Source organism: Euprymna scolopes, chromosome 21, assembly GCF_053919585.1.
Source record: "Euprymna scolopes isolate OS-2025 chromosome 21, ASM5391958v1, whole genome shotgun sequence".
In the NCBI taxonomy this organism is placed as follows: domain Eukaryota; kingdom Metazoa; phylum Mollusca; class Cephalopoda; order Sepiida; family Sepiolidae; genus Euprymna; species Euprymna scolopes.
The window spans coordinates 126,127,990-126,200,078 of NC_136502.1; the positions used below are offsets into that span (position 1 = coordinate 126,127,990).

At 35.4% G+C, this 72,089-nt stretch overlaps 1 protein-coding gene across 2 annotated transcripts; it reads right to left on the reverse strand.

The window, feature by feature from the left end:
- Window positions 1-12,627: 12,627 nt before the first annotated feature.
- On the reverse strand, window positions 12,628-58,481 carry LOC145242736 (uncharacterized). Of its 2 annotated transcripts, none has more exons than XM_080105879.1 (5): window positions 58,344-58,481; window positions 53,386-53,465; window positions 52,852-52,930; window positions 23,463-23,536; window positions 12,628-12,931 (listed from the first exon to the last, which is right to left on the reverse strand). In XM_080105879.1, the coding sequence occupies exons 2-5, from the start codon at window positions 53,447-53,449 to the stop codon at window positions 12,801-12,803; spliced, it is 348 nt and encodes a 115-aa protein (XP_079962005.1). In that variant the 5' UTR covers window positions 53,450-53,465; window positions 58,344-58,481; the 3' UTR covers window positions 12,628-12,800. The 2 variants fall into 2 exon arrangements, with proteins under 2 accessions (XP_079962005.1, XP_079962004.1); XM_080105878.1 differs by lacking the exon at window positions 12,628-12,931 and adding an exon at window positions 20,387-20,723.
- Between the last annotated feature and the right edge of the window lie 13,608 nt (window positions 58,482-72,089).

Consider the following 72,089-nt stretch of genomic DNA (forward strand, 5'->3'; position numbering starts at 1 on the left):
TTCATGGTGTAATGACCGTAAGAGAAGTGAAATAGAAAAAGCTGCATATTCATGTATGTCTGTGCATCCGTATGCAGAATCAGCAAAAGAGAATGTTTGATCAGTATTCATGTTCGACTCGCAGTTGACGCATGTAAAGGAAGGCTACGTATAGAAGCATATGAAAATACTCAAATGTTCTACTTGTTATCAATGTGCTCGGAGCGAATCGTTATCCTAGCCAGTTACCAAAGCAGGCTTGTACTATAGCCGATATGACCTGCATATGGTGCAACGACTCTAAGCGAAATGAAATAGAAAAAGCAGTACATTCATGTATGTATGTGCATCCGTAGGTAGAAGTCAGTGGAAGGGAATGTTTGATCAACATTCGTGTCAGATTCGGTGTGGACGTTTGTAAATGATGGCTATGTATCTATATAAAGCATAGCAAACAATAAGTCAAGTGGCCACATCTGTGCGGATAGGATTCGATCATCTTAGATGAACGTGGCGAAAATGTATGTCTCGTTAGACAATAGGAAAAAAAAACAGGCGAGTTTGCTTTTTGTGTGCAGCAACGCAATCTTGTATAGTGTTCAGAAAAGAACCATAAATAGATATTTGCGTATTCCGAGCAATGCAAGCTGACAACCAATCAAATTTGTCAGGCTTTGTGGAGGGAGTGATCATTATTTTAAGAAGAGAAAATAGAAAGACTAATTGTCAAATATATTTGTAGAAGAATGGAACCCGGACGGTGCTAAGGGAAGGAACTAATGATATCGACTTGTAATAATCACAAAACCAACACCAGTTAATGGTTAGTAGTGGGATCATATTGAATTTTTATGTGGCGTCTGCGGTTTCATAGTTATAATGTCGGTTACGAGGGGAAAATTGTCGTCATTTTATTAATATAGAACAGATAAATGATAGGATAACAAAGAGAGGACTTTATTAAAACAAAATGTGTACTAGATATATTAATATATAGTGGGACGATAAAGATGTCGCCGTAAAGAAAACAACACTACAGCTTGATTTTAAAGCTTTTATTGAAAAAATCAATTCAGGTAACTTGATTATATAGTAGAACTGTCATCTATTCAATGTAGCAGCCTTTAGCCTCAATCACTGCTTCGATATGGATCTGGAACTGGGAACATGCTTTTTCTACAAGCGCCAGCAGGAGCTCGGCGAATACTCGGCGGATGGAGGCGATCAGGTTTGCTTTGGTGTTGTGCGAGGTCATGTTGGTGATGTTGTCGACGTATGACCAAATGAAGTAGTCCAGCGGGTTCAGGTCGAGGAGGATGGAGGTCGAGTGAGAGAAGAATACACTCCCCCTGGATCAAATCCTTCATGACTGAGACAATTTTAATTTTTGTTCTTATCCAGAGTGCCCTTTATTGGGGGAGCTGGATTTTCCTCCCAAGATTATATGCTGAAATATTTTAATGACTATTATTTTTAATACAGAAATTATGTTTAAAGTTTTGGTTTTCTGTTCTATGTGCATTGTTCCCATGTCTTTCATCAGAATGTGTAGCGTATTTTCATCAGTTACATGGTTAGGAATCCTATACTCCGCTATAGTCTTCATTTTCATATCAATGCAGAATACATGAATACGGAAATAACTACTAAAAGACAATCATACCATAATGTGAACATTGGTTAAAAACTAAGAAAATATGGTATTTTTTACGACCTGCCCCAGCGTAGTATAAACACCCCCAACCACCTTATGTTAAGAACAGCTTTCGCAATAAACACCCTCTTACCTCACCATGTTAAGAACGGCTTTCGAGGTTGGGGGTGTGTGTTTATTCCAAAAGCCATTTTTAACAGGGGAAGGTTGGGGTGTTTATGGAAAACCGCTTCTGTGGTACCAGTCTTCAAGAATTCTGGTGAAAGAACTAACCCACTAAATTATCGCCCCATTAGCCTCCTCCCACGTTTCACCAAAATATTTGAGTCCTTAGTTAATCAAGCCTTAGTCCAACGCCTAACAGCTGCTAAACTTCTGACCGACAAATAATATGGATTTAGGCAAGCCCGTTCAACAGCTGATATCTTAACTGTAATCTCTGAACGTATATATCGTTCACTGGACAAAACAGGCAGGGTAGAGCGGTAGCCCTCGATATATCTAAGGCTTCTGACAGGATATGGCACGATGGCCTTCTAAGGAAAATACGATCATATGGTATCACTGGAAGAATACATAATGTAATTAAATCCTTCTTAAGTAAGAGAAAAATCCAAGTTGTCCTCGACGGTTGTACATCTAAACAATATGATATAAATGCGGGAGTACCTCAGGGGTCTATCCTTGGACCTCTATTATTCCTGATATTCATAAATGATCTCCTGATAAAATTGTTTCGGTGATTGGTATATTTGCTGATGACACCACTCTCTATAACAGACACGAAGGGGAAAAATGAACACATATCTAAGGAAATGGCAGAAACACTAGAGGATGACCTCCAATCTGTAGTGGAATGAGGACAAACATGGATGGTCACATTCAATGCTGACAAGACTAAGCTTGTTTCCTTTAATAACTTCAAGAAACCTTCTCTACCACCAATAGCAATGGCCAAGAACACATTACCTGAAAGTACTTCCTTTAAAATCATCGGCCTAACGTTTACAGGGAACATGAACTGGAATAGATACATTAAGAGCATTGCCAAGTCTGCTGCAAAGAAGGTGGACTCTCTCTGCCGTGCTAGAAAATTACTTACGCCTGAAAGTATCCTGTACCTGTATAAGGCCACCATCCGCCCATGTATGGAGTACTGCTGTCACATTTGGGCTGGTGCATCTGCTGCTTGTCTCTCACTCCTGGACAGGGTTCAAAAGGTCCTGAACTGTCATCTAGGCTTCCACCTTTGTCCCATCGACGAAATGTTGCATCCCTCTGTCTGTTCTACAAATACTTTAATAGTGAATGCTCTGACGAACTACAAGCACTTGTACCTCCTCGACGTGACTACCCTCGACAAACCCGACAAGCAACTAAGTCCCACCCCTTTGCAGTAGAGATCCCTAGGTGTAAGAAAGCCTTTTACTCACAATAGTTTCTTCCTCAGAACTGCAAGACTTTGAAACTCCCTTCCGGGATTCTGCTTTCCCAACTGTACTGATATTCAGAAGTTCAAGTGTAATGTCAACAAACATCTTTCTACTCATCTCCCTTCATAATGTCCCTGCAACTTCTGTCCCCGATAGGAGCCCTATACTTCAAAATTGCACTGTGTCTTGTTTGTGGTGAAATATGATAAAAAAAAATACGCTGGGGCACGTCGTAAAAATTTACGGAAAATATAGTCAACATCTACGATATTAAATCAGGGTGGGGGTGAATTTAGGAGGGGATATTCTTCTTATTATTATTTCACTTACTAGGAGTTGTCTCACAAGCCATCATCAGTGATCGCTCACTGGCAGTAATCTATAGTATTCGCTGGAGATCGAGTGACAACAAATCGCCCCAGATTTCCAGTATTATCCACCACTTGACCACTCATGCAGATGATTGCGTGTTATTGCAACAACCGTTTGCCATTGATTTCTCATTGGCATCAGCCATTGGTGTTTCCTAGGGTTGGGATGACAAAATACCTCTCTAAGGTACCAGATTTTAACTGCACGCTTTCAGTGGAGATCTGGTTAGTACTCTTCCAACTCGGACCTTCCATCCTCCCTGACCCTTCACAAATAGTTGGTGTTACGTCAGTCAATGCCATCTACATTTTTTTTTGGGGGGGGGGGCACTTCACGGGAAACCCTGCGTAAATGGGTTTTAATTTAATGGCTGCTCCCTGAGGTTTTCTGGCGCTTATATCAACGATACTTAAATCTAAGGGAGATAACCAATATACACATAGCAAAAATAAACATATTTCGCAAGGTGTGATTTGGAACGCTTAATTATTAACGTACACAAAATAAAAAGTAAACCACTTCTTACAATGAAATGATGGCAATTAATCAAAAACAAAAATTAAATAAACTTGTTAATTAAACTTTTTTGAAGAGGATATTAAAATATTAAAACCGTCAGTTTATTTTTTCTAAAACGAAAATAAAAAATACTTCATTTGGTCATACGTCGACAACATCACCAACATGACCTCGCACAACACTAAAGCAAACCTGATCGCCGCCATCCGCCGAGTATTCGCCGAGCTCCTGCTGGCGCTTGTAGAAAAAGCACGTTCCCAGTTCGAGATCCGTATCGAAGCAGTGATTGAGGCTAAAGGCGGCTACATCAATTAGATGTCAGCTCTACTACATAATCAAGTTACCTGAATTGATTTTTTCAATAAAAGCTTTAAAATCAAGCTGTAGTGTTGTTTTCTTTACGGCGATACCTTTATCGTCCCACTATATATTAATATATATAGTACACATTTTGTTTTAATAAAGTCCTCTCTTTGTTATCCCATCATTTATCTGTTCTATATTAATAAAATGACGACAAATATCCTCTCGTAACCGACATTATAACTATGAAACCGCAGACGCCACATAAAAATTCAATATGATCCCACTACTAACCATTAACTGGTGTTGGTTTTGTGATTATTACAAGTCGATATCATTAGTTCCTTCCCTTAGCACCGTCCGGGTTCCGTTCTTCTACAAATATATTTGACAATTAGTCTTTCTATTTTCTCTTCTTAAAATAATGATCACTCCCTCCACAAAGCCTGACAAATTTGATTGGTTGTCAACTTGCATTGCTCGGAATACGCAAATATCTATTTATGGTTCTTTTCTGAACACTATACAAGATTGCGTTGCTGCACACAAAAAAACAAACTCGCCTGTTTTTTTTCCTATAGTCTAACGAGACACACATTTTCGCCACGTTCATCTAAGACGATCGAATCCTATCCGCACAGATGTGGCCACGACTTATTGTTTGCTACGCTTTATATAGATACATAGCCATCGTTTACAAACGTCCACACCGAATCTGACACGAATGTTGATCAAACATTCTCTTCCACTGACTTCTACCTACGGATGCACAGACATACATGAATGTACTGCTTTTTCTATTTCATTTCACTTAGAGTCGTTGCACCATATGCAGGTCATATCGGCTACAGTACAAGCCTGCTTTGGTAACTGGCTAGGATAACGATTCGCTCCGAGCACATTGATAACAAGTAGAACATTTGAGTATTTTCATATGCTTCTATACGTAGCCTTCCTTTACATGCGTAAACTGCGAGTCGAACATGAATACTGATCAAACATTCTCTTTTGCTGATTCTGCATACGGATGCACAGACATACATGAATATGCAGCTTTTTCTATTTCACTTCTCTTACGGTCATTACACCATGAACAGGCCATTTTTTGCTGCTTCTTGGCTACTGTACAAGCCTGCTTTGGTAACTGGTTAATTTATTATTATTCGTTATTTTCATGGCAAGTGCTCGTCTGAGCTCCAATTTATGGTCTCCCTGCGCGAAACATTCACGAGGAACACTCGTCTGGCTAAAAACACTATCAATAATTTTCCCCACTTTTTATCTGTGCCTAAATCTAGATTCCATAAACAAAGCTTCTTTCTTAGAACTGCATACCTGTGGAACTCTCTTCCGTTTATCTGCTCTCCAGTTGACTACAATTTGATTGTCTTTAAGTCCAACATAAGCAAGTTCTTGATGAGCCGTTCCCTTTAAGTAATTCAATTTACCAAATTTACACTTCTAACCATTGTCCTTTTGATGACTTTACACTCTTGAACCCATATCCTCGAGTGGCCTCTGTACCTTGATAAGTGGTGATTCCCTTGTAAAAAAACTTAATAAAATATTAATTTGCAGCACAGAGGCACAGAATAATTTACCAACACCTCTTTTTAGAACAAAACAACGAAAAGGGTTATTTCAAAAGAAGGACTGTGTCCGAGGTGAAAGAAAAGAAAATTAAAAGAAAGTTCTATTATGTTCTCCTGTCAAGAGGAAAAAAAACTTTAAGTGTCCCCCAGGTTGTCTAGTGGTAGCAGTATCAGAATTTTGGGGGAATTTTTGACAGCCCTAACAGAAAACTGCGAATAAAATATAGAAAACTCGTAATTTCTCTTTCTAAAGTGGGTTATTTATTTTCTTAATAGAATATGCTTCCAAAATAAACTATTTAAGTTGTTTAAAAAATAATAGAAATATTATTTTTCATTGTTTAAAAAACAGTGTTTACAAAGTGCGTGCGTGCGCTCTGGGAGCCATTTTGTTACGTAATGAAATCAATTGATTTTTATGAGATGAATATTTTTCAATTTTTAAACTTTAAAAATCTATCAAAATTTTCCTATTCGTTCAATTGTTACGTTTTTTTCAGGGTGAATGTAAAATTTTATGCTCTTTCCGATAAACTGAATATAATATTTTAGACAAACGTTGTTTTATAAATTCACCCCCCCCATTTTGAAATGTCTATGAGAATTTTAATAATTAATTTTGGTCAACACGTTTTATATATCACAAATTGAAGATAAAACATGAATAAATAAAATACTCAAATTTAAAACAACAAAAAATATCACTTATCTGTAAATTTACCGGTAAAGTCCAAAATGTAAATCCTTCTTTTTTCGATAACCACGTGTTTTTTTTTTTTTTTTTTTTTTTTTTTTACGTGGAAGCTTAATTTTTGTTTAGAATTTTCCAGTCATTAATGTTCGGTCAGTGTATATTTTTATATTTAACTCCTGGTTTCCTTTTTTTCGATATAAAAAAAAGACGAAACCCGATAATGCAGATGTATAGTATAATAAATAAAAAATTCAGGTATTTCTTTAAGATATTAAAAAAAAAAATAACATTGCATGTCTTCGTCATTTCGTAATCCGTGTAAATCCAAAAATGAAAAATCCCAGTTTTCATGTACGATAGCGTAAAGGCGCAAAAATAAAAAAAGGACAAGTTATCTCCCTTTAGAAGTCGGGCAAAAACGTAACTGCTGCGTGCTGCCTGCTGCTACTCCAACACTAAGCATTCTTTTGAGAAGACTTATTTACTTGTCTTTAAAGAATTTTATTGGAATAATGGTGATTTTTTTTACTACACGTATTTTTTTACTTTCTGTAACTGATGAGAAAGTTGTATTTAAATTTTATTTTGACTTTTTAAACTTTATTTGAGTAAAATTTATTTTATTGTTAAAAAAAAATTGAATCCAAACCTTTTATTCTGAATTCAAACTGTCTGCTGAAAAAATTTATTTTCTTGTAAAAAAAAAATTATTGCAAACTTTCTATCATGTTTTATAAATCTGTCCAAGGAAATTTAGAGTTTCTGTTTTTATTGTTTAAAAAAGATTGAATCCAAACCTTTTATTCTGAATTCAAAATGTCTGCTGGAAAAATTTATTTTCTTGTAAAAAAAAAGAAAATATTGAAAAACTTTTTATTCTGGAATTTAAATCTGTCTAAAGAGAATTTATATTTTCTTATTTTGTTTTAAATAAAATTATTTAAACTTTTATTCTGATTTCAAAATGTACGCTGGAAAATTTTATTTATTTTCTTGTTTTAAAGACATTTGCAAACTTATCTTAATTTTTTTCCCCTGAATTTAAAATAAACTCAATTTCTTTTTTATTTCAATAAATTCAAATGGAATTTCTTTGTCTTTCTGCTTAATTTCTCACATCTTTGAAGAATTTATAAGAAATTATTTGATTAAAATCTTACTTACATTGGAAAATAGGAAATGTCAATCCTAAAGTGTTCTGTTTATATTTTTGATATATACATAAACCTTCGTTTATTTTATACAAAACGGAATAAAAAACTTATATTATAAAGAAGACGTGTTTTGGTTTGTTATTATTGTTATTATTACATTAAATATTTGTTTAATCATATAGGGTAAATATGAAGAATTCCACCCTTTATTCATATAGGGTCAATATGAAGCCACCCTCGAAAATTCCTTTAAAATTACGGCCAAATCTGTTCATTGCAATGTGGCCATAAAGTGGGTGCCCATTTGACGTCACATCATTATAGAAAAGTGACCCCCCACTTTGTGACCATTTGTAAAATTTTTTATCTTGGAAACTACTAGTTTCGTTTGCCGTATATATAAGTGGTTATTTCCGTTTTCAGCGCCTCAGAAAACCTTTAAAAGTGGAAAATTTGAAGGAATATAATCCAATATCGAGATAGTGTTTTTTTACACTTATAGGCTTCCGTAGATAAGAAAGTGATAATTTTTAACATCCGGTGACTTTACAACTTTCTTAAAAGACACGCGTTGTCGCGATATGTGTTGGAAAAATCCTTCTATTTAAAAAATACATGGATTATAATACATAAATATGAATAAATTCTCATACAGGAAGATTAAAAGAAAGCATATCTTACTCATTAACCAGGTAAGTTCTTTATTTTGCCGTTAAAATAATTATCGTAAGATTCAAGTAATGTTATTGTTCGACAATCCGTGTAATGTTAAGTGAAGAAATCGAAGGAAAAATAAATAAAATTGTTTATTTCTCTATTAAAGCTTTTATGATATTAAAATTTGGTCTTTGCTCGTTTTATTGAAATAAAATTTACGGGTTTAAATTACGTTTTCATATTATTAAAATCTGATAGAAAGATAGGTGTCTATTCAAAATGGCGACTCGGCTGAAAATTCCCCCAAAATTCTGATACTGCAAATCCAGTGGAGGTTTTCAGTGGAGTAGTCCAGCCTGGGGGAATCAGTGGACAGAGAAGAGATGTTTGTCTTCTCTGGTTGTCCTAGTTTCTCTGCTTGCTGCTGGCTAGCGCCTGATAGGAGTAATAAGTTCCTTAAGAGACATATAGGATTAATGCGCCCTAGTAGCTGACTGGTCAGCGCGTGGACACATCGGTCAGAAAGGCGACATTAATTCATAAGAGAGAATAGTTTGTTATGGTGACTGCTATAAACATATAAACAAATAAAAATAATACAAAGAAAAAGAGTAAGATATGGACATAACAGCGACACCAGACATAAGCGAACACCATCACGTGGAATGAAGAATGTGACTACCGGAAATATAAGTGAAAAAATATTGAATATGTTCTCATTGAAAACAAGACTACACGCTACCTAAATCATGACCAATAAAATATATGTATAAAGATTTGGATTCTTACCTCATTGGCACTTTTAGGAGCTAAAGACAGAACTGCTACTTACTATATTGGACTGATCGAACGATGAATGGCCGACGAAACGCGGGGTCTAATCTTAAATGGGATTGGCATCCCTTTTCTGATATCACTTCGCCCGGTGCATTAACTGAATCACGACCTGAAAATACGGGCACTAATCTTATTTTACTTCCTAAGCTATATACAACACAAATGAATGATTATTTATTTTATTTAAATATATTTATACCATTATTATAATTAATTATTACTAGAACGATATTTTCCCTATTTTTCATATTACCTTAAGAGCCTATTTTATGGTGACGGATTTAACTAGGGTTTATTAGGATTTGATATTCGACATTGAGATTTGCAAAGGGCCAGAATACTAAAATTCATCTGTCATATAGAAAGATGAATCTGGCGGCAGCCACAATAAGTGCATTAGCACCAGCACTATGAATATACGCACAGCTTTCAGCGATTTTCTAACGTCTTTGAAATTCTTTTTTGGTTCTTATGATCTCCACGGCAATTTCACGCTCAACGTATGCGAACAAGTTGTATTTTTCATTTCTTTTTATTTGCAAGCATCATTTCGTGACTTAACGACGACTGTATAAATAATTTAACATAACTAACTCAGTCTGGAAGGATTTTTCATCTATTACATTATAGCAAAACCAATGGTTTTACTATTAACTTTAATGTTCCTACGCTTACATGTTTTATTATCACATTCATGTACGGATGTGGGGTGTTATGCACAATTTTCTTTCTTTTTTATTTTTTGGTTGTTGCACATTTTTTTTTACAGCTAACCTGCCATTTTAACGTTTTTCTTTTTTTTTTTTTTTTTAGATATTTTTCGTTCCTTGCACGAACTAACAACCTAACTGTATGAGTTTCCATTCCAGATAATTACCAATCACTTCATCAAACTAAAACGAATTTATCTCAGTGTATAAGGATTTCTCCTTCATTGCAAAAACACCAGAATTAATGGTTTCAGGCTCGAATGAAATATGTATTCGTAATTATTCCTTACTCATTGATTTCCTTTATTGGGAGGCATGCACATTTACAAACTTTTTAGAAATTTAATTAGCGTTCATTTTTACACTTCTGTTCATTATTTCACGTGTGCTTAAAATATTTCTTCATAAACATTTTTTTTTTCATTACAAAGGGATGGAAGCACATTCATTTTACCCGTTAATCAACCTGTTTCTTAAACATTGCTTTATAATGGTGGGGATCTCGATTAGTACTTCATAAAACAGAACAAAATATTAACTCAGTTTATGATAATGCGTTACATTATTATAGTTTCATTTATTTTTGAGGGGGCGGACTTCTTACAACAAACTTATTCTGGCTTTGTGCCATCTTTCCACCCGGCAGCGCCAGTGCACGGATCCTGCTAGTGATATAATAAAAGTACTTCTCAATCTTTTCCAACTGTTTTATTGGATTACTAGCGATTGGTGCCTGGCCTTGTCCGGTTGTTAAGTATATTTTAATTCATGCAGATGTCGTATTTATTATAACAAAGCCAATTCGCTTTTGAATATTATATATAGTACTGCTTTTAAAAGTTAAAAAAAATGACTAGGATATCATCAGCTAGAATTGAAACGAAAATTTTTAGCACCCCAGTCGTGTTCGCTACTGTTTGAACCAATCTGACAATAGATAAGAAAGTTTTAAAATTTGTAACTATGATTAGTTGTCCGCATGCGCAAACTAATAGAAATATTGGAAAGTTTAAATAAATATTTTCCATTTCAACTTCTGTACGCGTTATTCATTCATCCAAACAAAGACGTTATAAACCATCCTTGGTGAATGATAATAATTTCTGGTTAATCTCAGTGTTATGGTCCCAATAGTTTAAGAGATTATTGGTTAACTATTTAAACACACAGGCATATACATCTACTGTTTTATTTATATAGATGTTACTCCCTTGTAATGTCATCCAGTATGCACAAAAACGAAACAAAATGAGTGAAAATGTTCGTCTAGATCATTGGTCGCCAACTAATGGTTTTTACACAAAACCCAGGTATTCTGTGTAAAACCTTTTGAAATTTTTCGTAGAAAAATTGAGATATTATTTCTATTGTTATGTAACGTCAGATTTTAAACTGAAGAAAATCCAGGAGTTTTATTGATGGTATGACTTTTGAAGCTAAAACTAATTTAATGTTGATTTTAACACGAGCAGACACGTATAGAGATGTGACATCATCCAGCCATTGTACAAACAAACACGACTTGTAAAGTGATGTTCAATACCGTACTTTGGGGTAATTGCGCCAAATCCGAGGAAGGGGTGGGTTAATTGCGCCAAACTAAGAAAAGTGCTCTTTATATGTGTGGTTGCCAAAAAAGCACTTTTGGCTGGTTGGTGCAATTACCCCAAAGTACGATACTTATTGCTTTTTATCACCATAACTGTTGGTAATGACAAGATGTTTGCTCGTATAATCTATAAACATATCGTAGAAACGGCGAAAGAGATCTGTTCTAACAAGTGGCACTATATAAATAATGATGTAACCATTTTATGACATCATCCACTATTATACTCAGTTAATATGAATGACGTCATCACTTTGTGACATTATGTTTTGTAATGTTATTCAGTGTACACTGAGGCAAACTAACAAACATGCAGAAATAAAACAAGACCTTCGGGGTTTTGATAGTATATGTCAGTAGATTGATATACAGGGTGCGTCATAAGTAACGCCCTATTCTTAAGTGGGACAAAATTAAACCCCTTTTTTATTTATTTATTTATTTGATTACTTTTCATTTTTTCGAATATGACTTCATATTTTTAACAAATAAAAGGGGCGTTCTATATAAGGCAAATACTTAGAACAAAATCTATTCATACGAAAGTCGTCCCAAAAATAAAGACTCTTATTTTCTAATCTAAAAAAAATTGAAAAGCTACAAAGACGGGAGTGGTACCATTAAAACGAACCAGTTTTTGTGCTCCAGAATTTTTTTCCTACATAGTCACCACAATTCCCAATGCATTTTTGTTAGCGATGAACGATGGCTGCGCATGAGCATTCAGAGCCCGCTTTATTATACGGAATCATTCTAAAAGTAAAACCTTTTTTTTCACTGCAAAAGTTGAAGAGCTACAAGGACGGAAGTGGTGACATAAAAATGAGCGACCTTTTTTTATATCAGTATTTATTTTTCTAGTTATTTACCATTATTCTGAATGCACTATTGCCAGAAATTCAATGATGCATTTCCTTCTGACGCACGTCCATGATAGGGGTTGCTTTCTTAGAGTCTCACGCCGTCAATATCTGCAATAGATAATAGGTAATAAATGCATGAGTTCAGCCATCATAACAATGCAATTTTCAATCCCTTTTGATTTATTCGGGCAGAATAAAATATAGGAGGAATTACTTTGAAACGTTCCTCGTAATTATAAGAAAAGAAGTAATTTTGTTTTATAAAGTTTATTCAACGAAAAGCAAACTAATATATTATTCATATCATAACTGGCTTCTTTCGTTTCATCGCCCCACCAATTCTATAGTTTGAATAAATAGTTTCTTGGCGTTGAAAATCAGCTTGACATGGTGTGTTCAAGTTGTATCAGCGTGGCATCGGTCTTCACTCATCCATGTAATTTCTGAATATGTTTGATCTAAACTTTCTTCGAAGATAATGACCCAGCCTGTTTCGTCTCTTGGCCTCACGACGAAGACGTTTGTAATACCCATACGTTCTAGTCTTTTTCTTATCTATAAATATAAGGAAATAATGTTTAGTCTTGGTGTTTGGAAGTGTTAGATGATAATTGCAAGGTACATTGAAAATACAAAGATTAGCAGGAACATAGAGATCATTAGCCATTAGAATGATTAAGAGACAAAGAGATGGAGAGAGTGAACTATAAATAAACTGTGGGAGAAAATCATAGCCATAAAGATATTAAATAATGTTGGTGGAAAGAGATAATGAAGATATCACGTTACGGACAAACGATAAGAAAAGTGCAGTGGAATGAGATAACAGAGGAGTTTTGTTTTTATCGGAAAAGGAAATCAAGGCAAATTAGGAGCGAAGAATAAAGATCGTTTTGCCATTGACTCATGGATGAATGAATATTCGTAGTTTTCCAGACTCATGGAACATCCACGGATGTTGTTGTTTGATTCTATCGCTATTATAGACTACCCACGCCCCTTACCACTCCCTCCAGGATTTCTAAAATTTAATTCTGACGTATATAGGAATTTAACTCAGATGAGGATATTAACGGCGGGGCCCCAACAACATGGACACATACGGTTTTATGGAAATCGCTCAAAACAAGGCATGAAGCCACTTGATGCAAGAACTAACAAGAATGAAAGATGATTATTGAAAAATAAGGACACACTCATTAGCTTTAGTCTTAAAAAGACTAACACTTTAAGTAAGAAGAAATGAGTCAACAAGATAGCGATTTCAACAAGAGAACTACCGGTGACACTGGAAAAAAACCCAGCGAAAATGGATGAATATATAAACAGTATGACGAAATAAATAAAGCAAAACATAAAAAAGATTAAGCGTTTCCATTTACGATATGCAACACAATGTTGATGTATGAGGATAGAGTCATAATACCGCGAATCTTAACAAAACAGAATTTTGAAAGAATTCTATATGGGCCATCCTTGAATCTCTAGAAAGAAGGCATTCACAAGAAGCTACAATTGTTTGCTGAAACTGAACCAGGATATTGAAAATCTAGTAAAATAATATAAAGGTTGTCAATTAGCAGCTAAAGCTCCACCGATGAGGACCAAACCTTGGCAAAAACAGGCATACCCTGGACAGGTATTCATATAGATTATGTAGGGTCACTGAAGAACTAATATTATCTGTTATTCGCATATAGTTTTTCGAATTGATCTGAAATTTATAGATATTAACACCCAACAGCTTCGAACAATATAAAAGTGTTAAATTAAGTATTTAGTCGTTTTGGAGTACCAAAGACAATTGTATTTAAGGTCTACTGTGAGTCGTTGGCACAAACACATCAAAACACCAACGTCCATCACTAGGTCCTATGGCGTTGCCGAAAGGTTTATTGATGTCTTCAAGAGAACATTGAAAAAGAATGACAATATTGACAGGGAAAAAATTGCATGCGGAAATTGCTAACCATTTATAGGATAACACTAAATCAAAATACTAACGCAAATTTATCATCGACGAAAATAATGTACGCAAAGAAGAAACATTCAGTATTTGATAGGATATTACCAAGAAATAAAAAAAAATACTGAAGGCAATACAGAGAATAAAACGTATAAGGATGGCGATAATGTTTGTTTTAGGAACTATCGGACAGGAAAGTGTTTTAAGGAGGACGGTATAGTCTAAGAACGAATTATGAAAATGGTCTATATAATAAAAGAAAATATATTTTTCCATAAAACCATAAATCAGTTGAAACCCTGATACATCGAAATAGTCGAAAACAATATTGAATTAGCAATTGAAGTGTTATATGATACTTATCAGATTATTCCCCCTCATTAACAATGAAATACCGACGGAAGTAACATCAACGCCAAGAATTGCGGATTCCCCAACAACTAAAATTATACCAGTTCAAATTGTAAGGAGAAGTGAAAGAATAAAAAGAAAAGAGAATGAATGTTTGTATTCAAACTAAAAAAAAACAAACTAAATGTTAAGAGCAAAATTCTAGGGAAGAACTTTCCTCGGGAGATGTCAAAATAGAAAAACCTTGCACCCTTATAACTGTTAGTTCGTCATGAGAGACGACGACTTCGAAAAGATAATAAAGGAATAGTTTAACACATAAATTGGGGAAGACAAAAAGAAAAACACGCACGGTGTCGGTGAAATATTCGTCCATACATACGCACCGACCTATATATATATATATATATATATATATATATATATATATATATATATATATATATATATATATTGTAATGAAAGGATCGTTCTAAAAGTAAAACCTATTTTTTCACTGCAAAATTAGAAGTGCTACAAGGACCGCAGTGGTACCATCCAAATGAGTGACCTTTTGTATATCAGTATTTATTTTTCTACATGGTCACCACCATTCTGAATACACTTTTGCCTGGAATTCAATGATGCATCTTTGCTTCTGACGCACGTCCATGACAAGGGTCAATTTCTTAGTCTCGCAATATCTGCAACAGAGAGTTAAAATATGAGGTTATAAATGCATTAGTTCAGTCATCATAACAATGCCATTTGTAATCCCTTTGATCCATTCTGACGGAAGAAAAATATAGGTGGAAATGTACCTCGTAATTATAAGAAAAGAAGTAATTTTGTTTTATAAAGTTTATTCAACGAAAAGCAAACTAAAATATTATTCACATCATAACTGGCTTCTTTCGTTTCATCGCCCGAGCAGTTCTATAGTTTGAATAAATAGTTTCTTGGCGTTGAAAATCAGCTTGACATGGTGTGTTCAAGTTGTATCAGGGTTTTTTTTTACATGGAGTTCATCACTTATCAAGGCCCAATGACCACTCAGAGATAAGGGTTATTGTGTGTACAGTAATCAAAGGGATAGTGTAGCAATAGTATTGGAGAATTGGTAAGGTGTCATTACTTAGGGGAGGGACGGTTCATCAGGAATTTGTTTATGTTGGACTTGAAGACATCCAGGTTGAAGTCGGGAGGGAAACAGGCAAGCAGAACAGAGTTCCACAGGCGTGCAGTTCTAAGAAAGAAGCTTTGTTCATGGTATCTACGTTTTGATTTAGGCACAGATAGGGAGTGGGGAAAATTATTGACGGTGGTTTCAGCTAGTCGGGTGTTTTTTGAGAAAGATTGGCGAGGGGGGACCAGAGAATGGAGCTCAGACGAGCACCTGCCATGGAAATAACGATAGAACAATGACAGGCTCGCTACGTCTCTTCTGTGGGAAAGAGGTTGCAGGGTAGAGAAAAGGGCATCCCCCACCAAGCCACGGAGTCTATTTTGTACTCTGTCAAGGAAGGATAGGCAGTTTTTTGCAGCCTCCGCCCAAATGTGGCAGCAGTACTCCATCTTTAGACGTACTTGGCTCTTATATAGATAGAGAATTGCATCATTAGTGAGATATCTTCTGGAGAGGTAGAAGGATCCCACCATTTTCCCAGCGACCTTGGCCACAGACGATGTATGTGTTCCATTTAAGATCAGGTGTAAAGGTTAAACCCAGGAGCTTATCAAATCCTGGGGCCTCCCTTAGACGAGAGCCATCCATTTCAATTGGTGCCAGATGGGGATCAGAGCGTTTATGATGTAGAGATAGGAGCTTGGTCTTAGATGCATTAAAGGTAACCAGCCACCTCTTTCCCCACTGTACCACGCGCTCAAGATCAGAGGAGAGAGAATTAGAGAGAACATTTACGGCCTTTGATGTGTTGCCATAGATGGTCGTGTCATCAGCATAGATGTCAACGAAAGATTTTAGTATGTGTTTTGGGAGATCATTGATGTAGATTAGGAAGAGAGTTGGGCCCAGTATGGACCCCTGAGGGACTCCAGCATTAATACTGTGGGCCTCTGATTTCTGCCCATCAACCACTACTCTTATGAGCCTATGAGATAGAAATGATTTAATGATAGAGAAAACATTTCCAGTTATACTGTAGCTGGAAATCTTGTGTAGTAGGCCCTTATGCCAAACCTTATCGAAGGCCTTTAATATGTCGAGAGCAATTGCCCTAGAAATGAAGCCTTTGTCAAGAGATTCGCTAATCTTATGAGATATAACGGTTAGCACATCTGCTGTCGATCTAGCAGAGCGGAAACCATATTGCGTGTCGCTAAGAAGGTTATTTCTGCTGAGGTGGTTGACTACTTCTCTATTTATTGTGGATTCCAGCAACTTACTCATGACACACAGGTAACTTATTGGTCTGTATTGAGAGGGGATGACTTATCACCTGAATTCTTAAATACAGGGCATACTGATGAGGTTTTCCAGGGTGTTGGAAAGCATTTCTCCTTAAGGCAACGCTTAAACAGTTTGGAAAGTATGGGGACAAGTTCTGGTTGTAATTTTTTTAACACTATAATTGGAATACCGTCGGGACCAGTTGCATTACTGGAGTCAAGGTTCTTGATTAGCTTGGTTACCTCACGCACAGATATTTGTATGTTGCATAGCGTGTTGTCTGTTATAGGATGGAATATGGGGAGTTAATGGCCTTCGTCACACAGGGTAGAATTTGCCGCAAAGTTTTTGGCAAATAGTTTGGCCTTGTCGGATGCTGTCGAGATGACCTCTGGTCCATTGATAATGGTTGGGATAGAGCGCACGTTTCTGTTCAGGATCCTATTTGCTATTTGCCAGAACTGGTGGGAATCAAGCCGCTGCTCGGCTACTTTGGACTTAACGGATTGCGCATATAGTTCTCTTGCATTTTTTATTACTCTTTTACAATGGTTACTGGCGGTTCTAAAAGCAGCTTTAGTTTCAGTGCATCTATTACGTTGGTAGCTATGGAAAAAGTGATTTCTGTATGCGACGGCAGCAGCGCATTCGGGGGAGAACCATGGCTGACTGTTAGGTTTTTGTTGGAATTTTTTGGATGGTATGAATGGCCTATGCCTACAAGTGACCATTCGGTCAGATCTGATACTATAGAGGACACATCCTTTTTAAACATGGAATGGAGAGGGAGATCAGATATGAATGTACGGAAGCTATCTCAGTCCGCCATAGAGTATCGGTATACAGTACGGTGGAGAGGTACGTCTGTAGATTTATTATATTTCATTTTTATCTTAACTGATACGACGCAGTGGTTGGAGGATCCCAGAGGAGATAGAACGGAACATGAGCATAGCTCAGGGGAAATGGATAGAAAAAGGTCTAGGAGGCTTGCGAACTGACCGGTACTGTCGGGCACACGGGTGGGCTCGCGGACAATCTGAGTGAGGTCATAGGCAATGGCAAAGTCATGACAGAAACTCCCCTCCTCATCGGTCTTATTTGAGTGGTTCAGCCATTCCACATTATGGACATTGAAGTCACCGCAAATATGAATGTTAGCCGAGGGATGAGCAGACAGGATGTGGTCAATTTTTTCTGATATTCTCCTAAAGACAGTAACTCGACTGTTGTGGGGGCGATAGAGGGCAAATATAGATGCGGTAGTGTAAGCAAGTGTAACCCGGAAACAAATATAAGGTAGATTAGATAGGAGATATCCCTGCCACATGGGAAGCCATCTTTAATGCAGGCACATGTTCCATGCCCGTGGCGATCTTGGGGGTCAGATTTAGATGTTAGGTTTAAGGTATCCTTTAATTATGAACTCATCTAGGGAGGTGATCGGCCCTATTCCAGTTTCGCTTAGGGTTGTATCGGTTTTCACTCATTAATGTAATTTTTGAATATTTTTGGTCTAAACCTTCTTCGAAGATAAGGACCCAGCCTGTTTCGTCTCTTGGCCTTACGACGAGGAGGTTTGTCATGCCCATACGTTCTAGTCTCTTTCTCATCTATAAATATAAGGAAATAATGTTTAGGCTTTGTTTGGAAGTGTTAGATGATAATTGCAAGTTACATTGAAAATACAGAGATTAGCAGGAACGTGAAGATCATTCAGCATTTGAATGGTTAATTAAACAAAGAGATGGAGAATTAGAATGGTCAATGAGACAAACAGATGGAGAGAGTGAACTATAGACAAATTGTGAAAGATTGGTGGAAAGAGATAATGAAGATATCAAGTTACAGACAAACAATACGCGAACTGCAATGGAATGAGATAACGAGTTTTCTTATTGGAAACTAGGAAAATCAAAGCAAACTAGGTTTAGTGAGATTGTTTAAATGGAAAAAAACGATATATATATATAGTCATCCACATACAGTACTGTTTCGCTGCTCATCAGTGCATCTGGACAAGCAACTTCCTCAAGCCGCGATCAAAACCCGACCGCTTAAATGAAGGTCAGAGTTTTTAACCGTTGCGCTATTCAGCTGCTGCTATGCAGTTAGTGAATTAACAATGTTTTGACATTGTCCAATTACCAAAGCTCAAGGCCCTGTCGGTGGGGCATTAGAATACGCCGACTGCCCCCCTGCAGAGGGTAAAAGTCCCTTAATGGGGGTCCTGGATATGACCTTAAACTATATCCAGTGGTGAGGCCCCAGCTTGTGGGCTTTGGGGAGTGTGGAGCCACCCTTTAATTACCATTGCTCCCATGTCAACTCTGACCCGGAGTGGTAGTACCTGTTAGGGTTCCAACTATGGCTAAACAGAAACCGACGTGAAAACAACAAATATATTCTATTAAAAAAATTTTTCTTCAAAATCTTTGGATTCGACATTAAATAACCCGAAAAGGGTTGATATGCCGTAAAACAAAAGTAACCAACCAACTAACCAACCAACCAACCAACCAACCAACCAACCTAAGCTCAATCTTTTTATACAAAGAGCATCACTTAATACACTAATGGTAATTTTTATATCACTTCCCAATATGCTCAAATATTGTAATGAAAAAGTCGAAAAGAGTTTAAGCTTAGAAAGCTTTATTTAGAACGTTGCTGAGACTGTGTGCGAACTCACGATGATTTAAAAGAAGGAAGATGAAAGAGAATGTTCAAGGGAAGTAATTCACCCCCGGGGAGCGTAAATAGATAAAGAAGTGCTCGCATTTTAGGACATTCTAAGCCACTCAGGAAGAAAGACTTAATCTCATGTACAAGTTTCTGCTTCAACTGAAAAAGAAAAGTTCCAAGCTGGTAGTTTTCAATTAAATACTGATGAATTCTAGTAGAGCGTTGAAGCTTCATCCCATCAGTATCCTTTGAAGAATATTTCTTGCGATTCTCCGAGATGGGAGAGTGAGGAAGTGTAGGAATTAAGTTACCAGTGATGGAATTCTTGTAAGCACTTGGCAGATGATCCGAAGAGTTGGCATACAGGGGTGTATTCTGTAGCTGTCGGTTCTTTGGCTCAAGATCAATTTCTGCCTCCAAACTGCTCGATCTGTCACCCAATAGAGATATGTGGCGTGACGACACAGCAATCGTCTCTCGCTAATTATTGAAGTGTACATCAGCATAGTTAGGAACAACAACCTTGACTAGGGGCTCATATGTGCATACATGTCGCTTTAGGAGGACGGATTTATCGTTTGTTAGCCACGTAGGAATGGAATCTCTAGTGGCTGAGTTCTTTTGGAAATTGAAGAGACGTTCGTGGGGAATGCAATTAGTGGAGGTGGAAAGCAATAAATTTCGTGGAGGACTACATCTAGTACTCTCTCCCTATTAGTTATAGGAAGGTTTATCCACCGTAAAACCACAGTTTGCAAGATTATTTAATTATATCTTTCCACTTGACCATTACCTTGAGGATTGAAGGCAGTTGTTTGACTGGTAGCAATACTTCCAGAAAGCAGAAATTTCTTTTAGTTCGTCCGACATAAAAGCCACCCAACGATCGGAGTATATAAAAGAAAAATTCCGAACTTTAGAGAATAGGCGAATCAGGAATTTCCAGACAGTTGCAACTGAAAAATCAGCACAGGGGAAAGCGAAAGAAAATGAGAATATCCATTAATTACAGTCATAATATAGCGGTTGCGATGATTTGAAGGTAATGATCCCTTGAAATCCACAATTATTCTCTCAAATGGTTTATTTGCTTTTATAAGAGTTTGAAGTGGCACGTTAAGGAAACTAGGTTTACATCTGAACAGACACTGCATGTTTTATAACTACTCTCACATTTTCCATAGAATATGGCAGATTCTTGCTCCTAACGAAATGTAGCATTCTGGTTACTCCCGGGGAGCATAAGTCTGAGTGCAAAGAGTATAATGTCAAGAGAGCTAGTGGAGGAACAAATTTGAGACAAGCCATCTGCAGCTGAATTTCGTTTCCCAGGGCAGTAAGCAATATTGTACCGAAATCAGGCAAGTTCCAGCTTCCATCTTGTGATCTTCTTATCTTTAATTTTGCTCTTGCCTTTGGAGTCAAACATAAAAAATAGACTGATTTTTGATCAGTGATCAGCTTAAAATGTTTCCCAAACAGTAAATGTCGCCATTTTCAAATCGCTTTCACAATTGTGTTGGCCTATTTGTTTACCTGCAGAGTGCTTTTGATCAGTCGAGGTTTAAGTTCTTGAATAGAAGACCACAGGCTTAGAGTTTTGAATCAAATAAGCCAGCAATCGTGTGTTCCAAAGCATCCGTTTCGATCTACAATGGAAGAGATGAGTTTATGGCTGCAAGGGACGATTCAGCAATTTCCTTTTTTTTTAGTATCTAAAGGCATCTGTTTGTTCCTTATTGAGGGGAAAGTTGGTAATCCTGGTTAAGGGGTGTAATTTCTCGGAGCCGTTTGATATCTACCTAGAATAGTGGGAGAAGATTCTTAAAAAATTACAAGAACCGGTTATATGAGATAAGATGGAGTTACGAATCATTTGTGAGTAGCTAGATATGGCCTCAGAAGAGGTTTCCAGACATCCTACTAAAGATCTCCCAAGGCCCATCTTGGCAGATCTTTAGTAGGATATCTGGAAACCTCAGAAAAACTCATCAAAATAATTGTTATGATGAAAAATGTAATAAGCACAAACAGAGGAGAATGAGGCTCGGTAATAAACTTATAATGAGGAATGCATGTGTCAATTCCTATAAGAAACAAGTTAGTAACTTCCTAATCAGAATAATTAGGAGACTTATCTGAGATAGAAAACCGCTCAGTTTCCCTGTAGTAAAATGGCTTCCTATGGAAAGGACCATCAAGAGACGACTTCACTGAAAATGAACCTCAGTACAAACAACAGCTTGATCAGAAGAATTCAATGGCAGGCATAGAACATGAGTTAGGAACCAGTTGGAACATGTGATGAGACAAAGAAAAGTTAAGACAGAGCAGCAAGATCTGTGCGATTAAAATGAGAATCCTAGTTAGCATTGATGAGCATTGAAATCACAAAAAATGTTCTAATATATCCGATGTTTGTACATGTGCTTGTTTTTTATTATTATGTGTAAGTTGTAAAATATATTTCGCGTTGACTTGGTCATTGCCACTGAAAGAATCGGTACGGATAGAAGAAGAAGAAGAAGAAGAAGAAGAAGAAGAAGAAGAAGAAGTGTTAATGCTGGAGTCCGTCTCTTCTTGATCTGCATCAATCATCTCCCAAAACACATACTTAAATAATTTGTGGACATCTATGCTGATGACACGACCATCTATGGCAACACATCTAAGGCCATAAATGCCAAAGTTCTCTCTAATTCTCTCTCCTCTGATCTTGAGCGCGTGGTACAGTGGGGGAAGAGGTGGCTGGTTACTTTTAATGCATCTAAAAACCAAGCTCCTATCTTTACACTCTGATACTCATCTAGCATCAATTTAAATGGACGGCTAGGGGAAGCTCCATGCTTTGATAAGCTTCTGGGTTTGACCTTTACTCCTGACCTGAAATGGACCACGTACATAAAGTCTATTGCCAAGATCGCTGGAAAAATGGTGAGATCCTTCTACCGCTCCAGATGATATCTCACTGCTGACGCAATTCTCTACTTATATAAAAGCCAAGTACATCCAAGGATGGAGTACTGTTGCCACATCTGGGCAGGAGCTGCTAAAAACACTCTATCCTGCCTTGACAGAGTAAAAATAGGCTTCATGGCTTAGTAGGGGATGCCCTTTTCTTTTCCCTGCAACCTCTCTCCCACAGGAGAGACGTTGCGAGCCTGTCTTTGTTTTATCGTTATTTCCATGGCAGGTGCTCGTCTGAGCACCAATCCCTGGTCCTCCCTCGCCGATCTTTCACGAAAAACACCCGTCTAGCTGAAACCACTGTCAAAAATTTCCCCCACTCTTTATTTGTGTCAAAACCAAAACGTAGATTCCATGAACAAAGCTTCTTTCTTAGAAGTGCACGCCTGTGGAACTCTGTTCTGTCTGCCTGTTTCCCACCTGACTACAACCTGGATGTCTTCAAGTCCAACATAAACAAATTCCTGATGAACCGCCCCTTAAGTAGACACTTTATCAAATCTCAACACTAACGTACTGTACACGCAATAACCCTTAGTGGCTTCCGGGCCTTGATAAGTGGTGACCACCTTGTAAAAAAAAAAAGATTACAATGACGATGATGATGTAGAAGAAAGCGAAGAAGATGATGAAGAAGAAAAGCAAAAAAGAAGTTGGGGTCGGCATCGTTATGCATAATGTGTATTGAGAAAAAAGAATTAAAGACAGATAATATCAAATCTACTTACCGAATTTACATGGTTCTACCTCACCATTTTTGCCGTAACAAGTGACTTGGCATATATCCCCTTTACAATCTACTCTAGAGAAAAAAAATAAGAATTATTTCAATCGTATGCAGACCAACGAAAATAATATTTTAAATTGAAGCAGGATGGATCAACGAAATATTTATTTATCAATAGAATTAAAATCTCAAAGAACAAGGAAAATGCTATTTCACACTTGAGTTTTAGAGAACAATGAGAATACTATTTAAATTAGCAAAAGCTGATAAAACCTAGACTTTCTGTGAAGTAACTAAACAAGAATATTACAACCCGTTTGATTAGAATATCAAATAAAAATACATAAAATCAAAGACTGACTTCGTCATACTAATAAATTCAGACAGTAAAACTACAGCAGACAAACTAAGGAGTAGTGATAAAAAAGGAAATTTAGATACAAGAAAGCACATATTTTACAAAATAATCATAAAACTGACTTCCAAACTAACGTCTTCGATAGAATCATTAACACCAGTAGAAAGTGCATTAGTATAATTACTTTAAAACTACAAGAAAGATTTAATTAAAAGACGAAAAGCAATCATGCATTTTACGAATGAATGAATACAACGGAAACTATTAACTGGTTCTCCAAAATTAAACAACATATTGTTCAATTTGATATTGTTTACTATTATCTATATATATGAATTTCGCTGTTTTCCCCCTGACACTTGCGCGAGCCTTTTCAAGTCTCACACAAAAACACGCGTTCACATTTCAAGCTATATTACTTGTCATATACATACGCGCACACAAACATACGCGCCCACGTCCACACACGTACATATATTCACGTTCGCGTACATACGCTCACATTCACGTGTATACACACACACATGTATACACACACACATGTACTCACATACACGCATGCATGGACAACGTCACTTTCCCTTTCAAAGGAAATCCACACATGCGCAAAAGACCAGCGGAAACACCTATAAAAGGAAGAGACAAATTGTTTCCAACCCTTTTTTCGGCCCAGCTTTCGAGCTGTTCGGTCTACGGACTGCCAGCATGCCTTTTCGGCATGCACGCGCACGCGCGTACCTCACACCACTTGCTACTATGTGGGACAAAAAGCTAACAGACCGTACGTAGACTTTATATGCTTTCTCTCTCCATGAACTGGATGGACATTCTCACTCTTTCTCTCTCTATCTACTACTGGTCCCTGAGAACACCTTCGCGCAGCTGACTGCTAACTGACGTCAACCCTCTATCCTTTTCTTTGTCTACACGATGGACTGTCATTTCTCGTTCTATTACATTACTCACTTCTCTTCCCACACGCGAACAAACGATAGTGACCCGAACTTGAGATGAACACACATTTCCTTTTCTTTCTACAACACCAGTCCCGCAACGAACGATGGGTACACCCGCGCGGACATGAACACGTGTTATATCTAAAACATTCATTCTTTCAACAGTAAATAAACGACACGTTTATCTTATCCATCAATTGAGTCTTTGTTTCCTTCAATTCCATTCGTTTCATTATTCTTTTGTAACGGGATTGGGATATATATATCCTAGTCCTCTACACACTCCTGAGGATGAAATTAACATTGTTATAAAATGCAGAACTAACCAAAAAGTTAAAACAAAACTGATGAAGTAATCAAACTTGTTGAGTTGATGTGTCAGTAAGTAACTAGTAGATTAAGCTTGTAGAGTAACCAACCTATTTGGCATTTTTCCAGTTTATATAATCTCACTAAAGCTCTTGATATAGACACTATATTATTGTATAGAGCTGTCAGCTTTCTAATCTTAAAATATTTCAATGGACCTAAATTTGTAAACAATACCCAATATTCTTATAATCGTTAAACAACAATTATCTGCTAATTTATATATTTACATATTTGTGTTCTTCTACAGTTGACATACATAGTTATAACCTACGAAGGTTCTGTGTACCTTTTATTTTATGGCTCTTCTTGTATTTATTAAATTACTACTATCATTATTACAAGTAATATTAGCAGTATTTTAATGACAATCATCATTCTTATCATTAGTATTATTATTATTTTAAGTAGTAATATCATAAATGTTGTTAAGATTATATTATTTTTTTAATAGCAGTAATAGTTTCAGTATTATATATCAATGTATATATATATGTGTGTGTGTGTGTGTGTGTGTGTGTGTGTGTGTGTGTGTGTGTGTGTGATATAGAATTATGTAACCGAATCCCCAGTCCTAGAATTCGAAATTAGGATCCAAATATATGAGAGGCGTTCTAAAAATAATATCTCCTATTTTTTATTACGTCTGAATCAATGAGAAGAAACCATGAATTGCATTGCTATAATGACTAAACATACATTCAGGACCTGACAATTTCATTTTGCTGTTGCGGGGCAGTGTGAAACTCTACAATAACAACTCCTGTCATGAACAGTATTAGAAGAAGCCATGCGTCATTGAATAACCGAGAAAAGCACATTGAGACTGGTGATATGTGAACAAATAATTTCTTGTGCTGTGTGAAAAAATAAAATATGGTGCTTTGTGAAAAAATAAATTATGGTGCTTTATGAAAAAATAAATTATGGTGCTTTGTGAAAAAATACATTATGGTGCTTTGTGAAAAAATAAATTATGGTGCTTTGTGAAAAAATAAATTATGGTGCTTTGTGAAAAAATAAATTCTGGTGCTTTGTAACAAAAATAAATTATGGTGCTTTGTGAAAAAATAAATTATGGTGCTTTGTGAAAAAATAAATTATGGTGCTTTGTGAAAAAATAAATTATGGTGCTTTGTAAAAAAATAAATTCTGGTGCTTTGTAAAAAAATAAATTCTGGTGCTTTGTAAAAACAATAAATTCTGGTGCTTTGTGAAAAAATAAATTATGGTGCTTTGTAAAAAAATAAATTATGGTGCTTTGTAAAAATATAAATTATGGTGCTTTGTGAAAAAATAAATTATGGTGCTTTGTAAAAAAATAAATTATGGTGCTTTGTAAAAAAATAAAATATGGTGCTTTGTGAAAAAATAAATTCTGGTGCTTTGTGAAAATATAAATTCTGGTGCTATGTGAAAAAATACATTATGGTGCTTTGTAAAAAAATAAGTTCTGGTGCTTTGTAAAAAAATAAATTATGGTGCTTTGTAAAAAAATAAATGATGGTGCTTTGTGAAAAAATAAATTATGGTGCTTTGTAAAAAAATAAATTCTGGTGCTTTGTAAAAAAATAAATTCTGGTGCTTTGTAAAAAAAATAAATTCTGGTGCTTTGTGAAAAAATAAATTATGGTGCTTTGTAAAAAAATAAATTATGGTGCTTTGTAAAAATATAAATTATGGTGCTTTGTGAAAAAATAAATTATGGTGCTTTGTAAAAAAATAAATTATGGTGCTTTGTGAAAAAATAAATCCTGGTGCTTTGTGAAAAAATAAATTATGGTGCTTTGTGAAAAAATAAATTCTGGTGCTTTGTGAAAAAATAAATTATGGTGCTTTGTGAAAAAATAAATTCTGGTGCTTTGTAAAAATATAAATTATGGTGCTTTGTGAAAAAATAAATTCTGGTGCTTTGTAAAAAAATAAATTTTGGTGCTTTCTAAAAAAATAAATTCTGGTGCTTTGTGAAAAAATAAATTCTGGTGCTTTCTAAAAAAATAAATTCTAGTCTTTGTGAAAAAATAAATTCTGGTGCTTTGTGAAAAAATAAATTCTGGTGCTATGTGAAAAAATAAATTAGGGCGTTTTGTGAAAAAATACATTCTGGTGCTTTGTGAAAAAATTAATTATGGTGTTTTGTGAAAAAATAAATTCTGGTGCTTTGTGAAAAAATAAATTATGGTGCTTTGTAAAAAAATAAATTCTGGTGCTTTGTGAAAAAACAAATTCTGGTGCTTTGTAAAAAAATAAATTCTGGTGCTTTGTAAAAAAATAAATTATGGTGCTTTGTAAAAAAATAAATTCTGGTGCCTTGTGAAAAAATAAATTATGGTGTTTTGTGAACAAATAAATTATGGTGGTATGTGAAAAAATACATTCTTGTGCTATGTGAAAAATAAATTCTGGTGCTATGTGAAAAAATAAATTCTGGTGCTATGTGAAAAAATAAATTCTGGGCCCCAAAAGCCGCTCGTTTCGATGGTACCACCCTTGTCTTTGTACCTCCTTAACTTTTAGAGTTTAAAATAGAAGATTTTACTTTTGGAACGACCGTTGTATGATAAAGTGCGTGCTCGATTCACATGCACAGCTACCATTCATCACTGGTAAATGTGTATTGAGAATAGCATACACTATATAGAAAAATTAATTCTTGAGCACAAAAGTTCATGATCATGTTTAAGTCGATAGTTATAAATAACTAAGGCACTTCTCATGCGATAATAGTCTTTCACATATACGAACATGAAAATACCTGGACCCTTCGATATATCGATTGGCTCTTTAATTTCAGCAGAAGTGATCGACTTGGTTGAACTCTACATTCTATATAATGTCACTAAGGACATAGACGTTGAAACAACTGGCGACCTTTAAGTTATTAAAACTGGAATAGTCTTAAATGTGATTTTTTAAAAACCATATTAAAGGAAATGAAAAAGAGAAACCTTAAAGTAGAAATCACCTCAAGCGTAAAAATAATTTATTTTCTAGGTGTAACTATTAACTTGGGTAAAAAAAAACATATGAAGTTTACAATAAGCAAAACAATAAGCCAATCTTTGTAGGCCCACTCCAATTACCCCAAAAAACTATAATTAAAAATATTCCTAAATTTATTGGAAAATGAATCATCCAGAACTTCTTAAACAAAGAAATTTGCAATACTCATAAAACTCTTTACAATAAAGCTATAATAGATAGTGGTTATAAAATCATTCAAATAAATTATATTGAACTAACATCATTAAGTAACGTATCCAAAATAGTAAGAAATATAAAAATATCTGGTTTAAACCCCAATTTTATTTTATGGTTAAATCAACATTGGAAATCTAAATCTAATTAATTTAAACTTCCCTCCTAATAACATCCTTCATTCATTTTTAAATAAACGGAGCCTTAAATTAAGTTATGGTTGTATTGATAGCTTAGAAAAAATAATTGAGGAAACATAATAATAAAATTTTAAATGATAATATAATTACCTCAACTACAGTAAACCAAACAGCACGAAGACATGTAGCTGTATGACTAAATCTAAATGCTTTATACAACAGAAGTATTTATAAAAATCTATAGTTTACCAAGTCACAATATCAATTTAGAAAATCATAGTATTAATAAATATTATTTTTGTACTGCTGGTTATACCTTCAAAGAGAGATATTTCCGCCACAAATGATCTTTCAACAATTTAAATTAGACTAATAAACTCTTACTTTCTTTATATTGCATATAAATAACTAGTTAAAACACCAATCGTCAAATGGGATATTAGAAAAAAAATAGCAGCTGTCAATCTTTATACACACCTTCTTATTTATCAGTCAACGAAAAATTTCATATAGCAATATTAAATGACATCAATAATCTTTTTTTTAATTACATTTTCACCCCAAACAAGGCATATTGCCACTTTATTGTAGGGGGCTACTATCATGGACATGGACATCAGAGGTACTGTGTAGGGAGTTAGATTGTAAGCTGTCGGTTCACATTGCATTTGAACTTCTGCATGTCAGGACAGTTGGGGAAGCAAGGACCCGGCAGGGAATTCCAAAGTGTAGTTGTCCTGGGGAAGAAACTACTGGAGTAGAAGGCTCTCTTACATCTAGGGATCTATACTGTGAAGGGGTGGGATGTAGCTGCTTGTCGGGTTTGTCGGGGGTATTTACGTCGAGGGGGCACAAGTGCTTGCAGTTCGTCAGAGCATTCACCATTAAAGTACTTGTAGAAAAGGCAGAGGGATGCAACATTTTGTCGATGGGACAGGGGCTGAAGTTTAGATGACAGTTCAGGACCTATCAGATTGGCGACTCTCTTGTAAACCTTATCTAGGAGCAAGAGACTAGTGGTAGATGCACCAGCCCAAATATGACAACAATACTCCATACATGGGCGAATGGTGGCCTTATAGAGGTATAGGATACTTTTGGGCGTTAGCATCTTTCTATCATGGTAGAGAGAACCTACCTTCTTCGCAGCGGTCCTGGCGATACTCTCGATGTAATTGTTCCAACTCATGTTTCCTGCGAGCATTAGGCCGAGAAGTTTAAAGGATGTACTTTCAGATAAAGAGTCATTGGCTATTGCTATTGGTGGTAGAGAAGGTTTCTTGTAATTGTTGAAAGAAACGAGTTTAGTCTTGGCAGCATTGAATGTGACCATCTATTTATGTCCCTATTCCACTACAGATAGGGGGTCATCCTCCAGTGCTTCTGCCATTTCTTTAGATATGTGTTCATTTGTTTTCCTGTCGTGTCTGTTATAGTGTGGTGCCGTCAGCATATATACCCATCTCATAGGCAATTTTGTCAGGGAGGTCATTTATGAATATTAGGAATAGCAGAGGTCCCAGGATAGACCCCTGAGACACTCCTGCATTTATATCATATTGTTTAGATGTACGACTGTCGAGGACAACCTGGATTTTTCTCTTATTTAAAAAGGATTTAATTATGTCCCATGTATTCTTCCAGTGATGCCATATGATCTGATTTTCCCGAGAAGACCTTTATGCCATACCCTGTCAAAAGCCTTAGATATATCTAAAGCTACCGCTCTACCTTCCCGCACTTTTCCAAAAATCATGAATTATCAACAAATTAAGATCATTTCAAATCACACCTTTTTAGCCACCTTCACATTTCCTCTTGAATTCAATATTAACCATATTTACATTAACTAGTTTACTTTATGTTACCGTTATATGTTTACTTTACTTTATCTTAATACGGTTATAATTTATTTATTACTATTATTATTATTACCCCATTAATTTTCTACGCTTTTATAATACTTTCACTACATTTATATATATATATTTTTTTTTTACACAGTGATCACCACTTATCAAGGCCCGGAAGCCACTCAGGGATAAGGGTTATTGCAAGTATATTACGTTAGTGTGGAGATTTGATGGAGTGTTTACTTAAGGGGGCGGTTCATTAGGAATTTGTTAACATTAGACTTGAAGACATCCAAGTTGTAGTCCGGGGGGAAGCAGGCAGACGGAACAGAGTTCCACAGGCGTGCAGTTCTAAGAAAGATTATATCTCGTTTTATATATATTGTTATGTAACTACTATTTAATTGATTAATTTCATTTGTTATCTTGGTATTTAATATTTAACTATATATTATTATATATGATATTATTAAATTATTTTATAATTCCGTTACTTTTTTATTACTTTAATACTTAATTATTTTAGTGTTATTTTATCGTATATTATTTTATCCTCTCAATATTTACTATTCATATTAGGCACCGTCAAAACTGGGGGGGGGCAGGTAAGTACTTTTTGACGGACCGTCTTTTTAAAAATCTACCAAAAATCAGGTAATTATCCGATCAATACAAATGTTTCAGCGATTATTAAGAGAAGAATGAACTTTACAACAGTGTACTTATTTTTCATAAACGATATTTATATATATATATTTTTTTATTACAAACCCCCCTTGTTTTGAGGGGGTACAAATATGCTTAAAATAATCATCTGAAACTGAACACAACATATTGTGTTGTTGTAAGGGACAGAATTATAGATTTAAAAAAATTGTTTGCATACCTTATTTTGACGTCTGAATATCAGAAATTCGATTGTGTTTAATTATCCCGCTTTTATACGAGCCTTTTTCAAGCCTCGCACAAAACACACAAACATACGCGCCCACGTCCACACATGTACACATATTCACGTTCGCGTACATACACTCACATTCACGTGTATATACGCACACATATGTACTCACACACGCGCACACGAACGCACACATGGACGCCGTCACTTCCGCTTTCTAAGGAAATACACATGCGCAAAAGACACTCCGGAAACGAGTATAAAACAAGGAGACAAGCTGTTTCTAACCCTTTTTAGGACTAACTCTCGACTAGAGAGGTTGGGCTAACCAACTGCCCCCCCTTCAGTAGGCGCACGCACGCGCGCGTCAACACCCCTGTGACTATGTATGGGGCACGAGCTAAAGACTGTATGTATACATTCTCACTCTTTCTCTCTCTATCTACTGCTGGTCCCTGATGACACCTTCGCGTACCTGACTGCTAACTGATGTCAACTCTCATATCCACGCAAAACTAACCACGTGTGGTACCCTTTTCTTTCACTTGTTTCTTTCACGAAAGAAATTCCTGTTCGTTTAATTCAATTTAACACGTCGTTCGTTTCTTCCTCGAGACAATTCATTTTCCCTCGGAACGCGAGAGGAGCACGCATTTCCTCCTATGCCACAAGTCCACAACAAGCTGGCGCCCGACTGGCGCGAGAGCGGGCAAGCATGGCGACCCTACCGTTTTGAAATTAATCGTTTTGAGCGAGACGCGCGTTTTATTTGATAAAGAAAAAAAAACGAACTTTTTCAACAAAGAAAACCAAGCGAACCACTACCCACAGGAATAACTACTACCAACTACAATGACGAAACCCTCGTCAGTCTCAAAAAAGAAAAAAAGAAAAAAACGAACACGGAGCTGTCGACTTTCATACCGAATTTAAAGAAAAATTCGAGCTCGACAAACATTTTCACGGTTTCCTGACATTACCCTGCAACAAACGCGAGGAGCAAAATCGCATAGGCTTATATACAATTCCCTCCCGCACAGCAGACGCTACAACAAAGGAACAGGACATCCCTATCAACACATAGGAAGAAGTTGAATGAACAATACGAGTTGAGATGCATCACGCACACTGATAAACTCCAAACTTGGAAGTTTCGTTGACAGCCGGCAACCACGCATGAATACACAACAAACGCCCGTACAGACAATGTACACACACTATCGCAGACGCACATGCGAAGACAACGGCACCCAAACTCATCGTTCAACAAGAACGAACGCGCGACTAGCGCCAGTCCAAACGATACACACATTACCGCAGACTCACATGCAAAGATACCGTCAACTGGGCACACACACACGACACCGTCAAGACAAAACAGAAATTTTCCTTCCAAACGAACGATTCACTTCTCTGTCCAAGCAACTCTTTGCACATGTCAGCAAACAACAAAAAACCAAACAAACAAATGTCAGCCTAAAAAAGAGTAAATGCATTTTCCACGCATAAGTAAATATTTTTTTTTACGAACACACTCCGTTTTTGACATTCCGTTCTTTTTGACGTTTTTTTTTCAAACAACCACACCAACAGCAAAAAACAGGACAAAAAGATCAACTGCCGAAAACATTACTCACAAAATATATATATATATATATATATATATATATATATATATATATATATATATATATATATATATATATATATACATAAATATATATACATTGCCTGTATTTTTTTTCCTAGGAAGGGGAGTATTATACGAGCCTTTTTCAAGCCTCGCACAAAACACACATTCATATTTCAAGCAGTATACATACGCGCACACAAACGTATGCGCCCACGTCCACACATGTACACATATTCACGTTCGCGTACATACACTCACATTCACGTATATATATGCACACATATGTACTCACACACGCACACACGAACGCACACATGGACGACGTCACTTCCGCTTTCTTAGAAAATACACATGCGCAAAAGACACTCCAGAAACGAGTATAAAACAAGGAGACAAGCTGTTTCTAACCCTTTTTAGGACTAACTCTCGACTAGAGAGTTTGGGCTAACCAATCGCCTCCCCTTCGGGAGGCACACGCTCGCGCGCGTCAACACCCCTGTGACTATGTATGGGGCACGAGCTAAAGACTGTATGTATACATTCTCACTCTTTCTCTCTCTATCTACTGCTGGTCCCTGATAACACCTTCGCGTACCTGACTGCTAACTGATGTCAACTCTCATATCCACTCTTTTGTCTACACGCTGGACTATCATTCTCAATTTTCACTACAACATTTACTTCTCTTCCCACGCGCGAACAAACGATAGTGACCCGAACTTGAGATGAAAACACATTTCCTTTTCTTGCTACAACACCAGTCCTGCAACGAACATTGGTTACATACGCGCGGACATGTTATAACTAAAACGTTCATTCCTTTCAACAGCCAATAAACGACGTTTATCTCATCCATCAATTGAGTCTTTGTTTCCTTCAATTCCATTCGTTTCATTATATTCTTGTGGCGAGTTAGGGTATTATACACTGGTCCGTTACACTTTTGAGTTTTGAAGTGTGAAATTCGGTGAACATTTTAAGTAAAATAATTAATTTAAGTTAAGCAAAACAAAACAAAAAAAATAATATTTATACGAAAAAAAGCCATTTTAAAATCTTTGATAAATAAATTAACAATTTTTTTTAGCGAGTCGAATAATGCATGACCATTATTAAACAGGGCATGCTTTGAAGAATCGATAAAAAAAAATCGATAAATATTGTGCCCTTTGTGTTAAAAATAGCATCATTTTTTCGATCCCGGTTGAAAATGTTTGCCGCCTTTCGACTACGGTGGACCAAATGCGCTGAAATAATTTTTTTTATTCCGCTTTAAATTGCCCCCCCCCATTTTGGGGAGCCTGGCCCCCACACACATACACATTAAAAACCAAACTCATACAAATGGTCACCAATCTGTACTGGCCAGCCTCAGCGTTAATAATACATTGAAATTTTCGTCACTGAAAAATAAGTTTTTATTGGCCTGTTTGGTCTTCCATAGTTTGCTTTTTACCAACTACAAACGTAAACACTGCCGATCTAGACTCTAGATCGACGCGAAGTAACTGGTTGCCTATATGAATAAGTGGAATTAATTGAAATTCAGGTACTTATATTATAATATTTTTGCATATTCTCATAGAAAATCATCCTAAATCTTAGTTAGACAACAAATCAATTAATTAATTATTTCAAAAACCTTTTTTTTTTTTAAATATTTTTGTACGTTTTTTTTTTTGTGCAAGACAAAAAATGTCAATTGTTAACTTTTTGGGAAAATTTAACATTTAAAATTTAATTAAAAATAGTAGAAAAAGTTTTACATTATTCTGTTTTCTATATGATAAAATTCAGGGTTTTATCTTTCTGGAAAAAAAAAGTTACTCAGAAATAATGGATTTTAATAAATGTAATTTCGTTTTAAAAAACAACAACAACTTGATTTCCCGGCCATTTTTGGCGGTGCCTAATTTATATATATTCAGTCGTACTTTATTATTGTTTGTTATACTCTTATTTTATTATTATATTTTTATTACTATATTTTTATTACTTTCATTTTGTATTATTTAAATAATTTATTTTTATTATTTTATTTCATTATTTTATATTCTTTTATTACTTTCTTTTCTTTTATTATATTTATTTTATTTTATTCAAGCTTACCTACATTTTTTCGTATCTACACTAAAAGTTTTCAAACCATCCTAACATTGAAATGAATCAAATCAAGTACAACTGTTATTATTACTATAAGTATTCCGAATATCACTACTACTACTACTACTACTACTACTACTACTACTATCTTCTATATACGATTATATCATTTTTATGACTAAGATTACCAAAACTCACATTACTTTTTTATTTTCTTATTTTCACATTTCCATATTTCTATATGTTTATATTTAATATTTTTTACAATTATCATATTCTTTATAATTTTAAACTTCTTAATTTTACATTTTGTAGTTAATACTATTACTGTTTCTCTTATTTTTTATTAGTCCTTATTCATATGACTATTAGCAAAATGGCAACTATAGGTGTGGATTAATAATATATTTTATTGTGTATATCGAGTTGTTGCATGTTCTTATGTTGTTGCATGTTTACGTGAGTAGATAATAGGTATTTGATTTGGAGTTGATATGAATACTTTCATACCAGTGTTTTCTATATATGCATATTTGATGCTGACGTTGTTTATTATTATTATTATTATTATTATTATTATTATTATTATTATTATTATTATTATTATGTTGATTAAATTTTAAGTTAATTTTTATGAATTTCTTTATAATTATTACTTCTATACATTAAAATATAAGTATATGTATTTTATATTCTCTAAAAACACAAGTAAATACGCAAAGCATTGAAAATAAAATTCTGAAGCCAGAAAATAAATCTGCACAGCTCAATCAGGTCATATGGCCATATCACATAATCTTCAGAATGTATTTTCTGTATACCTTTTTGTAATTGTCAATTAATTACAAATAAGAATGTTTAAAATTAAGGAATATTGATACTAATGAGGATTTTCGCTATTTTTAAATAATTAAGTGAAACATTATCATAACTAGTGTATCGATAAAAATTTTATTATGAATAAATTAAAAAATATATTTTGCTCTATTGATTATTGGACAGTCTTATATAAACCTCGTTAAATTCATTAAGTTTTCATCTATGCATTTATCCCGTAAGTATATATATATATATATATATATATATATATATATATATATATATATATATATATATATATATATATAGAGAGAGAGAGAGAGAGAGAGAGAGAGAGATAGATGGGGGAGAGAGAGTGCGTGTTCCAAAGCCTTGGGCACATTTCAAGTTCTCATATCTGCTTAACTATGAATGGTAGTAAGATGAAAGTGGTGACATTTTAAAGCTAAATGCATTAAGGTTTTTGTAATTTTGCTATTGATTTTTTCATTTCTTTTTAGATCCAGTAATTGCGTTCATTCAACCAGAAAAAGCGTTTTGTGTACTTGAATTTGTAAAGATTTAAACATGGACATTTGTTCAGGGTATATTGAGCAAAAAAATAACCCTGCAATTATTTTTTGTAAAAATTTGTGAAAGCTCTGTTCTATGTGCCTCCCATTCTAAGAAACTAGGATGAGCTGAAGGCACGAATAACCACGCAATTCTGGGACGCGTTTGGCAAAAACTGGATAATCAGCTTGATGTGTGTCGTGTTATCAATGATGCTCACATTGAACATCTTCGAACATTCCATGAAAACTTGAGATTATACGATTAGATTTTTTTTTTACAGTTTCACCCCAAACAAGGCAAATTGCCACTTTGGTGTAGGGGGCTAATATCAGGGGTAACAACTACTGGAGTACTATGTAGGGATTTGGGCAGCAAGATGTCGGTTCACGTCATACTTGAACTTCTGCACGTCAGTACTGTTGGGGAAGCAGGGACCTGTAATGGAATTCCAAAGTCTAGCGTTTCTGGGGAAGAAGCTATTGGAGTGGAAAGATCTTTTACATCTAGGGATCTCTACAGTATGGGGGTGGCATTAATCAACCTGTCGGGTTTGTCGTGGGGGCACAAGTGTATGCAGTTCGTCAGAGCATTCACCACTAAAATACTTGTAGAACAGGCAGAGGGATGCAACGTTTCGTCGATGGGACAGAGGCTGAAGCTTAGATGCCAGTTCAGGGCCTATCAGGTTTGCATGCGACTCTCTTTTGAACCTTGTCAAGGAGCGAGAGACTAGTAGCAGATGCACCAGCCCAAATGTGACAGCAATACTCCATACATGGGCGAATGGTGGCCTTATAGAGGTACAGGATACTTTCGGGTGTTAGTAGTTGTCTAGCACAGTAGAGAGAGCCCGCCTTTCTTGCAGCGGCCTTGGCAATGCCTTCAATGTAATTGTTCGAACTTATGTTTCCTGTGAACGTTAGGCCAAGGAGATTGAAAGATGTACTCTCAGATAAAGAGTCGTTGGCCATTGCTATAGGTGGTACTGAATGAAACTAGTTTAGTCTTGGCGGCATTGAATGTGACCATCCATTTTTGTCCCCATTCCACTACAGATTGGAGGTCTTCCTCTAGTGTTTTTGCCATTTCTTTAGATATGTGTTCATTTGTTTTCCTCTCATGCCTGTTATAGTGTGGTGTCATCAGCATATATACCCATCTCAGAGGCAGTTTTGTCGGAGAGGTCATTAATAAATATTAGGAACAATAGAGGTCGAAGGATAGACCCCTTAGGCACTCCCGCATTTATATCACACTGTTTAGATGTACGACTGTCGAGGACAACCTGGATTTTTCTCTTATCTAAGAAGGATTTAATTATGTTAAGTATTCTACCAGTGATACCGTATGATTTAATTTTCTTGAGGAGACCCTCATGCCATACCCTGTCAAAAGCCTTAGATATATCTAGCTACCGCTCTGCCCTCCCCCGCTTTGTCCAGTGAACGGTATATACGTTCAGAGATTACAGTGAGGATGTCTGCTGTCGAACGGGCTTGTCTAAATCCATATTGTTGGTCAGTCAGAAGTTTAGCATCTGTAAGGTGATGGACTAGAACATGGTTAATTAAGGTCTGAAATATTTTGGCAAAAAGTGGGAGGAGGCTAATGGGGCAATAATTTGATGGGTCAGTTCTTTCGCCAGAATTCTTGAATAATGGTACCACAGAAGCAGTTTTCCAGCAGGCAGGAAAGCAAGCTTCATTAAGGCATTTGTTGTAGAGTTTGTAGAGAACTGGAGCTACTTCGGCTGAGCACTTTTTAAATAGCACAGCTGTGATGAGATCGGGTCCACATGCTTTTGAAGTGTCAAGGTTTTTTATGATGTCATGCACCTGAGCAGGGGTGATTTTCAGATCGTCTAGTGTGGCGTCTGTCCGCATAGGAAAGTCAGGTAGGGGGTGGTTGGAAGGGTCCAGTGTGGAGTTGGAGGCAAACCGACTGGTAAGCATGTTAGCCTTGAGTCAAGTACGATAACCATTACAACAATTTGACATAACATTTACAAAGTTTTTTCACAAAATCTTATTCTTTACATAAAGAAGCTATCATGCTTCTCGATCGCGCATACACAGCCATGAAACAGCTGACAAACAAATAAAAATCCGACGACTCCCAAGTACCAATTTTGGAAATTTGACCCCTTTTTTCCGGATGAAAACGGATCAAAAGGTTTTCTTTTATGTCTGAATCCTCTATATACCAAAATTCAAGTCTATACATGAAAATTTGTTGAGTATATAGGTTGAGAATTGTGTCCTCACACACATTCTCACTTTTATAGGTATATAGATAATAGTAATTATAGATAATACAACGCCATATATTGGTATATATAGATTTATTTTTCGACATAATAAGGAAACAGCAATCGGGGGAGGCGTTATATGCTCTTTATACCTAGGTATTTTGAAACGTAATGCTTCTCATCAGAAGAGGGACTAGGAGGCTAAGTTGCAAATCATTTCAATGTAATATATGGTTAGAAGGATTATTGGAGGAATATTAATGTATCCAGTATATAGAGAAGTGATGGGGAGGAGCGGTGAGCGAGGCTTCTGATGGTGTTAAACTAATGTATCTATATAAAAGCCAAGTACGTCCAAGGATGGAATACTGTTGCCATATCTGGGCAGGAGCGGCCAAAAACAGCCTATCATGCCTTGACAGAGTACAAAATAGACTTCGTGGATTAGTGGGGGATGCCCTTTTCTCTACCCAGCAATCTCTCTCCCACAGAATAGACGTTGCGAGCCTATCCTTGTTTTATCGTTATTTTCATGGCAGGTGCTCGTCTGAACTCCAATCTCTGGTCCCCCCTCGCCAATCTTTCACGAAAAACCACCGTCTAGCTGAATCCACTGTGAAAAATTTCCCCCACTCTATATCTGTGCCTAAATCAAAACGCGGATTCCATGAACAAAGCTTCTTTCTTAGAACTGCACGCCTGTTGAACTCTGTTCCGTTTGCCTGCTTCCCACCGGACTACAACTTGGATGTCTTTAAGTCCAATGTTAATTTTTATTTTTTATTTTTATTTATTATTTTTTTTTATTTCGGACTATTAGTCTCATCTTTATTAGTTGTTGTTTTTGGATCTTTTTATTGGTTCACAACGTTTCGGCCAACTTCCTCTGGCCTTCGTCAGGTGGTAACATATAACATATAATGCTCATTAACATATAATGCTCATTAACATATAATGCTCATCTCAAAAAATGAATTCCAATTAAGGAATAATATATATATTTAAGTCCAATGTTAACAAATTCCAAATGAACCGCCCCCTTAATTAAACATTTCATCAAATCTCCACACTAACGTAATGTACTTGCAATAACCCTTATCCCTGAGTGGCTTCCGGGCCTTGATAAGTGGTGATCACTGTGTAAAAAAAAAAAAAGGTGGATTTCTGTTAGCTGAGGACTTGCGATAGATTAGGAGCTATAAGGTATAGAGGGGTTAATATATTATAGGGGCGTTATTTAATTAATATGTTTCAAACACACATACTCTTTCTAGATTTAAAACCCAATATTTAATACCTTGATTCATGCTTACAGTTTTGACGATAAGCTTAACATTCTACATTACAGTAATGAGACCAAGTCAAGTTTTTAAGATTCGCAGTTAGTTTTTATCATTCAATTTACACTAGCTTATATTTGTATTCATTCGTCTAATTTTCAATATTATGGTTTAATTAAATTTGTCATTATACAGGTTATTTTATTTTCACATTCAAACACTCATTATTATCTGCCGTTTTTTCGAATTACACTATTGTTTTTTTTTTTGTTTTTGTTTTTTAATTTACATTTTCACCCCAAACAAGGCACATTGCCACTTTGGTGTAGGGGGCTACTATCAGGGGCAGCAACTACTGAGGCAATATGTTGGGATTTGGGCAGCAAGATGTCGGTTCACGTTACACTTGAACTTCTGCATGTCAGTACAGTAAGGGAAGCAGGAACCTGGAATGGAATTCCAAAGTCTAGCGGTTCTGAGGAAGAAACTACTGGAGTAGAAAGCAGTGGCAGCTCGTGCCTGGAGCTGTGGAACTGCAGCACCCCCAAGTCATTTCTACTCATTATTATCGATACACGTTAAAAAGAATACCTTTATTTTTTTTTTCTTTCTATGTGATAATATATCATATTAATTATATATATATATATATATATATATATATATATATATATATATATATATATATATATATATAATTCTGAAGATTAATGTCGATAATTGTCCCCATACTCATATAAGCATAAAAGCAAAACTTTGCTTGGAGCTACGAAATTCACAGTTACACATTCTTAGTGAAGTTCGCTTCTGTGCATGCCCGATCTAGAACGGCCGCTATGAGCCAATTTGGAACTGTAGTTTTCGCTGTTCCAAACGCGGTGTTTGCGCGTTTTCGCTTATTTTTGTTTTAAGAGGCTTGTTTACAAATGTTTTCTTTTTATTATTATTAAAAAGTGTAATGTGTTCTTGTAAATAAAATCTCTACCTTAAAAAAAAAAAAATTCCCACACTTTTAAATGCGATTTAAGCAGACAAAAATATACAATATGACAAACTTTTTTTTTAATTAAAAGTGTTCGGGCTTTTAGCCTTAAAGTTACCAACGCGACTAATGTTAATTTATTTTTATTTCGGACTATTAGTCTCATCTTTATTAGTTGTTTTTTTTATCTTTTTATTGGTTTGTTTATTCACAACGTTTCGGCCAACTATTCCTCTGGCCTTCATCAGGTGGTAACCGCGACGGATAGGAACTTCGAATCTCCTAACTGCATTCTCAGCCATCACTGCCATCCGTAGTTGTTGTCGTCTCACCACATTTTGACCAATTAACCTCTGGCACGCTTTGGGTGGGATTGAAACCGCTATCTTCAGACAATGCTCATCTGGAACCGTAGAGATTCAACGTCTCTATCAACTGCGCCACGGGCCCCGAAGGCCGAAACGTTGTGAATAAACAAACCAATAAAAAGATAAAAAAAACAACTAATAAAGATGAGACTAATAGTCCGAAATAAAAATAAATTAATATATAATGCTCATCTCAAAAATGAATTCCAATTAAGCGACTAATGTTATTTATTTTATTTTTACTTGTATGGCTTATTTTATTTGTGTTTTTAAGTATTTTTAAATCTATTTATTTTGTAGTAGTTTAACTTTACAGAATAAAAAATATTTACATTTTTTTCTATAGAAAAGCGATCTAGACGGGCGATATCTGCCAATTTCGAGCTGTAGTTTTCGCAGTTCCAAACGCTCGTGAAACGCGGTGTTTGCGCGTTTTCGCTTATTTTTTTTTTTAGAGGCTTGTTTACAAATGTTTTCTTTTTATTATTATTATTATTATTATTAAAAAGTGTAACGTGTTCTTGTAAATAAAATCTCCACCTTAAAAAAAAATTCTCACACTTTAAAATGCGATTTAAGCAGACACAAATATACAATATGCCAAACTTTTTTTTTAATTAAAAGTGTTTGGGCTTTTAGCCTTGAAACTACCAACGCGACTAATGTTATTTTTTTTTTTACCAATATGGCTTATTTTGTTTGTGCTTTTAAGTAGTTTGAAATCTATTTATTTTGTAGTAGTTAAACTTTACAGAATAAAAAATATTTACAGTTTTTTCTATAGAAATAAGAGAAGAAAATTTTATTTTTAAAATACATTTTAGTTAGAAATGTTTTTACATTATATATATATGTATGTATATATATATATGTATATATATATACATAAATATGTATATATACATATATATACACACACATATATATGCACACACACATATATATATTCACATATATACACACACATATATATATACACACACATATATATACACACACATATATATACACACACACATATATATACACACATATACACACACACATATATATACATACACATATATATACACATATATATATATGTACACACACGATATATATACACATATATATATGCACACACACATATATATAAATATACACACACACATATATATACACACATATATATATACACACATTATATATATATATATATATATATATATATATATATATATATATATATATATATATATATATATATAAATAACAAAGCTTTAGCATTTATTTACCTCCCACGAGGACAAAGCAAGAAGTTTTACACTTTGAACAAAGTTTTTTTTAATTAAAATGTGTAATAACAAGACGAGTATGTAAAACCGTTTTTATAATAAGCCCAGTAAATAGCAAAGTTTATTTTTATTTTTATATAAAAAGTTGTAAAAAGATTTGTAAATAAAATTATGTATCTTTAATTTTTTTTGTTTGCTCATAGTACAAACACGTAAACATTTTTATTCTATATTTTATTTACAAAGTGTTGTTATAAACACACATTTTTAAATTTTAAATAAAACTGTTATCCAATAAAACCATTTTTAAATGGAAAACCCATAACTTTACCATTGTTTGCAGGCAAGTAAATTTCAAAGATTTTGTTATATGAAAAAACAAATTATTACAAAATTGTAAATAAAATGCATTTAAAAAATGTTTTTCGTTTGTTTGCCTGTGGAAAAAGCCCGTAAAATTTTATTTAATCTGTAAAGTTTAAAAGAAATATATTTGTATATTTTTTTACTCTGTAAAGTGTACACAATTTAAAATAGTGTTTTTTAATTAAAATGTTTTTGCGTATTACCCCCTTTTCGACGGCTTACAATGGCAAAGTTAAAAATATTTGTATTAAAAAAAAGCAATTTTAATGACAAGCTTATTTTGTTATACGCCTATTTTTAATTAACAGCAAGCTTTTTATAAATAAAACCGTTGTTAAATAGTAAAACTTTTTTCGTTAATATAAATCTGTGACCTAAAAGTTATAAAAGTATGATTCAACTCAGTTAGAACTTCCGGTTCAGTTGAATCGCAAGAGGATCACATAAACATTGTATTCCTTCTATCCTAATTGATATTCTACTAATAGACTACCTAGTACTTACTTTTCCCAATACAATTGATATAAAAAGAATTTAACTATAGTCTCCTTGCATCCCCAAGAAATAACTTCTGCGACGGTAAATGAACTTCAACAGATTGAGTTTTCACAGCTGTCTCTCCATGATAAAGTTGAAATTAAGAAAAGAAGCCGTTCAACGCCTGATATTCAAATATCTCAGCCAGGCATTAGCAACAACAAAGTGTATATTCGTAGCTTTAATGGTACCAACGGAAAAGTTGGCTTTGTGGCTGTGAACTAAAAAAGGCATTGTTCTGCTTTCCTTGTTTGTTGTTAGGGGGTGATGTAACATGGACAAAAGATAGTTTCAGAACTATTAGCAAAATGAAAGATAGAACTGAAAAGCATGAGAAGCACGTTGACAATGTAGTTTCCCTATCAATTTTGGGGGCCATAAATATTAAAGAAAAACTTAGTGAGGCCTGCAGACTTTCAATCAATCATCATAACATGAATGTTAAGAAGAACCGTGAATTTTTTCTGAAATAATAGATGGTATTTTCTTTTGTGGGAACTTTGAAACTTCCTTACGAGGACATGATGAAAAAGATGATTCAGTAAATCCAAGTGTATTTAGAGGATTTTTAAATTTTGCATCTTAATTAGATCCAGATTTAAAGAATCACTTAGAAACCAGTAATGTCTTCAAAGGTGTTTCTAAGACTATTCAGAATGACATACTTGACTGTCTTTTACAAATATACCGTGATGAAATAAGGGCAGAAATTAGCAAAGCTTCCCTTGTAGCTGTCATGGCTGATGATACAACAGATATGTCTGAACATACACAAATGATCATTGTTTTACGGTACATCTTGGATGAAAAAATACTTGAACGCATTTGGGGATTCTTTATTCCAGAAAACCAAACCGCTGACTGGATATCAAAATGTATTCTACAACAATTAGATATAATCCTTCAAGAGAATCGCCAAAAACTGGTAGCTCAGACATTTGATGATGCAAATGTCATGAAAGGCAAAAAGCTGATGCTCAGGCGAAAATAAAAGCAGTTTATAGTAATGCGCATTTCACTCACTGTTATGCGCATCAACTTAATTTAATAATAAGGAATGCAGCAAGCATTACACGAAATGCTAGAATATTTATCTCTAACATTTTGGCTATTCCGACTTTCTTTTCTAGATCACCACAGCGTCGGTCCATTTTTCAAGAAGCATATGGATGTAAGCATTCTACGTGTATCCGCCACAAGGTGGAACGTTAACATACATAAATAGAATTCCTGAAAATGTTCAAGCATAAAAAACTGTCACTGAAATTAAGTCAACATCATATGTAGATGAGACCGTTGCAGAAGCGACAGGAATTCGGAAATATTTGAACGATGAAAATTTCATATTTTGGTTTGAGCTATTTCATAAAATTATGTCTCATGTTGAAATTATTTATCGGGAAATTAGCATATATAAAGTCAATGAATACATAACAAATTTCAAAACTGCTATTTTAGAGATAAGAAACACCAACTACTGTGAAAATTCTTCACAAACACTCAAGGGCGAAGCTTAAGAACTGTGTGACTATATATCTGTTGATATAACGGACAGATATTCTTCAACTAAACATTTAATACTTGCTAAATTGTTTTACAAGAAAAGCTTTGCTAGTTTTAAGAAAAAAACTACATACAAAAGAGATATCCTTGACAACTGAAGCATATCCCATGATTGACAAAGAAAAATTTGAAACTGAGCTAGAAATATTTTATAGTAGGTCAGATATCCATGAATATTGCAAAGTAATTGATCTCCTGGAATTTATTTTGGAAAACAATTTAAACGATGTTCTTAGTGAAATCACAAAACTCATAAAAATTATCTTGACAATTCCCATGACTGCATAAGAGATAGAACGTTGTTTTTCAACTCTGAGAAGAATAAAAACATTTCTAAGGAACACCATGGGTTGCGAAAGACTAAATGAACTTGCAGTGCTTTCAATTGATAAAAAAAGTTCTTCAGCAGTCATTCAGAAGTTAAGGAGTAAATTATCAATCTTTTCACACACATTAAAACAAGAAGAATTGAATTTACATTCAAATGAATGTAATAAGTAAAATATTTAAAATATTTACATCTATTAAGAATTTCTTTAAGTTATTGTATTTTTGTACGTGTGCATGCGTATAAATTATATTTTTTATATTTGTTTTATTTTACACAATATTAAAACAATAGGTATTTTCTTTAAAACAGCACCCCCCCCACTAATCTTAGGCATGAGCCGCCACTGGTAGAAAGACCTTTTAAATCTAGGGATCTCCACTGTGTGGGGGAAGGATTTAGCTACCTGTCGGGTTTGTCGAGGGTGTCTACATCGTGGGGGCACAAGTGTCTGCAGTTCGTCAGAGCATTCACCATTAAAATACTTGTAGAACAGGCAGAGGGATGCAACGTTTCGTCGATGGGAGAGAGGCTTAAGCTTAGATGCCAGTTCAGGGCCTATCAGATTGGCGACTCTCTTTTGAACCTTGTCTAGGAGCGAGAGACTAGTAGCAGATGCACCAGCCCAAATGTGACAACAATACTCCATACATGGGCCAATATGGCCTTATAGAGGTACAGGATACTTTCAGGTGAAGTAATTTTCTAGCACGGTAGAGAGAGCCTACCTTTTTCGCAGCGACCCTGGCAATGTTTTCAATATAATTGTTCCAACTCATGTTTCCTGTGAATGTTAGGCCAAGCAGTTTGAAAGATGTACTCTCAGATAGGGAGTCACTGGCCATTGATATTGGTGGCAGAGAAGGTTTCTTTTAATTATTGAAGGAAACCAGTTTAGTCTTGGCAGCATTGAATGTGACCATCCATTTATGTCCCCATTCCACTACAGATTGGAGGTTATCCTCTAGTGTTTTGCCATTTCTTTAGATATGTGTTCATTTGTTTTCCTCTCATGCCTGTTATAGAGTGTAGTGTTATCAGCATATATACCAATCTCAGAGGCAGTTTTGTCGGAGAGGTCATTAATAAATATTAGGAACAATAGAGGTCGAAGGATAGACCCCTGAGGCACTCCCGCATTTATATCACACTGTTTAGATGTACGACTGTCGAGGACAACCTGGATTTTTATCTTATCTAAGAAGGATTTAATTATGTTAAGTATTCTACCAGTGATACCGTATGATCTAATTTTCCTGAGGAGACCCTTGTGCCATACCCTGTCAAAAGCCTTAGATATATCTGCCCTCCACGCTTTGTCCAGTGAATGGTATATACGTTCAGAGATTACAGTGAGGATGTCTGCTGTAGAACGGGCTTGTCTAAATCCATATTGTTGGTCAGTCAGAAGTTTAGCATCTGTAAGATGCTGGACTAGAGCATGGTTAATTATGGTCTCAAATATTTTGTCGAAAAGTGGGAGAAGGCTAATGGGGCGATAATTTGATGGGTCAGTTCTTTCGCCAGAATTTTTGAATAATGGTACCACAGAATCAGTTTTCCAACAGCCTGGAAAGCAAGCTTCATTAAGGCATTTGTTGTAGAGTTTGTAGAGAACTGGAGCTACTTCCGCTGAGCACTTTTTTAATAGCACAGCTGGGATGAGATCAGGTCCACATGCTTTTGAAGTGTCAAGTTTTTTATGATAGCGTGTACCTGAGCAGGGGTGATTTTTAGATCGTCTAGCATGGCGTCTGTCCGCAAAGGAAAATCAGGCAGGGGGTGGTTGGAAGGGTCAAGTGTGGAGTTCGAGGCAAACCGGCTAGCAAGCATATTAGCCTTGTCAGTTGTTGGTTAGCGGGGGAATTGTTGATTGCCCATTATTTACTACACTGTTGTAGATTTTCCAGAAGTCACGATTTCCTAATTTTTCTGCTTCAATGCGTTTTTTAGTGGTTTCAGTAAATTCTCTCTTAGCTGTCGCTATTTCTTTCTTAACGTTACTTCTAGCTTCTATATACTTCTGTTTGTTTGAATTGGACTTATGTCGGTTCAATCTGCGGTATGCATGCTGCCTTTGAGCAATGGCAGTTGCGCCAGTCGAAGTAAACCATTGGGGAGAGTGTGGCTTGCTATAAAATTTCCGCATTGGAACATGTTTTGAATCATTCAGTGGTCTCATTTGCGCACTGTTCAGCAGGAAGAGAAAAACTATTCTCCCGTGGGGCATCTCTGATAAGATCTCTGATGGCTTCCCAGTCAGCCTTTTTATAATATCTCGTTGTTTTGAGCACTGGCTCTTCAGTTTTGGCTTTAGAAGTTAGGGCGATTTCTACCATTATCACTGCATGGTCAGCGTTCCCCAGTGGGCTGTCAGCGTTTGTTGTACAATCCTCGGGAACTGTAGTCAGAAACAGATCTAGAAGTGATGCGTGTTATTCTTGCTGGTCAGGGAAACGGGTTGGAAACGTAACCATTTGTGATAGGGAGTGAGATATAGCAAAACTATGTGTTGTGCTGCCCGCTGCATCTGTGCGAGTAGAGAATCCAAGCCAGTTTTTGCGGTGAACATTAAAGTCACCAAATACATGTACTTGTGCGCTAGTGTCGAGGGAGAGTGCTGTGTCTATGCTGTCAGAGATTTTTTTTTATTAAGGTGCAGTCCTGGGTCGAGGGAGAGTGGTAGAGAAAATAAAAGTAGCTAATGTTGTCTTTTATTTTTAGTTTAAAGCACATAAAGGCTTGATCCTCCGTTTCTAGGTTTGTTTCTCTAGTCAGGGGGAGGGTGTCACGAATCTAGACTCCAAGTCCGTGCATATATCTGTCAGAGTTCTTACGGCAGAGTGGGAGATAGCCAGACATGTTAAAGTAGTTAGAGGGGATGGAGGAGTGTAGGTTAGTCTCGCTTAGTGCTAAGATATCCGGGGTATTTGTTAGGAGAAATGCTTCAACATCAGCTTAATTAGTTCTTAGCCCACGGATGTTAGTGAATGCAAGCCTCAAGGGAGGATGCAAGTTGGATTTGTTTGTCCCTAGGCCTGGTTTAAGCTTATTTTTTATTGTACTGTCATCATGTTTTTAAAGAATTTCAGTTAGGTGAGGGGAGGCTGAACAAGAGGTTATGCAGGGCATCAGACATGCAACACAAGTAGACCATTAGCTGACCTTTCTTCAACTAGGACTGTGGCCTCAGGAAAGCCCGTCGGGGATGAGTGCAGGGTCCCTTTCCATGCGCGACATAGCACTACAAACATCCCGATATTATACAACTGTTGATGGAGCAGCCGCTCTAAGCGCTACCAAAGAGTTAGGACTGCTGTACTACCAGTCGGGAACAGCAGCCAGGAACTGTCAATCCGGTACCCTCAGCCCATCAAAAGAAGATCACCCGAAGTGGCGCTTCATTTAATGTAAAACTCACATGAGTTTATATAAATCAATTTTCAAACTATCTGCGTCTTATTTCACTAATCAAATTTTTAAACATAATTATTTAATCAATAGATATGTTTAATGCTTGTCCTACTTTTATAAACTAATCTTTTTTTTATTCATAGGCATATATATTCAATGTGATAACGGTTTGTTTACATCTATTGTAATTTAAATTTCCAGTTCATCTAATATAGTTTTTATTGAAGCTAGATTTACCATGTTTCAATTTTTTATTAGTTATTTACACACTTCGTTTCGCCTCCTTAATATTACACATTCATACTAATAATATCACAAAAAAAGGTACAACATGGTCGCAGTGATAAAACTTGACTATGAGCCAGTACTATTTAAAAAAAAAAGAATGAACTAAAAAAAAAAAAAAGAGAGAACTTTGAAAAAGCCCGACAACAATTTAGTCTTCTTACCGGACTTTTGAGAACACGTGCGTCACTAAGTTTTTTTTCCCTCTTTTCCCTAATTATCTTCTTTGCATCCCTTGTATCGTTTATAAGAAAATGACCAATCATTCAATGGAACCACACATGTGCTGGGATACTGATTACTTAGTGGAGTCTTTTAAATTCTTTAAACAACAGTGTGAGTTATACTTCTCTGTCAGGAACATTGACGTAACCAAACAAGTGGACCACATTTAATTATTATCGGGGAAAGAAGGGCTAAGAATATTTAACTCATGGTCATTTGAAAATGAGGCTGACAAGCGCAACCCTGTAGTGATTTGGAACAAATTCCAAGAACAAATAGAGCCTTAAATCAACTTCAGAATTGCTTCTTTTTGCAGAAATACTCGCAGACCGATACAGAAAATATCGATGACTTTCTCGCGTGATGCAGGCTGCAGGCGCAAAAATGCAAGTTCCGGGGCGAAACTGAAACAGAAGAATGCATCATAGACTAGATAATTGTGGGGACTAGATTCCCAGAGCTGCAAAAGCAGCTACTATGCAAAAATTAAAAACTGGCGATGCCTGAAGCTTCAGTGGATCACATGAAAAAAATGGGCGAAATAAAGGGTGGATGTAAAAGCCAGATAAGCTCTATCAAACATAAAATTGAGAGCGCAGATGTCTGTGGAAGACGTGGATTCCATCATAAACCAGGAAATGTTCCTGCTCGCGGCAGTACGTGCTTAGCATGTGGTCATAAGAACCACTGGGCCAAACAGTGCCAGACCCAAAAAACTAAAAATACCAAGCTAACCAAGCAGAGAAATTTTGGACCGGAACGGGATACGTTTAAAAACCAGCAAAACTGTATACACATACAGCAAGATGAAAAGGCAGATGATGTTGAAAGAATGTTTTTATATACAGTAAATCAGAAAGGAGACAACACCTCCCAAACAGAAGCATTTGCCAACCTGGATATCGTCCTGCCAAACAGAAAAGTCATTCATGAGCTGAAGGTCAAAGTGGACACAGGCGCGGAAAGGAATACACTTTCCTTACGCACGTTCCGACAGATGTTTCCCAAACATGTGAACCAGAATAGGCATCCACGTTCAGGCACAACCAACAAAGAAAGTGCAATTCTTACAGCGTACAATGGCTCTGATATCTCTCAGCACGAATCCATCGATATAGAATGTGGGTACAAGGGTCTATGGAAAGCAATAAAATTTTATGTGGTCACATCAAATGAACCTACCATATTAGGATTACCTTTCATCCAAGATTTGAAATTGGCAATGCTACACTGTTCCATACAGAGAACAACATGTACCCCAGTTGATCCTCTGTCAAACACCATAAATTCTACGACAGATCTCATGGAAGCCTATCTGGATGAATTCCACCGGATTGGAAACTTTCCAGGAGAGTACCACATCGTACTTCCCTTTAACAACTTACCCATAGTCCATGCACCGAGGAAATATCCCATCAATATGAGAGACGAGATAAAGGCAGAACTAGACCTAATGTCCCATCCATATGAGGGACAAGATAAAGGCGGAACTAGACCCAATGGTGTCTCTGGGAATAATAAAACAAATTGATGAACCAACTAACTGGGTAAGCAGCATCGTTTATGTGCGGAAGAGCAACGGCAAACTGCGAATATGTTTACACCCTAAAGATTTAAACAAAAACATAATGCGATGCCATTACAAACCCCCAACCATGGAGGAGCTCTCACACAAACTGTCTGGTGCAAAATTCTTCTCAAAGCTGGACGCCAAAAACGGATACTGGTCAATCAAACTTGACAAAGAGTGACAGATACTCACGACATTTAACTTTCCTTTTGGAAGATATTGCTTCAAGAGAATGCCCTTTGGGTTGGTCATGTCTCAGGATGTTTTCCAGCAAAAAATGGATATGATCATAAAAAATGTCCTGGAGCATTAGTGTTAATTGATGACGTGATCATATATGGAAAAATCAAAGAGGATAATGACCGCAACCTGAAAAAGTTAATGGAGATTCAAAACTGCTGGCCTCACATTCAACAGCAGCAAATGTGCCATAAATCAGAAACAAGTCAGATTCTTTGGTGCTATCTTTGATACACCCAGATCCCCAAAATGTGAAGGAAATAAAATCACTCCCGAGCCCAACTAATCTTACCGATCTGCAGAAGGTACTAGGGATGATCACCTACATGGCACCTTTCATTCCAAGGATTTCAGACCTCACAGCTAGCCTCAGGGAGCTCTTAAAAAAAGATGCTGACTACCAATGGAACTATAGCCACCAGAAGTTACTGCAAATCCCAACTCGCTGAAACCCTCATGCCGCATGAGATTCCCGTACGACCGTGGCAAATCTTAGCCACCAACCTCTTCAATCTGAATGGAATCAACTATCTCCTTGTGGTGGATTATTAATCAAAGTACCCCTTCATCCGCAGTTTCAGGGAATTCTCCAGCAAGGAGGTCATTACTTGTCTCAAGCAAATATTTACTGAGCAGGGAGTCCCTGAAAGGCTCATAAGTGAATACGAGTACAAGACCAAGAGACGAGAAGATGGACTCTAGCGACTGTTAGACAAGCCTGCACTGAACCACGTTCCTACATTGTAGAGACGTCATCAGGAGAGATTCTTCGCAGAAACCGTAGACATCTCAAGAAAGTTACCCACACATCCAATATGACACAATCAGTTACACATAATACACCCTCGCGTCGTACCACACAATGTACCAGGCTCACATCCTGCAGAAACTCCCAATACGCATACAAGCATCTGCATGCCATCTGCCGAAACACATAGTCCTGCACATATCACGCAGTCCAGTACAAACAAACCATCTGTAACAATCACAAGATCGGGTCGGGTCATAAACCCCTCTCGAAAGATACGATCTGTAGATAAGTTCACTTGTAAAAACTCATCCAGCAACCTCTGGTTAAACAAACAATTATCCTGTGAAAGAGGGATGTCAACATATGGATTATCTTTCCTTGTTGTTTATAATTCGTGCTGTATGAGTTACTTCCCTTAGAAAATAAGGATGTCTTCCGTGAGCTAACACGCTTTGTTTCGCTTCCTTAATATTACACATTCATACTAATAATATTACAAAATGTTACAACAGATCTACCCTCCTAGGCTTTGCCTTCGCTCTTTGAGAAGGGGTTAGTTTATTGCTAATCGCCGGACGCGCCCTCACTGGGTAATGCCGATAGGGTTGCCTAGGCACTTTTTGCAGATCAGAGTACTTCTCCTCAGGGGCGCTGACTTCTCAATTCCACTTTTCGACCTTGGTATCACGGTTCTTGCAGTGGGAGAGAACTAAATAATCACTAGGTGCTTGTGAACAAAAGAGCAATAGAACAGACAGGAACTATGACACACACACACACACACACACACACACTCACACACATTTGGATTATATACGCATTAATTCTTTCATATACACGCATATTCCTATGTACATATATATATTCATAGACGCACATACATTAATGCACACTCATGCAACATTTATTTTACTACTAATACAAAATAGTAATAATGAATTCATAAGAGCTTTGAAAACTTCACGCCGAACTTACACCAGTTACATTAATAGAATCTTACGATTCCAGTAGATTTTGATGGCAATAAAAGTTCAACAACAAAGTTTGTCTTACTTACTGAGTTTTTCTACTTACTTGCAAACTGGATTGAGAACATGGTTACACGGCGGGGGAGCACATTCCGGGCTTGTTGAACCAGGGACACACGACTTGGCTGAAAACAAATCAATGTTATAGGTTTCGATTAATATTTCCTCTCCGTTTTAAATAGGTCCCTAAATAAAAAAAAATCATTTTTTTATAATTTTCTAAGTGGAACATTTCTAAAAATATCTTTAAGAAATATACTTTTCCTTGATTTTCGTTTATAAATTTTATTTCTATGCTTACATCGACAATTTAGCCTTGATCTTGTGCCACAATCGTTGTGTAGTTTTTTCGATATGTTTTGTAAAATTGATTGTAACCATTAAACGCGAATAAATACAGTCTATTAACACTTTATCTTCCAATCTTATAAATCTTTTTTTTCACCATTTGTTGGTGTTCCCTTTAAGAATTAAATCATTACATAATATGTTTAAGAAATATTACGAAAATACTGCCGATAACATAAGGCGATAGTTGAGATAATTAACGGATTCTGTAAGAAACATCATCCACACTTACGTAAACGGTTTATTGCCATCGTTACAGCAAAAAATGCGGAGAAAATGACGATTTTAAACATCATGGTTCTTGGAGGTTTGCTGCAAGTCCAAAAAAAAAAAAAAAAAAAAAAAAAAAACAGAAAAAAAAGAAGAATACATTAAAGCGACAATGTTCTTTTTTAAAAGAGATATGTTTTCTTAAGATGTGACAAGCGATTAAAATGATATTTTAAAGTTAAACGTGACAGACCAAAGCACAGACAAAAGCTAATAGAATTATTCTGGTATTGTTTCTTGTCCATCTTTCTCGGATCATTTGAAATATGTAGTTGGTCTAGAAGTTGATTTGAGTTCTATTATTGATTGGGAATACGAAATAACTTGTTTCGTTTACTCATGTTAAGACTCGCCTATTGTCTTTCAATCGTAGGCATGTCCCTTTTCTTCCCGAGATTCCTATGGATGGCTCTACTCTCGACTAGAAATCGACTCTAAAACTTCTTGATCTTTCTTTCTCATCAAATCTTCTGTTGAGACCATTGCTCTTTCCGATTCTCGTAAAATCGGTTATCTTTATCGCGCTAAATACTTTCTCACGCCCGAAGTTATTCTCTATCTCTACAAATCTACAATCAGACCATGTGTTATGTTGTTATATTTTTAAGAGAGAGACAGAGACATTTTAATAGTGATTTGTATTACACTTTGGATGAGGGGAGATATAGATATATAGATAGAAGAGAGATTGACATTTATACAGTTCTGACAGTTCTGGGAGTGCTTCTATAAACATTATATTTCTTTAACACATATATGTTTGAGATGATGCTTATCAATTCTTTTATCATAAAGAAGGAATAGTCATCACGTATCATAGCTGAGGGGGGAAATTCTTAAGATGATGAAGATACATTACTTATATGCGTTCATACACAAAGTTCTTATACAGATGAGTGGAACAAAAATTCATATAAATGATTCACAATACTTTTGTTTGTTGAATGACACAACACAAGACAGCTGTTACAAAATATGATGACGTCCTTTATTTCTTGACCGGTCAATGATTTCGCATCAAGGAGCTCAAAGTCTTATACGATTTCCTTCTTCTAAACCTTCGCTTCCAAAGATGGATGTCAGCTCTGTCTGTCCGACCCTCTCTCAACCCTGCCTCGACTCTGGCTATACTCTGACTAAAGCTCTTACTATATTGACAACTCATCTCTTCTATGACGTCATTGCATGGCAAATAACGTGCATATCGGTCCCGTGGCCTGACATGCCTCATGTGTCTAAACATGTACTGTTGCTCACATGTGAACAACAAGAGTTCTCTAACCTATTTTTTCGACTAACCTACTTTACAAATATGTTAAACGTTTTCATATTTCGTTTCAAATTCCTTTTTCAATAACAGAATTGAATCATCAAATTTCTTTTTCAATAACATTACTAAACAAGGAATTCCTTTTTTAACAAACATCTGCTTATTTATTTTAAACTCTCGATCGGAATTCTCCTGAATCTTAATTCCAAACCTAGCTTCCCAGGTTCGAATTCTCGGACTATCCTATCTGATTTTTACTTACTTACAACAACAGGCGACCTGTTCTCTAACACATGTATGGATTACTGTTGTCATATTTGAGCTGGTGAATCTATGTCCCATTTTAAAGTTCTTAATAAATTGCAGAAATGTATCTGTAATGTAATTGGCTCTACATTTTCATTTTCACTGCAACCTCTCTCTCTCACAGACGTGATGTTGTTAGTCTTACACGTTTCTACAAATACTCTGATGGCATGTGCTCCTCAGAATTGTATTTTATAATATGTATTCAATTATTATTATTATTTTAAATATTTTCACCCCAAAGAAGGCACATTGCCACTTTGATGTAGGGGGCTACTATTAGGGACATAGGGCTACAGGGGTACTAGGTGGGGAGTTGGGCAACAAGATGTTGGTTCACGTCACACTTGAACTTCTGCATGTCAGTGTAATTGGGGAAGCGGGAACCTGGAAGGGAATTCCAAAGTCTAGCTGTTCTGAGAAAGAAACTACTGAAGTACATCTAGGGATCTCTACTGTGAAGGGGTGGGATTTAGCTGCTTGTTGGGTTTGTCGGGGGTATTCACGTCGAGGGGACAAAAGTGCTTGCAGTTCGCCAGATCATTCACCGTTAAAGTACTTGTAGAAAAGGCAGAGAGATGCAACATTTCGTCGATGGGACAGGAGCTGAAGTTTAGATGACAGTTCAGGACCTATCAGATTGGCGACTCTCTTTTAAAGCTTGTTTAGGAGCGAGAGACTAGCGGTAGATGCACCAGCCCAAATATGACAACAATACTCCATACATAGACGAATGGTGGCCTTATGGAGGTACAGGATGCTTTCAGGCGTTAGTAGCTTTCTAGCACGGATGAGAGAACCTACCTTTTTTGCAGCGGTCCTGGCAATGCTCTTAATGTAATTGTTCCAACTCATTTTTCCTGTGAACGTTAGGCCGAGGAGTTTAAAAGATGTACTTTCAGATAAAGAGTCATTGGCCATTGCTATTGGTGGTAGAGAAGGTTTCTTGTAGTTATTGAAGGAAACAAGTTTAGTCTTGGCAGTATTGAATGTGACCATCCATTTTTGTCCCCATTCCACTACAGATTGGAGGTCATCCTTTAGTGTTTCTTTAGATATGTGTTCATTTGTTTTCTTTTTGTGTCTGTTATAGAGCGTGGTGTCATCAGCATATATATCTATCTATCTCACAGGCAATTTTTTCATGGAGGTCATTTATGAATATTAGGAATAATAGAGATCCAAGGATAGACCCCTGAGGCACTCCTGCATTTATATCATATTGTTTAGATGGATTTTTCTCTTATCTAAGAAGGATTTAATTATGTTAAGTATTCTACCAGTGATACCATATAATCTGATTTGAGAAGACCTTCATGCCATACCCTGTCAAAAGCCTTAGATATATCTAGAGCTACCGCTCTACCCTCCCACCTGCTTTGTCAAGTGAATGGTATATACGTTCAGAGATTACAGTTAGAATGTCTGCTGTGGAATGGGCCTGTCTAAATCCATATTGTTGGCCGGTCAGAAGTTTAGCATCTGTAAGGTGATGGGCTAGACCTTGGTTAATTATGGATTCAAATATTTTGGCAAAAAGTGGGAGGAGGCTAATGGGGTGGTAATTTACTGGGTCAGTTCTTTCGCCAGAATTCTTGAAAACTGGTACCACAGAAGCAGTTTTCCAGCAGGCAGGAAAGCAAGCTTCATTAAGGCATTTGTTGTAAAGGTTGGAGAGGATTGGAGCTACTTCAGCGGGGCACTTTTTAAATAGCGCAGCCGGGATGAGATCAGGTCCACATGCTTTTGAAGTGTCAAGATTTTTTATGATAGCATGCACCTGAGAAGGGGTGATTTTCAGATCGTCTAGTATGGCGTCTGTCTGCAAAGGAAAGTGCGGGAAAGGGTGGTTAGACGGGTCCAGTGTGGAGTTGGAGGCAAACCGACTGGAAAGCATGTTAGCCTTCTCGGTTGCTGAGCAAACAACTTCATGATTGTTGGATAGTGGGGGAATTTTGATTGTCTGTTATTTACAATATCATTATTTACTACACCATTATTTACTAAACCATTATTTACTAGATTTTTTACACCATTATTTACTACATTGTTGTAGATTTTCCAGAAGTTACCTGTTCCTAATTTCTGTACTTCGATGCGTTTTTTAGTGGTTTCAGTAAATTGTCGCTATTTCTTTCTTACAGTTAATTCTGGCTTCTATATACTTCCGTCTGTTTGAACTGGATTTATGTTGGTTAAATCTGCGGTGTGCGTGCTGCCTTTGCGCAATGGCAGCAGCACATGTGGAACTAAACCATTGGGGGAGAGTGTGGATTGCTATAAAATTTCCTCGTGGGAACATTGCTTCAATTGCTGCTTTGAATTATTCAGTGGTCTCATTTGCGCACTGTTCAGCAGGAAGTGAAAAGATATTTCGCAATAGGGCGTCTCTGGTGAGATCCCTGATTGTTTCCCAGTCAGCCCTTTTATAATATCTCGTTGTTTTGAGCAATGGCTCTTCCATTTTGGCTCTAGAGTTTAGGGCGATTTCAACTATTATCACTACATGATCAGCATTCCCAAGTAGGCAGTGGGTGTTCGTAACACAATCATCAGGAACTGTGGTCAGAAACAGATCTAAAATTGATGCGTGTTGTTCTTGCTGGTCAGGGGAACGGGTTGGGAACGTAGTAATCTGTGATAGGGAATGAGTTATAGAGAAGCTATGTGTTTTGGTACCAGCTGCGTTTGTGTAAGTAGAAAATCCAAGCCAGTTGTTGCGGTGGACATTGAAATCTCCAAATACATGTACTTGTGCGCTAGTGTCGAGGGAAAGTGCTGTATCTATGCTGTCAAAGACTTTGTTCATTAGGGTACAGTCTTGGGTCGAGGGGGAGCGGTAGAGAAAATAAACGTAACTAATATTATGTTGCATGTTAAGTCTAAAGCACATAAAGGCTTGATCGTCCGATTCTAGTTTAGTTTCTCTAGTCAAGGGGGGGTGTTTCGAATATAGACTCCAAGTCCGTGCATATGTCTGTCAGAGTCCTTACGGCAGAGTGGGAGATATCCGGGCATGTTAAAGTTGTTAGAGGGGATGGAGGAGTGTAGGTTAGTCTCACTTAGTGCTAGGATATCCGGGGTGTTTGGTAGGAGAAATGCTTCAACATCATTTAAATTAGTTCTAAGGTCACGGATGTTCGTAAATGCAAGCCTCAAGGGAGCAGGCAATTTGATTTTAAAATTTACAATTAGAAAAATAGTTTCTGGCTGGAAGTTGTCACTCTTTCTCTCGAACGAAAAGGAAAACATGATTATATTATAATTGCGACACTATTATAAAATTAAATTAAAATTATTTTAAAAAAGCAAACTAAATTAAAACAAATAAATCTTGTACTTACTTTAGAATCAGTTGGTTGATCCAATTGACATTCTTCACTGCCGGCACAGACAATTTTACCACGCTTTTTATAATCTCCAAACCCAGGAGGGATTGTGTTTAAGAGGAAAAATAAATAAATAAGAAAAATAGAAACGTATCATTTTTTTTTATTTAGCTCCACCCACCTTTTATTATATCAACCAATCAAAATGTCTGCATTACATTTACGTTTACTTTTCTCTTTCTTTTACAATTTTCTCTTTCTCTTCTGTTTCATTCCTAATTGCAGTTTACAAAACGCCCAGAATCAGTGTCACTAACAACGTAACACATAAAAATTAAAAAATAAAACAAAACAAAATTTTCACCGTTGATTAATGGGAAAATTTCATCAACCAAACTCGAGTTGAATTAATTGCTGACGTGGTGTTCTACGTCTAAAAGAAAATAATAATCACCACCCTCTCTCTATATGTGTGTAAAATAGGACAGAACTTCATCCGATAAGTATCGAAAATCGAAAAAATCCGATCTTAAAAATAGTCTTTCTTTTCTCATAGATAAAAAAAGAATTTTTACAGGGAAATATTCTACGTTACACCGGTTTCCCCTATAATAATTCTTCTTTTTATCTATAAGAGAAGAAAGACTATTTTAAAGATCGTCAAGCCCAAATATCAGCTGACATGATATTGCAAACAAACACAGATGGAATTTAATGAACGACATTATCATTATTATTTTTTTACGAATCATTCCATCGGGTAAATTATTTCTCGTAAAATAATGTTCAAAAAAGGATTGAGTCTATAAAAATGCATACGCAATCTGCATAAATTAAAATATCATGTGTAAGCATATTGTATAACTGGGCAACGCCGGGCGAGCTGCTAGTAAATACATAAACGGTGAGTCTCAATATAAGAGACAATTCTTTAGAGGAAGTATCGGTCTACATACAAAATCAAGAAAAGCGGGAGATAATCTCGCTTTTCTGCTTCAAAGCAAGGAAAAACGATATTGTCCTTACTTGAACACAAGGCTGGAAAACAAAGGGCATGCAATAAAACGTAATACAAATTGTCTTTTATAAAACTGTTTTCAAATGTCTTTTCCTTTCAGTCTCCCTTTTCCTTCTGTACATTTTTTCCTTATAATAAGTCGCTTCGGACTAAATTCTCTTTCTTTTATATAAAACCTTCTATCTTCTTCTCTTCTCTTCTATTCTTCTTCTTCTATCTTTTATATATATATATATATATATATATATATATATATATATATATATATATATATATATATATATAATGAACTCATTTTTCCCGTGTGAGTTTGACCTTAATAGGATTAAAACTCAAGACATTACACGCAAATGTAATGTGCACAAACTGCAGCATAGGATCTAATGTGTGCTATAGGCCTATTACCCTTACACTTCCTCAATAACCGTACATTCCTATATTTTTCCCGGTGAAAGTTCACTGCCAAAACCGATTAGAATCAATGGAAGTTTTAAAATCTTTTCTCTCTATTAAATCCCTACTCCTCCTGCTACCACTTAACACTGTTGAGAATGCGTCCACAAGGAACAGTAGGATTAAACACCAGTTTGGAATCGTAAACGCTTATTAAACCCATTATTTTCTGCCCCCCCTATTTTTTTCGCTTCTCTCCCCTAAAAACAAAAAAAAAACGAATTACAGTCCGATTAACATTATCTTTTTGCTTTTTTTTTTACCCCTTTAACGTAGAATGCAAACTGCGTGACTACTCGGATTTTACTTCTGGTTTGGACAAATTTAACCGCGGAATCTGACTATGAGCTTTATTTATCAGTACTTCCCACTAAAAATTTATTAAATATACAAACCATTCCTTTGTTACCATTTATTATTCAAACGCAACGATACTGTGATATTACTCGCATTTTACTTAAAAAACATGAACAAAAGATTAAGATTATATTGTTTTGTTTTGCATTTCTTTCTTCCGTAAGACGCACACACTGCGAGACTACTAAGTTTATACTTCCGGTTTTGACGACTCCAACCGAGGAATCTGACTATGAGCTTCATTTATTACTGATTTCAACTACACAATTTTTTTTTCACTAATATCTCATTTTTTACAAATTACTATTACAACGCAACCATATCGTGAAATTACTTGCGTTAAATTATGATTGCTTTTTCTTTACTAAAGAATTCAATCCGTGTTTCTTCTTCTTCTTCTTTAACGAAATTACATTTGCTACATACTGAGTTTCCCACAACTTTTTCGTCAAACCCTTTCTTTCAAACATACAACTGCTGACGGACACCATTGATTACGTTACGTTCGTGAAAGTCAGTTAAAACTAGAAAAAACTCTGACACTGTTTTAGATAGTTTTTCACTTATTTACCCAAATTTAACATATTCAACAGAGTTCGCGCCCATTTGTCTTCGCCAAATACAGACATAAACACTGTGTTCTTCGAGATAAATAAACATTTTACATTAAATAAAAACACTAAAATATCAAACCATGACGTACAGCAAGAGTACCACTTCTTACATTTTTGCATTTTTTTTCCTGTGAGTCGATTACTGTACTAAGAATATACGAAACATGCATTTTCTCTTTTTATTAGATTTTTCCATTACAGAAAATTGCGCCACAGCAGCGCGCGGCAGGGTAAAGCTAGTGTTAAATATTCTTTGGTTTTCTCCACACAAAAAAAAACAAACAAAAAAAAAACGTTAAATTAAAAAAAATGTTTTTTGTTTTGTTTTGTTACAACATTTTGTTTTCTGTGAAAACGGAATTATTCTTTCTTAAAATCGTTCCGGATCTGATTTTTGTTTAGATTATGGACGTCATTTTAAGGGATACCATTTGTGAAGTCTCCATTTTCTTGGGGGTGTTTACCCTGTAAGAAAAGATATTAGGATAAACAAACAAAACAAGACTTCGGAGGGACACTGCACTTATTTTTTATATCTGTAAAATAAAAGAATTTATAATATGGAAAATAGTCAATTTTGTTGAAAAATTAAACGTTGGTATTTAGGGGCTTTTATATGTGATATGTTCTAAGTTGGCCTATTATTCTGACAATCAGAGATAAAGTATTCCGCGAAACGAATAAATAAATATACACTGTGGTTTGAATACTGAAAGATAAATTTATTTACGTATTTACATAAAGACAAATACAGCGTGTTAACGTTCAGGGAGCAAGTCTGTTTTTTTACTAGGGTCCAGTGAAAACCGGTGACTCGGTTCCTTATGTAGAATGTTCAGAGTTGATTACCTATCTCCACATTACACCTCCCCCAAGCCAATTTCTCCTTGGAGAATTTTGTTTATTAATACCGTTTGTTTTAGGTCTGGGGCTCAGTCGGTTAACTTTTCTTTTCACCCTTGTACTTTTTCTCCTCAACACCGTTTGAGGAGGTGGAGCTTCTGGTGACACTGGTACTCTCTGACCTGGAGTAGAAGATACTACTCTCGGAGTAGGTTGTGCTATGGGTAGAGGAATATTAAAAGAGTCATACAATACCTCTAAGGGCAGTTCATTGTCTTCTGCCTGTTTGTAGTCATCAGTGTGTCGAAGTCTTAGCTGATTCATATGCCTACGACAGTCAAATTTACTACTTCTTACCGAATATAGCATGTTCCCAATTCATTTCATAATCATCCCCTCCTCCCAAAAGCTTTTCCCAGTCCTATAGTTCAAGAAGAATATTGTGTCACCAGGTTTGTAGAACCTTATCGAGGGATGTTCTCTCGTTGCTGTTGTCTTGGTTGCATTTGGTAAAATCCTGTCAAATACGGATCTGATTTTCGGTGCGAAAATTAGGTGACAAACCGGCATTCGTGTTTGGGTTAGGAGTGATCCTGTATACAGACAAAAAATTTCCAGACTCTTCTAATCAGTGTCCATGCCTTGGTGTTTTCTTAAATCTCTTTTGAACGTGTCAACAAATCTCTCTGCGAGGCCGTTTGACCATGGATCGTATATTGCAGTTGTTAAATGTTCAATGAATAGGGCCTTGCAGAATTCTTCAAACTCTTTGCTGGTAAATTGGGTGCCGTTGTCACTGACAATAGTTTTAGGTACTCCAAAACGACTGAAGAGATGTCTTAATGCATCAATAGTACTAGTCGATGTCGAATGTTTACAATTAAGCAATTCTGGTCATTTGGTAAAGCTGTCGACAACCACTAAGAAGTCATGTCCATTCAGTGGACCTACATAGTCAATGTGTAACCGCATCCATGGTGCATCCGTCTTCAGCCACGGTTGTATCTGTACAGGTGGTGCCTTTGCTGCTAGCTGACACCCTAGACACTCTCTTACCATTTTTTCGATCACCCGGTCCATATATAAGCCAATATGTATATCCGCGCATCAAGACCTTCATTCTGGACATGCCTGAATGATCGCTATGGAATTATTTTAGCATTCTCTTTTGCAGTGTGGCCGGTATGACGACTCTGTCTGCATACAATAAAGTTTGTGAGCAAATCGAAAATGGCGAAATATTTTAGACTTTCTTTGACTTGTCATTTAGATGCACCTGGTTTTTCGTTCTTACAATGAATTCATCTGTTTCTGCTGCCTTATTAATGTCATCCAGAGTCACTGGTAGCTCTCGAATCGTTTTGCATAGCAGTCCAGAGAGTTCTTTTTCCTCTCTTAATGCAGCTATCACTGTGTCCTCTAGAGGTTCTGCACACTTTTGAATCCATCTGGATAGTCCATCTGCATGTCCGATACTTTTGGATGAAATGTACTCCATTTTAAAATGAGAATTCAACAGAATTATACTCCATCGTTGAAGTCTGTTTGAAGCGTGAGTGGTATGCCTTTTTTAGATCCAAAAATAGTCAACAAGGGCGTGTGGCCAGTCTGCAACGTAAAAATCCTGCTATGAATAAATCTATGGAATTTTCTAATTGCATAAATTATTGCTAAACTTTCTTTTTCAATTTGAGAATAGTTTCTCCCTGCAGGCAAAAGTGATCTGGGAGCATGAACTATTGGCTTCGTTGATCCGTCTTCCAGTCTATGGAGAAGTACTGCTCCTATACCATAATCACTTGCATCTGACGCCACAATCAATTCCTTCTGTAGATCGAAGTGTGCCAGTACTAAGTCAGATATCAGGCATTTCTTAATCTCGTCAAATTCGCTTTTTTTGACACTCCTTTGACCAAATCCACTTTCGTTCTTTTTTAAATAATTCGTTCAATGGTGCTCTCAACTTACGCCTTTTTGGGATATAGATAGCATAATATTGTGCTAAACCCCCAAACGATTGTAACTGGGCAACATTGCTAGATGTTGGCATCCTCTCAATGGCTTCTGTTCTCTGAGGAGCCGGTCTTCTGCCTTGGTTGTCAATGATTTGACTCAGATATTTTATTTGTTTTAAAAAAATTCACATTTTTCGGCACTCAATTTGAAACCGAATTTCTCAATTCTTTGGAAAATTGTTCTGATATGCTCCTTATGTTCCTGCACATTTCTATTCTTTACAAGAATACCATCCAAATATGCGATTGTAAAACCTAAATCAGCAAGCATTGTGTCCATTATTTGCTGAAATAACGCTGGAGCTACTTTCAAACCAAAAGGGAGCCTTTTGAGTCTAAAAGAGTCCTAAATGGGTATTGATACCCAAATACTTCGAACATTCTTCACCGACTTTTACCTGACGGTAAGCCTCAGATAAATCAATTTTGGAGAACATTTTCTCTCCATTCAGCTTTGTAAAAATGTCTTCAGGGGATGGGAGTGGATAACTATGATCCATAAGACAGTCATTGAGGCCTGTAGAAAAGTCGGCACATACCCGAATCCTCTTATTTTTCTTTTTAACATATACAGTGGGGCTTGCCCACTCCGAATAGTCAACTTTTTCGACTACACCATTTTCCTGCAGTCTCTGCAGTTCAATTTCAATATCTTCTTTTGAAGAAAAAGGCACGTTTCTTTTTGGCTTAAAAACAGGTTTCACATTTTGCTTTAGTTCAAAATTCACTTCTGTCTTAGTACACATACCTAACCCCTCAGAAAAAACCCCTGGGAAATTCACTTTTTAAGACCGTAAGAAAATCTTCATTTTGTTTAGAATTTTTCTTTTCAGCTACACTCATACTGTTACAAAATGAATTTATGGGTAGCTCCCATAAATCAAACAAAACGATCCAATCAATTCCGAAGAGGCAAGAATTTATACCTGGAACAACTGACACTTTTGTAGAAAGAGTTTTTGATCCAAGGTATACACGGCAATTAAATTCTACCATGAATTTTAATCTCTTGCCGGATACTCCTTTGGCAATTTTAAATATTTTTTTCTAGTTTTGGACACCCAATCCTCTTCTAGGTCACTTCGTCGATAGTTGAAATATCGCTACTTGTATCTAAAAGTAGTTTCACTATGTGACCATTTATTTTGGTATTCACAAATTTTCTTTTACCTACTTGTCTCACTTATTCTTTTGACAACGCCACATTTATCTTAGACTTAAATTTTTGTCTTTGTTTATTTTGTTTAGTTTGGAACTTGGAAACTCGGTGTTCGACTAAACCACATTTGGCACAAGGTTGGTCTTTTAAAGGGCAATTGTTTCTTAAGTGCGAACCCGCACAGCTCCAACATTCAAAACTTTTTCCTTTGTTCTTGGGAAATGTGTTTTGTTTTACCATTAAGACGTGGGATGTAGTTTTTCCATCTATCCTAGTGGTATCCCTTGTCACATTTATCAATTTCTGACATTCTCCTGTCACTTTTTGCAAGTTAATTTCTGGATCTTGCTCCATAATCGATAAAATCCTTGACCTTTAGTGCTGTCAGTCCCTGAACAAATATATAACACTTAAACATGTCAACTGACAAATCTTTTAATTTAAAATGTTAACACTGGACGTTGAATTTACCCGCATATGTGACAATATCATCAGTTTCTTCTTTTTGCATGTTCAAGCACTCATATCATGTATGCAAAAGGCTGTCTCTTTCACCAAATATCGAGTACAAAATTCGAACAGTTTCCGAAAAAAGAAATATCTTCCGGTTTCTTTGGTAAAATCAAATTCGTAAATTTTGTGTTTTCCTCCGTACCCAATTTCTTAAGTAGGAGTGTGATTCTTTCCTCGTCCAACCATTTCTCACGTTTTTTTGTAAAAATCGTCTCGAACCTACGATAATAAGCAGGGAATGTATCACCTCGTTCTGGGTCGTATTTGAACTCTGCTAGAGAGTTGGCTATACTCTTTGCCGAAAAATCTAAATGCGCCATTTTCAGATTTTTGTGACAACACAGTTTCACATAATAGACGATTCTCTGTAGTTTGCTGAATGACGAGTGATTCAAAACGTTCTTGTTGAATAAACATCCGTTTTTGAAATTCAAATTGAGCTTTTTACTGAGCGATCAAGCTTCCAGTTATCGTTTTTATTAACTCTGTTATTTGTTCAGAAGACATTTATTTTAAACGCACAAATACAAAGTCAACGTATACAAAATTTTGTTCCAAAAAATACGATGTTCCCCTTCAGATCTTGTCACGAAAAAAAAAAGTTGTCAGCACTTGAGAAATGTTCGAAGAGAAAAAACAAATTCACCATACAAAATATCAATAGTTTACAAATTTTCAGAGATCCTCTTCGTCTTTTTCACGTAACCTTCTTTTAAGAATTTCTTTATGGCAGAAAAACAATTCCCACAGTACAATTCATTTTATCGTATTAACAAAAAACACAACACCCGCGAATTGCTTTTCCACACAAGACGATATGACGTCAACTTTTCAGAAAGTTCAAAGAAAAACGGCAATAAGAATATAAAAATTCTTTGTACTTGCGTGAATACTTGTCTTTCGCTTTCTAAGAAGTATTTCCTTAATCGGATATACACTTTTTGAGAATTTTTTTTAATACGTAAACAACTAAGATATGAATACCCCTTCATTCTGATAAGATCGCGTAAGGGTTTGTATATTATTTTATTTCAGTTTTTATATAGTTCAACCTTTTTTTTTTTTTTAAATAAGTCTGTAAAAAAATCAACGAAGTTGATCGATCATTTGATTTTTGAGAGAATTTTTTAAAAAATCGCGTTGTTTTCATTTCTTACATCAAAATATGCAGAAATAACATGTAGTTCCAATTTTCCTGTTTTTAGCTTTTGAGGAATTTTTGGAAAATTTACTGGTTTTACGGAGAGTAAAAAATATGAGATTTTTTTAAGAATCTTTCTTCTTGAGAATACAGCAAAAATGATAATGAATCAATTTTATTTTTCAAGTTTTTACTGTTATTATTTGTTATGGAGGTCGAAAATTCCGCCTTTATTATGATCATATCTATAAAACATGATAAGACATAAATAGTGTATAACTAGTTCGATTACATACTTTACAACTATTTCTATATACAGTAATTTTGTAAGCAAAATTGTATCAGATGGATTACTTGAAATTAATTTTCTCAATAAATCAAATAATAATATTACTTGATATCGCTCTTAATTTAATGTTTTTATAAGTAAGGAGAGACGCATTTTGGCAAAATAAAACATAAATTCTTTTGGAACCTCTTTAGACTTTATATTTCATTGTTAGAATATTTTTTTAAGAATTTCTAGAATCCGGTACTTACAAGAGGGATTGCATAAAAGTTCTTGTTTATTTGCCCCACCCCCCACCCCACCAGGGCAGAGTTAGGCACAATGTCGATTTTTAATGTAAGGAAAATCCAGCTCCCCCAAAAGTGGCACTCTGGATAGGAAGAATAATAAAAATTGTCTCAGTCATGAAGGATTTCTCCTCTACTGACTGAGGACAGAAAATACGAAGTGTAACAGATATTGGCCCAAATTATGGAACTAACAGAATTCGAACTTGAAACACTAAACTCGTCTATTAACATTGATATATACACAACGGTAACCTCTAATGAATTTGTAATTGTTGCTTGTAAAATTTAAGAAAATTTTACATAATTCTTCAATCAATCAGTGTCATTATGCAGGCATACATCATCTTACACGTTCTTATTACATCACGTAATTAATGATGAATGATGCCTTTTTGTGACATTTGGCAAAAGTGTTGCAAGGCAAGCGATGTTGATTGATTTTACAATGAATTAGTGACACAAGACAAATGAAGCAATGCCCCCCCCCCCAAAAAAAAACCATGAGAGTTAAAATGTGTAAAAAACAAGGAACGTTTATGATTTATTTATTTGTGGACTGTTATTCTCATCTTCATAGTTGTTGTTGGTTCACCACGTTTCGGCCAACTAATCTTTTGGCCTTCTTCAGGTGGTTAACCGCGATGGGATAGGAATGCTGAGTATCATAACTGTATCTGCAGTAATTACTAGGATTAAGACAACAGCATATTCTTCTCATTGTTTTGACCCTCGAGTGTGTATCCGTTGATATCTTATATGCTTTTATATAGAGTGATGTGGTTCTCGGTAGATTAATTATGTCTTACTGTGTCGGATATATACGCGAGAGTCAAAACAATGAAAAGAATATGTTGTTGTTATAGCCCTAATAATTACTGCCTTCCATAGTTTTTGTTGTCTAAGTACGTTTTGGCCAACTAATTCTCTGGTCTGCTTTGGGTAGGATTAAAACCACTATTTTCAAACTGCTCAAGTGGAACCGTAGAGAACGCTTTTATCCACTGTGACACGGCCCCTGAACGGTGATGAAGGTTGGATTTTATGGTCTTATAAATCCAAGTTTGTGTGTTTATCTGGTCTTCTACTGTCAGATCCGTACCGAATGGTATTATGTATTATTTTTATTTTTTTGTAATCTTCTGAGATAAGGCTTCACAATTGGTGTACTCATTTTTTGTGATAAAGATATTGAATCTCTGTTCAGATATTAATTAAAGTGATTCTTTAAAAATTTTAATTTCGCTATCAGGAGATAATTTTTAATATAATCATTATTGTACCACAACTATTAAGTAGAGATCATTGGTTTGCCATGAAATTCAATAATAAAAATGTCGAATTTCGCTATTATAATGTAGTTTTCACCAGAGGTTCTTTTCCAATTAATGGAATGAATAAAGTTAACACCAATAAAATAAATAATTCAGTATAAAATCAATGAGGGAAATAATCTCTATCGCAAACATTAATTAATGAAACGCGTCATCATCATCACAAACATAAATTAATGTGAATTATTTCCCTTTATTGTTCAATCTTTATCATTCCCAAAAGTTCCCGAACAAAAAAAAAAAAAAATAATAATAATAACTGTCTATTTATGGTTCCGGATTATTTCAAAGGCAATTATGCATAGAAGGTATCGTTCCACAGTTTAAATATAGTATAGTATTTTACTTACATTTTTAACGATGTCTTCTGTTTATTATTGTAGTGAATACGGAACGCTTCTTATTTTTTTTATTCAATAATAAATATATTTTTTACATTTAACGCTACGAGTTCGTTTTTTTTTATTGTGCCATTTTATCTTTTTTATTATTTTTTTTTTTTACTTTTGAGTGAGCCTTACATAACAAAAAATATGTTTAGAAATAAATGTTACAAAAGTCAAGAATGACTATATTAAATAAATTACCAGTCACCATTGGCAAATACACTGAGAAACACAGAGTCAAAACATAGTTTACGTCTTGTTCTGTTTTGTTTTTGTTTTACGGCATATCAATCTTTTTTCGTGTTATTTAATGCTGAATCGAGTAATTTTGTAACATTCATACAGAGCTTCACGTTGTTTACATAGTTATTACTTATGTTTTGTCTGTTTTATTTTGCTTCTTTTACAGGCATTCATCATCTTCTAATGCCCACCGACAGGGCATACATATTTAAATACTATAAAAAATGGACACAACAATTTTTTTTTAATATTTGTTTCATTACTTACGATTTAATTTATTTATAGTAATATTTGGGTTGTTTATTACTGTACACATAGATTCGAAAAAGTTGTCAAAAAACAAATATATAACAAATAAATGTTATCAGAGGCAAGATAAGTTACTTTTCTACCTAACTGGATATATTTTTCGTGTTTTTATTCAATGTAACATGTTTATTCAGCTCGAAAACCATACAGTGTTTACCGATGTATTGGAACATTCAAGATGGAGTCTGATTCTCTCTTTAACACGGTAAGTTTGGGAAAAGATGTTATAAATAAAAAAACGGATAAAATACTGTTAAAAACTCGTTCAATACATGTTACTGTGACATAGGTTGACATATATTCGGCGGGTTTTTAATAGTATTTTGTATAGTTTTTTATTTATAACACCTTTTTCCAAACTTACGGCGTTAAAGAGGGTGTGAGACGCCATCTTTAATTTTCGAATACATCGGTAAACACTGTATGTTTTTCGAGCTGAATAAACATGTTACATTGAATAAAAACACGAAAAATATATCCAGTTTGGTAGAAAAGTAACTTATCTTGCCTTTGATAACATTTATTTGTTATATATTTGTTTTTTTGACAACTTTTTCGAATCTATGTGTACAGTAATACAAACCCGTTCCTATTTACAATGCCTCCCCACGAGACAAAGTTAGACACAGGGATCATTTTTTAACGTGGAGAAAAGGAACAAAAATATTGTCTCAGTCGTGAAGGATTTCTCCTCCACTGAGAGAGAACAAGAAATTGAAGTGGAGCATATGAAGAACAGATACTACACTGTGATCTTGTCCCGAAGTCCAAGAAAAAAAATGGCTTACAATAGCGGTATCAAAGACTTTTTTTTTCTTATTTTAAAACAAATTATTAAAAAAAGATACAAGACCATTCAATTTTTTTTCATTAAATCGCTATTTAGGTGAAGGTCCAAAATAGGAATTTAGGAAAACTGGTCCCTTATTGAATAAATATCGATTGAAAACACATTCGTTCTTGAAGGAGATATTGTTTTTTAAAATAGACTATAGCCCCCCATAATATTTTTTTAAAATATTTTTACTTGTTTAATGTTTTTTTTTTTTTTTGTTTTTTGTTTTTTTTTAAATAAAATCGATTTTCTAAGTGTCCGTTTTCTATCTAACTGGCTAAGCTCTTAGTGGCTTCACTTATTTTAAAGCGTTTATTATGTTCATAAACGAGACCGCATATTTTTTTTAATATTAATATAAAAAGAATGTACTTATTTACTGTTGTTTATAAAAGGGTAAAATCGATTTTTCTACCTCGCCGACTGTTGTTTGTTGTTTAATTTATTTGGAATCGTTTATTCGGTAAAGAAAAAAAAAACACAGAAAACAAACAAAAAACATGTCGAGTGTTACGTGAGATCGAGAAATAATGTCCGGTATATCACATCTTCTTGATAATCGCTAAAAAATAGAAAATTAAAGAAATTACTGAGGGAGATTTGGTTTTAAAAAGAAAATAATAAATTTTAATATTTTTTAAAATATAATTTAGGGGAGGGGGGGTAAAAACTATATCTCCTTCCGAAAAACAACCAACAAAAAATGAAATTAAAAAGATTCTTGATAAACGATAGCGGAGTTTTCAATAAAATTGATTAATAAATTTATTTAGTGATTACTTTTTCTCTTAATGATTGATTTTAGAATTTTGAAGTAAAAATTTAAAAAATTAAAAATGAGTTAACGAGAGATTGTTAGCACATGGCATCTCTCTATGAGAGAAAACAAAAACATAACAGCAACAACAAAAAACCTATCATGATTAAAATCCAAAACAAAAAGTAACGAAGAATCAAATCGCTCCGTTTTTTAATTTTTTGGTTTTGCTTTTCATTATTGTTTTTATGACTCCAAAAAACATCGTTAAAATAAGAACAAAAAAATGTTTGTAATTAACTTTGTATGAACATAATAAACGCTTTAAAATAAGTGAAACCACTAAGAACTTAGCCAGTTAGGTAGAAAACGGACACTTAGAAAATCGATTTTATTAAAAAAAAAAAAAAATCATTAAACAAGTAAAAATATGTTTTTTTAATATTATGGTGGTGCTATAGTCTATTTTAAAAAAAACAATATCTCCTTCAAGAATGATCATAAAATGTGCTTTCAATTGATATTTATTCAATAAGCGACCAGTTTTCCTACCTAGCGAAAGGGGACGAGTTTTCCGGGGTCGAGTTTTCCGGAGACGAGTTTTCCCGAGACGAGTTTTCCCGGGACGAGTTTTCCGGGCACCCCAAAATAGTTAACCCTTCACCCCATAACCGTTTTTTTATGCAGTAAAATACTTTGTTTCAATAATTATGGTTTAAATAAATATTTATTCCTTATTAAAAGATTTACAGAATATTTTATTTAACTGAAGAAATATTTATTGTTCATACATATATTTTCCCTTATTTTTTTACATTGTTAAGTGTAGTTTCAGAATAGTTAACCCCCCTCCCCATATTAAGAATGGCTTTCAGCATGATTCTTACAATAGTGCTATCAAAGTTTATTGAGAGCTGCTCAATATTCTAGCTTAATGGATCATTTAGCAAGGAATGAAGATGGTTATTGTGGTGTACCAGTTATTCTACCATCTACATTTACAGGAAGTCCTGGGAATCTACAACAGCTTTATCAAGATGCAATGGCAGTTTTCTGTGACCTATTCATTACTCACACGTGTAATCCAAAATGTCCTGAAATATCAAACAACTTGGGGTCATCAGATCTTTCACAAAATCGATGTCAACAATGTCACACAGATTTTTAAATTTACAGTCTAACTCCCAAGAACCTGCTGACTGACCACT

Bases quoted from the DNA above. Each gene is read 5' to 3' on its own strand.
- LOC145242736 (XM_080105878.1), bottom strand. From the start codon at position 53,449: ATGATGTTTAAAATCGTCATTTTCTCCGCATTTTTTGCTGTAACGATG. The intron at 23,537-52,851 runs GTAAGTAGAAAA...TTTTTTCTCTAG, and splicing joins GTTCTCAATCCAGTTTGCAA to AGTAGATTGTAAAGGGGATA. The intron at 20,724-23,462 runs GTAAGTAGATTT...CTGATTTTTCAG, and splicing joins GGTAGAACCATGTAAATTCG to TTGCAACTGTCTGGAAATTC.